The 71,607-nt window shown below is 52.9% G+C and overlaps 3 protein-coding genes across 3 annotated transcripts in view; 1 reads left to right on the top strand and 2 right to left on the bottom strand.

Moving 5' to 3' along the window:
• LOC144609637 (transmembrane protein 179B-like) overlaps nucleotides 1-7,281 on the top strand; it is a 20,750-nt gene extending 13,469 nt beyond the window's left edge. Inside the window, exon 5 of the mRNA XM_078428137.1 lies at nucleotides 5,276-7,281. Coding sequence (XP_078284263.1) covers nucleotides 5,276-5,446 — 171 coding nt within the window. The 3' untranslated portion in view covers nucleotides 5,447-7,281. The remainder of the gene's footprint in view (nucleotides 1-5,275) is intronic.
• Nucleotides 7,282-12,057: 4,776 nt separating this feature from the next.
• LOC144609690 (pre-mRNA-processing factor 39-like) lies at nucleotides 12,058-52,916 on the bottom strand. The gene is made up of 14 exons (XM_078428195.1): nucleotides 52,841-52,916; nucleotides 47,562-48,463; nucleotides 43,464-43,589; nucleotides 37,624-37,742; nucleotides 35,620-35,787; nucleotides 31,891-32,062; nucleotides 30,885-30,992; nucleotides 27,104-27,268; nucleotides 26,548-26,674; nucleotides 24,349-24,617; nucleotides 19,721-19,905; nucleotides 18,610-18,684; nucleotides 15,964-16,111; nucleotides 12,058-13,608 (listed from the first exon to the last, which is right to left on the bottom strand). The coding sequence occupies exons 1-14, from the start codon at nucleotides 52,905-52,907 to the stop codon at nucleotides 13,546-13,548; spliced, it is 2,694 nt and encodes an 897-aa protein (XP_078284321.1). The 5' UTR covers nucleotides 52,908-52,916; the 3' UTR covers nucleotides 12,058-13,545.
• A 13,481-nt stretch (nucleotides 52,917-66,397) lies between these two features.
• Nucleotides 66,398-71,607, bottom strand: part of syvn1 (synovial apoptosis inhibitor 1, synoviolin) — a 57,706-nt gene continuing 52,496 nt past the window's right edge. Inside the window, 3 exon segments of the mRNA XM_078427921.1 lie at nucleotides 66,398-68,119; nucleotides 69,020-69,183; nucleotides 71,276-71,462. Coding sequence (XP_078284047.1) covers nucleotides 67,950-68,119; nucleotides 69,020-69,183; nucleotides 71,276-71,462 — 521 coding nt within the window. The 3' untranslated portion in view covers nucleotides 66,398-67,949.

Raw genomic sequence — 71,607 nt, 5'->3', positions numbered from 1 at the left:
GGAACGGGGTACTGATTGAGAATGATCAGCCACGATCACATTGAATGGCGGTGCTGGATCGGAGGGCCGAATGGCCTCCTCCCGCACCTATTGTCTATTGTCCCACACACACACACACTAGGGGCAGTTTTACTTTTATACCAAGGCAATTAACCTACAAACCTGTGCTCCTTTGGAATGTGGGAAGAAACCGAAGATCTCGGAGAAAACCCACGCAGGTCACGGGGAGAACGTACAAACTCCGTACAGACGGTGCCCGTAGTTGGGATGGAACCCGGGTCTCCGGCGCTGTGAGGCAGCAGCTCTACCCGCCGCGACACTGCGCCAAGGTTTCTCACCCTTGTTTTCAGTTTGTGCAGTGACTGTTATAGAGTTATAGAGTGCAGTTATTGAGTGACAGAGTGATACCGCGTGGAAACAGGCCCTTCGGCCCAACTCGCCCACACCGGCCAACAATGTCCCAGCTACCCTAGTCCCACTTGCCTGCGCTTGGCCCATATCCCTCCAAACCCGTCCTATCCATGTACCTGCCCAACTGTATCTTAAAAGACAAGATAGTCCCAGCCTCAACTACCTCCTCCGGCAGCTCGTTCCACACACCCACTGCCCTCTGTGTGAAAAAGTTACCCCTCGGATTCCTATTAAATCTTTCCCCCTTCACCTTGAACCTATGTCCTCTGGTCCTCGATTCCCCTACTCTGGGCAAGAGACTCTGTGCGTCTACCCGATCTATTCCTCTCATGATTTTGTGCACCTCTATATAAAATCTCCCCTCATCCTCCTGCGCTCCATGGAATAGAGACCCAGCCTGCTCAACCTCTCCCTGTAGCTCAGGCCCTCTAGTCATGGCAACATTCCTCGTAAATCGTTTCTGAACCCATTTCAAGCTCGACAAGCTCTTTCATATCATATCATATCATATCATATATATACAGCCGGAAACAGGCCTTTTCGGCCCACCAAGTCCGCGCCGCCCAGCGATCCCCGTATACTAACACTATCCTACACCCACTAGGGACAATTTTTACATTTACCCAGCCAATTAACCTACATACCTGTACGTCTTTGGAGTGTGGGAGGAAACCGAAGATCTCGGAGAAAACCCACGCAGGTCACGGGGAGAACGTACAAACTCCTTACAGTGCAGCACCCGTAGTCAGGATCGAACCTGAGTCTCCGGCGCTGCATTCGCTGTAAAGCAGCAACTCTACCGCTGCGCTACCGTGCCGCCTGGTACCAAGACTGGTAGATAGTAACAGCCGGGAAAAAGGTCCTTCCAACACCTGCATTGGGCCCAGAGGCAAAACACAACAAGACAATGAATATTCTGTGCCTGCCTTTTTACTGTGAGCATAGACTAAAAATGTCGTCATTGAGTCATCGAGTGATACAGTGTGGAAACAGGCCTTTATCGGCCCAACTTGCCCACACCGGCCAACAATGTCCCAGCTACACGACTAGTCCCACCTGCCTGCGTTTGGTCCATACCCCTCCAAACCTGTCCTCTCCGTGTCCTGTGCAAGAAGGAACTGCAGATGCTGGTTTCAACCGACAAAAAGCTGGAGTAACTCAGCGGGACGGGCCACAACTCTGGAGAGAAGGAATGGGTGACGTCTCGGGTCGAGGCCCTTCTTCAGACTGGTCTCGGGTCGAGACCCTTCTTCAGTCTCGACCGGAAACGTCACCCGTTCTTTCTCTCCAGAGATGAAGTTTGTCCGTGTCTCGCTGCGATGAGGTGGGGCGTTGGCGAGACTATCGTGGGCAATTTTGCTTTTCTCGTGACTGAAAAGCGATAGTTGCCACAGGTGGCAGGGTGGAGGATGAGGGGTGATCATATGGACGTGCTTGCAACCATTAGGGGAATAGATCGGGTAGACGCACCTGGTCTATAGCCCAGAACGGGCGGCACGGTGGCGCAGCAGTGAAGTTGCCGCCTTACAGCGAACGCAGCGCCGGAGACCCGTGTACGATCCTGACTATGGGCGCCGTCTGTACGGAGTTTGTACGTTCTCCCCGTGACCTGCGTGGGTTTTCTCCGAGATCTTCGGTTTCCTCCCACACTCCAAAGACGTACAGGTCTGTAGGTTAATTGGCTGGGTAAATGTAAATGGGTGTAGGATAGTGTTAGTGTGCGGGGATCGCTGAGCGGCGCGGACCCGGTCGGCCGAAAGGGCCTGTTTCCGCGCTGTATCTCTAAACTAAGGAACTGTAGATCCTGGTGTATGCCGAAGATAAGACACACAAATGCCAGAGTAACTCAGCAGGTCAGTTGAGGGGTCCCGACCTGAAACGTCACCGATTCTTTTTCTCCAGAGATGCGTGCAAACTCCGTACAGACAGCACCCGGTGGCCGGCACGGAACCTGGGTTGCTGTGAGGCAGCAACTCTATCGCTGCGCCACCGAGCTGCTCATTTGGCCTAGCGATGATGGAGTCTGTTGGTCGGCACCAACGAGTTGGGCCAAAGGGCCCGTTTCCGCACTGTGCGAGAGTCAGTGACTGTACACACACACACAGCCTTACACACACAGCCTTACACACACACACAGCCTTACACACACACACACACACAGCCTTACACACACACACAGCCTTACACACACACACAGCCTTACACACACACACAGCCTTACACACACACACAGCCTTACACACACACACACAGCCTTACACACACACACACAGCCTTACACACACACACAGCCTTACACACACACACAGCCTTACACACACACACAGCCTTACACACACACACAGCCTTACACACACACAGCCTTACACACACACACACACACACAGCCTTACACACACACACAGCCTTACACACACACACAGCCTTACACACACACACACAGCCTTACACACACACACACAGCCTTACACACACACACACACAGCCTTACACACACACACACACAGCCTTACACACACACACACACAGCCTTACACACACACAGCCTTACACACACACACAGCCTTACACACACACACACACAGCCTTACACACACACACACAGCCTTACACACACACACACACAGCCTTACACACACACACAGCCTTACACACACACACAGCCTTACACACACACACAGCCTTACACACACACACACACACAGCCTTACACACACAGCCTTACACACACACACACAGCCTTACACACACAGCCTTACACACACACAGCCTTACACACACACACAGCCTTACACACACACACAGCCTTACACACACACACAGCCTTACACACACACACAGCCTTACACACACACAGCCTTACACACACACACACAGCCTTACACACACACACACAGCCTTACACACACACACACAGCCTTACACACACACACACAGCCTTACACACACACACAGCCTTACACACACACACAGCCTTACTCACACACACACAGCCTTGCACACACACACACACAGCCTTACACACACACAGCCTTACACACACACACACAGCCTTACACACACACACAGCCTTACACACACACACAGCCTTACACACACACAGCCTTACACACACACACACAGCCTTACACACACACACAGCCTTACACACACACACAGCCTTATACACACACACACACAGCCTTATACACACACACACACACACAGCCTTATACACACACACAGCCTTACACACACACACAGCCTCACACACACACACAGCCTTATACACACACACAGCCTTACACACACACACAGCCTTACACACACACACAGCCTTACACACACACACAGCCTTACACACACACACACAGCCTTACACACACACACACAGCCTTACACACACACACAGCCTTACACACACACAGCCTTACACACACACACAGCCTTACACACACACACAGCCTTACACACACACAGCCTTACACACACACACACACACACAGCCTTACACACACACACAGCCTTACACACACACACAGCCTTACACACACACACACAGCCTTACACACACACACACAGCCTTACACACACACACACACAGCCTTACACACACACACACACAGCCTTACACACACACACACACAGCCTTACACACACACAGCCTTACACACACACACAGCCTTACACACACACACACACAGCCTTACACACACACACACAGCCTTACACACACACACACACACACACAGCCTTACACACACACACAGCCTTACACACACACACAGCCTTACACACACACACAGCCTTACACACACACACACACACACAGCCTTACACACACAGCCTTACACACACACACACAGCCTTACACACACAGCCTTACACACACACACAGCCTTACACACACACACAGCCTTACACACACACACAGCCTTACACACACACACAGCCTTACACACACACACAGCCTTACACACACACACAGCCTTACACACACACACACAGCCTTACACACACACACACAGCCTTACACACACACACACAGCCTTACACACACACACACAGCCTTACACACACACACAGCCTTACACACACACACACAGCCTTACACACACACACAGCCTTACACACACACACAGCCTTACACACACACAGCCTTACACACACACACACAGCCTTACACACACACACAGCCTTACACACACACACAGCCTTATACACACACACACACAGCCTTATACACACACACACACACACAGCCTTATACACACACACAGCCTTACACACACACACAGCCTCACACACACACACAGCCTTATACACACACACAGCCTTACACACACACACAGCCTCACACACACACACAGCCTTACACACACACACAGCCTCACACACACACACAGCCTTACACACACACAGCCTTATACACACACACAGCCTTATACACACACACACACACAGCCTTATACATACATACACACACGCACACACACACAGCCTTACACACTCAGCCTTATACATACACACACTCAGAGCCTTGTACATACACACACCTTACACACACATACAGCCTTATACATACACAGCCTTATATACACACACACAGCCTCATACATACAAACACGCAGCCTTATACACACACACAGCCTTATACACACAGTCTTATACACACACAGCTTTATACACACACACAGCCTTATACATACACGCACACACACGCACAGCCTTATACACACACACACACAGCCTTATACACACACACAGCCTTATACACACATACACACTTTATACATACACACACACACAGCATTATACTGCGTTTGACGTCCGGTGGTTGGAACGTTCCGGAAATCGCTGACGGAGTGAACTCTTGTCTCCACAGACGGTGACCTGGGTCAACTTCTTCATGTGGCTGGTGATCGTGCTGCTGCTGGTGGTTCAGAGGATGGGGGGACGGGTCCCCCTGCTGTCCGGGGCCGACTCGGAGTACAGCACGGCCGTCTCTGGCACGTCCGAGACCGACCACCTCATCCCCTCCGGCCCCACAGCCTGAGACCAGACCCCCGGGGGGAGGGGAAAGGCACTGCCTCTCTCCCTCTCTCCCTCTCACCGACACGGGCCCGAGCTACTGACGGTCACCCGTGGGAACATGGGACTGACTGCACGCCTGCCCACAGCTCCTGGACTCACCCTGTTCAAACTGGACACATGGCTGACTGTGGACAGCAGTGTGTGTGACATTGCCTGTGTGTCTGTCTAAAGGTGCATTGGGATGTGTGTGTGTGAGTGGGAGTGTGTATAAGGCTGTGTGTGACAATAGACAATAGGTGCAGGAGGAGGCCATTCGGCCCTTCGAGCCTGTACGCACCGCCATTTAATGTGATCACGGCTGATCATCCTCAATCAGTACCCCGTTCCTGCCCTCTCCCCATACCCCCTGACTCCGCTATCCTTAAGAGCTCTATCCAGCTCTCTCTTGAGTGCATTCAGAGAATTGGCCTCCACTGCCTTCTGAGGCAGAGAATTCCACAGATTCACAACTCTCTGACTGAAAAAGGTTTTCCTCATATTTCATATTTTATTTTCATATTTCAGATACAGCGCGGAAACAGGCCTTTTCGGCCCACCAAGTCCGCGCCGCCCAGCGATCCCCGCACACTAACACCATCCTACACACACTAGGGACAATTTTTACATTTACCCAGTCAATTAACCTACATACCTGCACGTCTTTGGAGTGTGGGAGGAAACCGAAGATCTCGGAGAAAACCCACGCAGGTCACGGGGAGAACGTACAAACTCCGTACAGACGGCGCCCGTAGTCAGGATCGAACCTGAGTCTCCGGCGCTGCATTCGCTGTAAAGCTGCAACTCTACCGCTGTGCCACCGTGCCTATGTTCTAAATGGCCTACCCCTTATTCTTAAACTGTGGCCCCTGGTTCTGGACTCCCCCCAACATTGGGAACATGTTTCCTGTGTGTGTTTGTGTGTATAAGGTTGTGTGTGTATAAGGTTTGTGTGTCTGTGTGTGTATAAGGTTGTGTGTGTATAAGGTTTGTGTGTATGTATAAGGCTGTGTGTGTGTGTGTGTATAAGGCTGTGTGTGTGTGTACAAGGCTGTGTGTGTGTATAAGGCTGTGTGTGTGTGTGTGTGTGTATAAGGCTGTGTGTGTGTGTATGTGTGTGTGTGTGTATAAGGCTGTGTGTGTGTGTATAAGGCTGTGTGTGTATAAGGCTGTGTGTGTATAAGGCTGTGTGTGTGTGTATAAGGCTGTGTGTGTGTGTATGTGTGTGTGTGTGTATAAGGCTGTGTGTGTGTGTATAAGGCTGTGTGTGTGTGTGTGTATAAGGCTGTGTGTGTGTGTGTATAAGGCTGTGTGTATAAGGCTTGTGTGTGTGTAACTGTACCTCTTTCTGACTGTGTGTGTGTGCCATCAAGCCTGGTGACATGACTGTACTTTAAACCGTTGTTGGTGCAGAGGGGAAGATTTAACCTGTGAATGGACCTGCAGGCCACAGATTGCAACTGGATTGTTGCTTCACGGTGACAAATCTCCTGCGTTTGAAGCTGGGCCACGTCGAGCACGGCAGAGGGGCTGGAGACGGGAATCCCGGCTTGCGTCTGCTTCCCCGGACACGGACGCCTGCGGACTAAAGCCAAACACGTAGCGCCAACTGGATGCAGCCAACGACCAGGATCTGTGCGTCGGCCCGATCTCGTGTCAGGGGAGCTCCTGTCCCGTGGCTACTAGCTGCCGCCGGCCGGCCGCCCCGCTGAGGAGAAGCCGGGGCCAGAGGAAGGAGGGTGGCCCTGAAGGACATTGGGATCTGGCTCGTCGCGGGTGTGTGGGTGCACAGTGCCCACGGGGAGAGGGGCGGGCAGTGAGGAGGGAGGGAGTGGGCGGTGAGGAGAGGGAGAGCCACGCTGTGGGAGGGAGGGCCGCGCTGAGGGAGGGGCAGAGAGGGAGGGAGGGGCACTGAGAGAGGGAGGGAGGGAGGGGCGCTGAGGGAGGGAGGGAGGGGTGCTGAGGGAGGGGCAGTGAGGAGGGAGGGAGGGGCAGTGAGGAGGGAGGGAGGGGCAGTGAGGAGGGAGGGCCACGCTGAGGGAGGGAGGGCCACGCTGAGGGAAGGAGGGGCAGTGAGGAGAGAGGGAGGGCCACGCTGAGGGAGGGAGGGGCAGTGAGGAGGGGGAGTGCCGCGCTGAGGGAGGGAGGGGCGGGGAGGGAGGGGCGCTGAGGGAGGGAGGGGCAGTGAGGAGGGAGGGGCAGTGAGGAGGGAGGGGCAGTGAGGAGGGAGGGAGGGGCATGCTGAGGGAGGGAGGGGCAGTGAGGAGGGAGGGAGGGGCAGTGAGGAGGGAGGGAGGGAGGGAGGGGCAGTGAGGAGGAGGGAGTGCACCGCTGTGGGAGGGAGGGGCAGTGAGGAGAGGGAGGGCCACGCTGTGTACAGGCAACACCCGTAGTCAGAATTGAACCTGGGTCTCTGGCGCAGTAAGGCAGCAACTCTACCGCCGCGCCATCGTGCTGTGCCGTCAGAATCATTACGGGTTATCCATAATAACCACTCGTTGTGGATCACACAAGAGGCTGCCCCTGCGTTTCTCTCTCTCTCTCTCTCACACACTTGCCTCAGCCTGCCCTTCGGCACGGTCTGTTCACTGCCAGGCTTCTGAAAACACGAATTTCCAGTCGGTGAGCATGTTATTTTTGTTCGGTTTGAGACGGCAGGTGAAGTGAAGCGAAGCTTGCCTTGTGCCAAAGATAAACGAAAGCCAACAGAGTCCAACGAACCGTGGGACCAGACTCCCCACCTTCGTGAAAGTGCAAAAACGAACAAACGCACACCTCCAGATTCAGGGACAGTTTCTTCCCAGCTGTTATCATCCGACCACAACCAGAACTACTTTGGAGACCCTCGGACTATCCTTGACCGGACTTTGCTGGCTTTACCTTGCACTAAACGTTATTCCCTTACGATCACTGTAAATGGATCGATTGTAATCGTGTGCTGCCTTTCTGCTGACTGGAAAGCTTTTCACTGTACCTCGGTACACGTGACAATAAACGAAACCGAATAGACTCCATCTTACACTTCACGCCGTCTCTGAAAAGCAGTCAACGCGAGCAAAGACTTGTCCCACCCCAGTCGTTCCTACGGGGGCCGTCTGTGCGGAGTTTGTACGTTCTCTCTGGTGGGTTTCCTCCCAACACGTACAGGTTTTGTTGTGCCTCTGGTAAATTGTTCCCAGTGTGTAGATGGTGTGGGAGCACGGGTTGATTGCCGGCCGGTGAGCCGAAGGGCCTGTTTCTGTGTTGCATCCCGAAAGTCCAGAGAGAAAACGTAGACTGTCCACCCCACGGTTCACGGCCAGCAGAGGCGCGGCGGTAGAGTTGCTGCCTCGCAGCGCCAGAGACTCGGGTTCGATCCTGACCACGGATGCCATGCACACGGACTTTGTACATCCTACCCGTGGCATTTACACCCATATTTCCAAAGATGCGCAGGTGAATTAATTGTAAGCAAAATCGTCCCGTGTGTGCAAGATAGTTTTGAGATACAGCGCGGAGACAGGCTCTTTCGGCCCACCGGGTCCGCGCCGACCAGCGATCCCCGCACACTAACACTATCCCACACTCACAAGGGACAATTTTCACATTTACCGAGCCAATTAACCTACAAACCTATATGTCTCATCAATAATAATATTAAGATCTGTTTCCCATCTTTGTCTTGCTTTATGAATTCCTATCTTTGGACTAGATATCTGTAGTAGTTTATACATTGATGATATAAATTTTTTCATTCCCTTGCCCTGAATCAAGGATTCGATTCCTTTAATCTGAAATAGAGACATTGAATTACCTAACTTTTCCCTTAAAAAAGATTGTAATTGATAATAGAAAAAAATACTATTCCCTGGAATTTGATATTTATTTCTCAATTGCGAAAATGTCAAAAAGATATTCCCTTCATAGCAGTCTCCTATATTTTTAATACCCTTCTGTTCCCAGAGTTGTAGTATTTGATTATTCCAAGCAAACGGCAATAATCCATTTTTTACTAATGGAGTTTTAGCTGTTAAGAAAAATCTTTTATCCTTAACTTTAACTGTTTTCAACAATGTATTAATTAAATGTTTTAGCAAAGGTGACTCTTTATCCTTAACTAGTAGATTCGCTTCCCATTTATATATAAATTCTTCTGGACAAGATTCTTTTATTTTATCCATTTCAATTTTAACCCATGCTGTTTTTCCACCCTCTTGATAAAAGGATGAAATAAAACTCATTTGTGCTGCCAGGTAGTAATTTTTAAAATTTGGTAATTGCAATCCACCTAATTCAAATTTCCATGTTAATTTTTCCAGAGACACTCTTGGCATTTTACCTTTCCAAAGAAAATTCCTCACAGTTTTGTTCAATTCTTGAAAAAATTTATTTGGCAAAGTTGAAAATAAATCCTGTATCCTCGGAAAAATATTCATCTTAATACAATTCACTCTCCCTATCAATGTAATTGGAAGATTCATCCATTTCTTCAGGTCCTCATCTATTTTTTTTATTAGTGGTTTATAATTTAATTTATACAAATCATTTAATTTATTATCTACATTAACTCCTAAAAACTTAATGCCTTCTTTTTGCCATTTAAACTGATTTTCTCTTTTACATTGATCATAATTGCCTTCAACAAGAGGCATTATTTCAGTTTTATCTTTATTAATTTTATATCCTGATACTTTCCCATATTCTTCCAGTCTGAAATATAATTTTCTTAAAGATTCCAATGGTCTAGTAAGACAAATTACAAGTTGGGAAAGACTGTGTTTAGATAGTATGAAAAATACTATTAATGTGAGATACAGCTTAGTACAGTATAATTTTTTGCAGCAACTATATTTAACGCCGGAAAAATTAAATAAATTTAAACCAAACTCACCTGAAAGGTGTTTTAGATGCAACCAAGACGTGGGCACTTTTATACACTCTACATGGGCATGCCAGAAAGTAATTCCTTTTTGGCAAGACCTAAAAAAGTTTTTAGATCAATTGATGAGTAAGATCATACCAATGGATTCAAGGTTGTTTTTGCTAGGAGATACAAAAGGAATAATACCAAAGCTAAGTTTGGATAAACATCAGGAAAGATTTCTCAAAATATCATTAGCAGTAGCAGAAAAATGTGTTGCGGTCACATGGAAAGAACAAAATGAAATAAGATTTGAAAGATGGCATGCAGAAATGCGGAGTTGTATCCCATTAGAAAAAGCAACGTATAATCTGAGAAATGGATATGACTTCTTTTTGAAGGTGTGGAACCCATTCATGGCAAAGCTAGGATTAAGAATAGGAAGTAGTTAAATTCAGGATTGCTTTGATACCTAACAAGAATTTAAAAAGAAATTACTCGGAAGTGACTCCCTCGGAACTCCAGGTTTTTCTTTTTCCTTCTTTTGAACTGGGGGGTGGGGGGAAAAATACAGAACAATACGTGTATAATCGAAATGATAGGTCAGTGACTATTGTTTACTAAGGAATGTAAAATGTATAACGTATGGGTTCTGTTAAAACTTAAATAAAATATTTTTTTTTAAAAACCTATATGTCTTTGGAGTGTGGGAGGAAACCAAAGATCTCGGAGAAAACCCACGCAGGTCACGGGGAGAACGTACAAACTCCGCACAGACGGCGCCCGTAGTCGGGATGGAACCCGGGTCTCCGGCGCTGCATTCGCTGTAAGACGGCAACTCTACCGCTGCGCCACCGTGCTGGCAAGTGTACGGGTGATCGATGGCCAGCAGGAACATGATGGGCCGAAGTGCCCATTTCCACACTGTATAAACGTTAAATTAGGGCGTCTCTACAAACGGGAATCGTACCATGTCAGAAAAGTACGGTAATCGTAACTCTTCAGTCTGAAGAAGGGTCTGGACCAGAAACGTCACCCATTCCTTCTCTCCAGAGATGATGCCTGACCTGCTGAGTTGCTCCAGCTTTTTGTGTCGAACTCTTAACCTATTCACTGCCACGTTTTTTTTTTACACACAGGCCGGACTGTACTCTAGTGAGGCACTGAACAGGTTAATGGCAGGTAGACACAAAATGCCGGAGTACCTCAGCGGGTCAGACAGCATCTCGGACAGAAGGAATGGGTGACATTTCGGGTCGGGACCCTTCTTCAGACTGACGTCAGGGGAGGGGGCGGGACAAAGGTCGAATGCAGTCGGAGGATGGGAAGACTAGTGGGAGAACTGGGAAGGGGAGGGGATAGAGAAGGAAAGCAGGGACTATCTGAAGTTAGAGAAGTCAATGTTCATACCGCTGGGGTGTGAGCTGCCCAAGTGAAATATGAGGTGCTGTTCCTCCAATTTGTGCTGGGCCTCACTCTGACAATGGAGGAGGCTCAGGACAGAAAGGTCAGACTGGGAGGGGGAGTTGAAGTGCTGAGCCACCGGGAGATCAGCTTGGTTAAGGTGGACTGAGCAGAGGTGTTGAGCGAAACAATCGCTGATGTAGAGAAGTTGACACCTGGAACAGCGGATACAGTAGATGAGGTTGGAGGAGGTGCAGGTGAACCTCTGCCTCACCTGTGTTGGGCCCTTGGCAGGATCTGCCTCACACATACACACACACACACACACACACACACACAGATCATCATCTCAGAGATACCATTTATTTACACCAATTATTCAAAAACAAAATGGAACATTACATTCATCTTTAAAAAAACGCCGCACAAAATGGTTTTCTCTTTGCTCAAAAGAATCTGTACAGAAAATAAAGAGCTTGGCGGTCGAGAGGTTTAGTAAATAGTGTCAGTCTTGGCACGTGGGGACAGAGGTTCCCTGGGTAAAGACTCCATCTTGGTTGTGGCTGGTACCATCACTCTGGGAGGAGGTCTCCCGGCTACTGTGTAGGAAGGAACTGCAGATGCCGGTATCATATCATATATCATATATATACAGCCGGAAACAGGCCTTTTCGGCACCTCCAAGTCCGTGCCGCCCAGCGATCCTCGTACATTAACACTATCCTACACCCACTAGGGACAATTTTTCACATTTACCCAGCCAATTAACCTACATACCGACACAAACTGCTGGAGTAACTCGGCGGGATGGGCAGGAAGGAAGGAGGGGTAGCATTTCAGGTCCGAAACACCCAAAGAGGGGAAACGTCACCCGTTCCTTCTCTCCAGAGATGCTGCCTGACCCGCTGAGTTACTCCAGCTTTTTGTGTCTATCTCCGAAACTTCACCTGTTCCCTTCCTCCCCCCCGCCTCCCCTCCCACAGATGCTGCCTGAGCTATTGATCCTGTAGCGTTTTGTGTCTACCTGGCTACAGTGTCAGGGCCGTAGAAGCACCTGGGAATCCTTTGGGTCATTTTAAGTTGTCTAGTCTCTAACAGGGTCGAAGGACCCAGGGGCTAGTGGAATCAAGGGATGTGGGGAGAAGGCAGGCACGGGTTGCTGATCGGGGATGGTCGGCCATGATCACGGTGAATGGCGGTGCTGGCACGAAGGGCCGAATGGCCTTCCCCCTGCACCTATTTTCTACAGTTCTATGATCGTGCTGTCTCGGTGCGTAAACCTGCGCTCCCCACAAAACACGGAGGCAAAATGTAAAATACTCAGCCCGAAATCTCAAAACAGGCTAGAAAACACTCCCCGCGTAAACCCCCAGAGGGGGAAGAAAATACTCAACCCCAGCCTCCCGAAACAAGACCCTCCCAGCGCACAGACCCCACCCAAACGCAAACCGGCACCACCGCGGTTTGCAAGTGCAGTTTATCTCCACCGTACCGGGCCAGTCCTGCCGATGGACGGATCCGGATTCCATGTTTTTTTTCTCTCTCCCTGAGGGAGGGGGGGGGAGAGAGAGAGAGAGAAATAAAACATGGAATCCGGAGCCGGCCATCGGCAGGACCGGCCGGGGAGAGGTGGAGATAAACTGAGGGACGCAGAGGTTGGGGTTGAGGAGGACAATGCTCCAGTTCCAGAAGGATCCTGGAGCTCCCAGCTCGAGCAGAGAGATGACGCTCGATGGACAAGAGGGTTTGGGAGGAGGAGGGGAGGGGACGGGGCCGAAACAGGGCCCTTGCTTTCCGTATGTACACACGCACGCTAGCGTTGCCGTTCCGACAGGCAGGCCTCAGCTGTGGGGATAGTACTGATTGTAGTTCCAAGGATTCTGATATCCGTACGATCCGTAAGGCTGGACAGAGAGAGAGAGGGAGAGAGAGAGAGGGAGGGAGGGAGAGAGAGGGAGGGAGAGAGAGGGAGGGAGAGAGAGAGGGAGGGAGGGAGAGAGAGAGAGAGGGAGGGAGAGAGAGAGAGAGGGGATAAAACATTAGCATGAGGACACAAACTGCCGGAGTGGCCGTAATCGGGCAACTGAACCGTCCTGTCACCAACTAAGTCGGCATGGAGTGTCTTTGGAGTGCGGGAGGAAACCAGAGCACCAGGAGAAAACCCACGCAGGTCACGGGGGAGAACGTGCACAAACTCAGTGCCCGTGGTCAGGATCGGACCCGGGTCTCCGGCGCTGTGAGGCAGCAGCTCTACCGCCATGACATGAGCAGGTAATGTATCGGCACAGGAGCCTTCCGACAGGCAGGCCTCAGCTGTGGGGATAGTACTGACTAGTTCCAAGATTCTGATATCCGCACGAGAGAGGGAGGGAGGGAGGGAGAGAGGGAGGGAGAGAGAGGGAGGGAGGGGGGGAGAGAGAGAGAGAGAGAGAGAGAGTCCAGACTGTGGACTCAATTTACAGAGGCCGATTGATACATCGACTCGTCTTTGAAACGTGGGAGGGAACTGGAGCATCCAGGAGATGAGGTTGGGAGGGGGGAGAAAAAGGGATGGATACACTGGGGGGGGGGGGGGGGGGTTCCTTCGAGATGAGATATGGCGCAGCGGTAGAGTTGCTGCCTCTCAGAGCCAGAGACCCAGGTTCAATCCTGACCACGGGTGCTGTCTGTACGGAGTTAGGGTAAGGAAATAACTGCAGATGCAGTTCGAAGGTATTTATCACAAAATGCTGGAGTAACTCAGCAGGTCGAGACCCGAAACGTCACCCATTCCTTCTCTCCTGAGATGCTGCCTGACCTGCTGAGTTACTCCAGCATCTTGTGAATAAACACCATCGGTCTGTACGGAGTTTGTACGTTCTCCCCGTGACCTGCGTGGGTTTTCTCCCAGATCTTCGGTTTCCTCCCGCACTCCAAAGACGTGCGGGTTTGTAGGTTAATTGGCTCCGGTAAAAATTGGAAATTGTCCCTAGTGTGCGTGGGACAGTGTTGGTGTGCGGGGATCGCTGGTCGGCGCGGACTCAGTGGGCCAAAGGGCCTGTTTCCGCGGCGGTAGAGTTGCCGCCTTACAGCGAATGCAGCGCCGGAGACCCGGGTTCCATCCCGACTACGGGCGCCGTCTGTACGGAGTTTGTATGTTCTCCCCGTGACCCACATGTGTTTTCTCCGAGATCTTCAGTTTCCACCCACACTCCAAAGACGTGCAGGTTTGTAGGTTAATTGGCTTGGCGTAAGTGTAGATTGTCCCCAGTGTGTGTAGGATAGCGTTAGTGTGCTGGGATCGCTGGTCAGTGCGGACTCAGTTGTCTGTTTTGGTGCTGTATCTCCAAACAACACTAAACTAAAATCCAAATCGAGACCCGACCCAAATCTAAACAATTTAACTTAATTTTACTCCAAGGACGTGCAGGTTTGTAGGTTAATTGACTTGGTAAATGTAAAAATTGTCCCTAGTGGGTGTGGGATAGTGTTAATGTGCGGGGATCGCTGGGCGGCGCGGACCCGGTGGGCCGAAAGGGCCTGTTTCCGCGCTGTATCTCTAAGCTGACACCAAGCTGGTTGGGCCGAAGGCAGTGGGTGTATGGAACGAGCTGCCAGAGGAGTACAGGGAGTACCATACAGGGAGTACAGAGAAGGTTCACCAGATTGATCCCTGGGATGGCAGGACTTTCATATGAAGAAAGACTGGATAGATTCGGCTTGTACTCGCTGGAATTTAGAAGATTGAGGGGGGATCTTATAGAAACGTACAAAATTCTCAAGGGGTTGGACAGGCTAGATGCGGGAAGATTGTTCCCGATGTTGGGGAAGTCCAGAACCAGGGGTCACAGTTTAAGGATAAGGGGGAAGTCTTCTAGGACCGAGATGAGAAAGTTTTTTTTCCACGCAGAGAGTGGTGAATCTGTGGAATTCTCTGCCACAGAAGGTAGTTGAGGCCAGTTCATTGGCTATATTTAAGAGGGAGTTAGATGTGGCCCTTGTGGCTAAAGGGATCAGGGGGTATGGAGAGAAGGCAGGTACGGGATACTGAGTTGGATGATAAGCCATGATCATATTGAATGGCGGTGCGTGCAGGCTTGAAGGGCCGAATGGCCTACTCCTGCACCTATTTTCTAGGAGGCAGTTGAGGCTGGGACTATCCCATCGTTTAAGAAACAGTTGGACAGGTACATGGGTAGGACGTGTTTGGAGGGATATGGGCCAAGCGCAGGCAGGTGGGACGAGTGTAGGTGGGACATTGTTCCCACACTGCGGCCTACCTGGTACCAAGCATTGTAGTTGTACGCTGCCTGACTGCTGCTGCTGTCTCCGGTGGCCTGGGCTGTGGTGCTGGCAGTGATGGTGGCAGGCTCACTCACCACCGCCCCTTCCTCCGCCCGCACTTTCTTCTCTTCCGGCTCCTCCAAGCTTCGAGGCGAGAAGAAGAAAAAAAAGTCGGGACTTGCCCGCTTCACCCTAGCCCCCCCCCAACAAACACACAATGCCCAACGCCCTCCCTCCCCCCCCCCCCCCATGTCCCATCCATGTCCAAACACCTTCTCCTCCCCTCCATATCTCCCCACTGGCCTCCATCTTCCACTGCAGAACGCATCCACCACTCCTCCCCACCGCACGACATGACCCCCACCTTGAGCACAGAAGTTGGGAGGTCACGTTGCAGTTGTATAAGACGTTGGTGAGACCGCGTTTAGAGCATTGACAACAGACAATAGATGCAGGAGGAGGCCATTCGGCCCTTCGAGCCAGCACCGCCATTCAATGTGATCATGGCTGATCATTCTCAATCAGTACCCCGTTCCTGCCCTCTCCCCATACCCCCTGACTCCTCTATCCTTAAGAGCTCTATCTAACTCTCTCTTGAATGCATTCAGAGACTTGGCCTCCACTGCCCTCTGAGGCAGAGAATTCCACAGATTCACAACTCTCTGACTGAAAAGGTTTTTCCTCATCTCCGTTCTAAATGGCCGACCCCTTATTCTTAAACTGTGTGGCCCCTGGTTCTGGACTCCCCCAACATTGGGAACATGTTTCCTGCCTCTAACGTGTCCAACCCCTTAATAATCTTATACGTTTCGATAAGATCCCCTCTCATCCTTCTAAATTCCAGTGTATACAAGCCTAGTCGCTCCAGTCTTTCAACATACGTTGTGAAGCTGGAAAGGATGCAGAGAAGATTCACGGGGATGTTGCCAGGACTAGAGGGTGTGAGCTACAGGGAGAGGTTGAGCAGGCTGGGTCTCTATTCCATGGAGCGCAGGAGGATGTGGGGAAATCTTATAGAGGTGTGCAAAATCATGAGAGGAATAGATCGGGTAGACGTACAGAGTCTCTTGCCCAGAGTAGGGGAATCGAGGACCAGAGGACATGGGTTCAAGGTGAAGGGGAAAAGATTTAATAGGAATTAGAGGGGTAACTTTTTCCACACAGAGGGTGGTGGGTGTATGGAACGAGCTGCCGGAGGAGGTAGCTGAGGCTGGGACTATCCCATCGTTTAAGAGACATTTGGACAGGAACATGGATAGGACAGGCTTGGAAGGTTATGGACCAAGCGCAGACAGGTGGGACTAGTGTAGTTGGGACTTGTGGGCCGAAGGGCCTGTTTCCACGCCGTATCACTCTATGATTCTACGATCAGACCCTCCCTCTGGGTGCGTTTAGGCCCTCCAGAACCCTCCTCCTCCCCTCTCTCTCTCTCTCTCTACACCCTCCCCCCCTCTCCTCAATGATCCCAGGAATGAGTGGGTTAACGTACGATGAGCGTTTGTGGGCACTGGGCCTGTATTCGCTGGAGTTTAGAAGGACGAGGGGGGACCTCATTGAGACGTACAGAACAGTGAGCGGCCTGGATAGAGTGGATGTGGAGAGGATGTTTCCACTAGTGGGAGAGTCTAGGACCAGAGGGCACAGCCTCAGAATTAAAGGATGTTCCTTTAGGAAGGAGATGAAGGGGAATTTCTTTAGTCAGAGGGTGGTGAATCTGTGGGATTCTTTGCCAGACGACTGTGGAGGCCACAAGTCAGTGGATATTTTTAAGGCCGAGATAGATAGATTGTTGATCAGTGCGGGTGTCAGGGGTTATGGGGAGAAGGCAGGAGAATGGGGTTGGGAAGGAGAGATAGATCAGCCACGATTGAATGGCGGAGTGGACTTAGTTTAATTTAGAGATACAGCGCGGAAACAGGCCCTTTCGGCCCACCGGGTCCGCGCCGCCCAGCGATCCCCAGCGCACTAACACTATCCTACACACACTGGGGACAGTTTTTACATTTACCCAGCCAATTAACCTACAAACCTGCACGTCTGGAGTGTGGGAGGAGACCGAAGATCTCGGAGAAAACCCACGCGGGTCACGGGGGAGAACGTGCAAACTCCGTACAGGCGGCGCCCGTGGTCGGGATGGAACCCGGGTCTCCGGCGCTGCATTTGCCGTAAGGCGGCAACTCTACCCGCCGCGCCACCGTGACCGCCCTTGATGGGCCGAATACTGCTCCAATCACTTATAACTTTATGACCCTTATGTGTTATTGCATTGTTATTGATTATTCTTATTGGTCTTATTGTTGAACTGCGGGTCATTTTTCATTTCACTGCACATTTGTGTGTATGTGACAAATAAATTGACTATTGACCCCTGCCCACCCCCCCCCCCCCTCCAGATGTCTCCCCCCCTCCCTCCCTTTCCAGACCTGCCCTCTCCAGATCTTTGCGCCCCAAAGCATATTCGAAAACCCCCATCCACCTCCCCTCTCCCCAGATCTCCCCCTCTCCAGACCCCTGAACCACTACCACCAAGCATCCTCACCTCTCTCTCCCTCTCCTTCCACACCACCCTCCCCTCTCCCTCTCCACCCCCTACAACTCCTCCGGACGGCGTGGCAGAGGCCGGGAGGGTCACTGCGTCTCACCCGTTCTCTGCAGCCCGCTTCTTGCTCGAGTTCTGCTTGAGGAGCCTCTGGTGTTCGTCGTAGGCGTGGAGCAAACTGCGGAGACGGGAGAGACACACAGAGCGTCAGACGCGGGGTCGACGCCGGGCGGGCGAGCGCTGAGAGTCACCGCCTCGCGCCGCTCGCAGCGCCGGAGACCCGGGTTCGATCCCGACTCCCTCCCCGTGACCCGCGGGGGTTTTCACCGAGATCTTCCGTTTCCTCCCACGCTCCAAAGACGCGCGGGTACAATAGACAATAGGTGCAGGAGGAGGCCATTCGGCCCTTCGAGCCAGCACCGCCATTCAATGTGATCATTCTCACTCAGTACCCCGTTCCTGCCTTCTCCCCATACCCCCTGACTCCGCTATCCTTAAGAGCTAATTGGCTTGGTGTATGTGTAAAACTGTCCCTAGTGCGCATAGAATAGCGGTAGTGTGCAGGGATTGTTGGCCAATTAACCAACTAACCTGTAGAAACACAGAAAACAGGTGCAGGAGGAGGCCATTCAGCCGTTCGAGCCAGCACCACCATTCAATATGATCATCCAAAATCAGTACCCCGTTCCTGCCTTCTCCCCATATCCCTTGATTCTGTTAGCCCTAAGAGCTAAATCTAACTCTCTTTTAAAATCCATCCAGTGAATTGGCCTCCACTGCCTTCTGTGGCAGAGAATTCGCAACTCTCTGGGTGAAAGTTTTTCCTCATCTCAGTCCGACGTTTATTCTTAACTGGCACCGATTTATTTAATTTTTTTAAAGAGATAAAATGTGGAAAGAGGTCCTTTGGCCCCCCCCGATTCTGCCCCGACCCCCACACATTATCACCACCCTACGCACACCAGGGACAATTTTTACATTTAAACCGAGCCAATTAACCTACAAACCTGCACGTCTTTGGAGCGCGGGAGGAAACCGAAGATCTCGGAGAAAACCCACGCGGGTCACGGGGAGAACGTACAAACTCCGCACAGACGAGGTCGCGATGGAACCCGGGTTTCCTGGCGCCGCGAGGCATCGACTCTGCCGCCGCGCCACCCGTTCAATCGCGGCTGACCGATTTGACCGCGTACAAACCGGACGGCGACGCTCACCTGCGAACACTGCAGCCGAAATCCTCCAGGAACTCGACTCTCCGCTGGGAGAAGACGATTTTGATCTCCAGAGGCAGGGAGCTGAGGAGCACTTGCTCAAAGCAGGTGAGGATGTTACTCTCGTTGACCCGGACATCACAGCTGAACTCCAGTTCCAGCAGGTTGAGGTACAGCTTCACGTTCTCCTGCAGGGAACCAAATGGTACTTTATTGCCGCGTTCACCACAGTGTTTACTCTAGTTTAGTTTAGAGATACAGCGTGGAAACAGGCCCTTCGGCCCACCGAGTCCATCCGCGCCGACCGGCGATCCCCGCACACTAACGCTATCCTACACACACACACACGGGGACAATTTTACACTCATACCAAGCCAATTAACCTACAAACCTGTATGTCTTCAGAATCAGAATAGCCTTTATTAGACAATAGGAGGCCATTCAGCCCTTCGAGCCTGTACGCACCGCCATTCAATGTGATCATGGCTGATCATTCTCAATCAGTACCCCGTTCCTGTCTTCTCCCCATACCCCCTGACTCCGCTATCCTGAAGAGCTCTATCTAGCTCTCTCTTGAATGCATTCAGAGAATTGGCCTCCACTGCCTTCTGAGGCCTTAGAATTCCACAGATTCACAACTCTCTGACTGAAAAAGTTTTTCCTCATCTCCGTTCTAAATGGCCTACCCCTTATTCTTAAACTGTGTGGCCCCTGGTTCTGGACTCCCCCAACATTGGGAACATGTTTCCTGCCTCTAATGTGTCCAACCCCTTAATAATCTTATAGAACGTTATAGAAACAGTTTATTTGTACCTCTCCAACATTATAGAAACAGTTAAACAGATACATGGATAGGACAGGTTTGGAGGGACATGTGCCAAACGTGGGCAGGTGGGACTAGTGTAATTGGGATTTAATTGGGATCCGAGGGGTAACTTTTCCACACAGAGGGTGGTGGGTGTATAAGAAAATAACTGCAGATGCTGGTACAAATCGAAGGTATTTATTTCACAAAATGCTGGAGTAACTCAGCAGCTCAGGAGAGAAGGAATGGGTGACGTTTCGGGTCGAGAACTGTCTTCAGTCTGAAGAAGGGTCTCGACCCGAAACGTCGCCCGTTCCTTCTCTCCAGAGACGCTGCCTGACCCGATGAGTTACTCCAGCACTTTGTGCCTATCTTCAGTGTAAACCAGCGTCTGCAGTTCCTTCCTAGGCATTTCGACTCACATTCCCACAGTTTTAGCTTACTTTACAGATGCAGCATGGAAACACGTTTACACCTCCAGTTTAAATTCCGTTTGGAATATTTCGGAGGACCAAGGGCCAATAGATGCAGGAGGAGGCCATTCGGCCCTTCGAGCCAGCACCGCCATTCAATGTGATCATGGCTGATCATTCTCAATCAGTACCCCGTTCCTGCCTTCTCCCCAAACCCCCTGACTCCGCTATCCTTAAGAGCTCTATCTAGCTCTCCCTTGAATGCATTTGAAAGAATTGGCCTCCACTGCCTTCTGAGGCAGAGAAATCCACAGATTCACAACTCTTTGACTGAAAAAGTTTTTCCTCATCTCCGTTCTAAATGGCCTACCCCTTATTCTTAAACTGTGGCCCCTGGTTCTGGACTCCCCGAACATTTGGAACATGTTTCCTGCCTCTAACGTGTCCAACCCCTTAATAATCTTATACGTTTCGATAAGATCTCCTCTCATCCTTCTAAATTCCAGTGTATACAAGCCTAGTCGCTCCAGTCTTTCAACATATGACAGTCCCGCCATTCCGGGAATTAACCTAGTAAACCTACGCTGCACGCCCTCAATAGCAAGAATATCCTTCCGCAAATTTGGAGACCAAAACTGCACACAGTACTCCAGGTGGGGTCTCACTAGGGCCCTGTACAACTGCAGAAGGACCTCTTTGCTCCTATTCTCAACTCCTCTTGTTATGAAGGCCAACATTCCATTGGCTTTCTTCACTGCCTGCTGTACCTGCATGCTTCCTTTCAGTGACTGATGCACTAGGACACCCAGATCTCGTTGTACGTCCCCTGTTCCTAACTTGACACCATTCAGATAATACTCTGCCTTCCTATTCTTTCCACCAAAGTGGATAACCTCACACTTATCCACATTAAACTGCATCTGCCATGCATCCGCCCACTCACACAACCTGTCCAAGTCACCCTGCAACCTCATAGCATCTTCCTCACAGTTCACACTACCACCCAGCTTTGTATCATCTGCAAATTTGCTAATGGTACTTTTAATCCCTTCATCCAAGTCATTAATGTATATTGTAAATAGCTGCGGTCCCAGCACCGAGCCTTGCGGTACCCCACTAGTCACTGCCTGCCATTCTGAAAGGGACCCATTTATCCCCACTCTTTGCTTTCTGTCTGTCAACCAATTTTCTATCCATGTCAGTACCCTACCTCCAATACCATGTGCTCTAATTCTGCCCACTAATCTCCTATGTGGAACCATGTCAAAGGCTTTCTGAAAGTCAAGGTACACCACTTGACATGTATCTGTACACTGTAAATGGCTCGATTGTAATCATGTATTGTCTGTCCGCTGACGGTATATCGCGCAACAAAGGCTTTTCACTCGGTACACGTGACAATAAACTAAACTATCCTGCACACTAGGGACAATTTACAGTTTACAGAAGCCAATTAACTTACCACTGTCCTACACACACCAGGGACAATTTACACTTACCCAGCCAATTAACCTACAAACCTGTACGTCCCTGGAGTGTGGGAAGAAACCGAAGATCTCGGAGAAAACCCACGCAGGTCACGGGGAGAACGTACAAACTCCGTACAGACAGCACCCGTGGTTGGGATGGAACCCGGGTCTCAGGCGCTGTAAGGCAGCAACTCTACCACTGCGCCACCCTTAAGTAAGGTGGCGCAGCGGTAGAGTTGCCGCCATACAGCGAATGCAACGCCGGAGAATAAGGTTCGATCCTGACTACGGGCGCCGTCTGTACGGAGTTTGTACGTTCTCCCTGTGACCTGCGTGGGTTTTCTCCGAGATCTTCGGTCTCCTCGCACACTCCAAAGACGTGCAGGTTTGTAAGTTAATTGGCTTGGTGTAAGTGTCAAATTGTCCCTAGTGTGTGTGTTTGTGTAGGATAGCGTTAGTACGCGGGGATCGCTGGTCGGCGCGGACCCGGTGGGCCGAAGGGCCTGTTTCCGCGCTGTATCACTAAATTAAACTAAACTATGAATTTTTTTTCCCAGTTACAGTTAAGTCTATTGTCACGCGCACTTAGGGTTGCCAACTGTCCCATATTAGCCGGGACATCCTGCATTGTGGGCTAAATTGGTTTGTTCCACACGGGACCGCCATTGTCCCGTATTAGGCTGTAGGTCCAGGCACTGTAGGCCCGGAGGCTGCCTAACAGAGGTTGCTTAGCAACCCGCTTCCCGGCCCGGGCGGCCACCATTGGTGGAGCGGGAGCACGTGGCCGCTGGCTGAGTGAGGTCACGTGGGACGCGGGGCGGTGACGCCACCCTTTGTCCCGTGTTTGGGAGTGAGATAGTTGGCGCAGTTGAAAGAGTTAATGGCTGTTAACTTTGCATGATGGGATGCTTGGCCATTATGGTTTTGAAGCTTCTATATTGTTGAAGGTGAAGGAATGCTAATTGCGCATAAGGACGTGTCTGGTAACTGAAACTTACAATCCCTGGAAACCACAGGATTAATAAAATGGCGGAACGAATGAACAGGATGAGCCTGGACTTTAGGTCCTGAATAGCTGATGTTTGCAAAATTGCACCAGGCAGGATGAGACTATGCAATTCTTAAAGTCTCTCGAGCAGTGCATCCTGTTATCCCTGGGAAAGATGTCCGGGAAAGACGATGGACAAAGCTCTCGTGAAGATTAGGATGTGGTTAACTGTTGACTATTTGTGGGAGTGTGTAAAACAGGACCTTCTGTGGTATGATGAGGGTCCTTACCTTCGACTAATGACTTATTGTGTAAAATAGTTTATGACTTGAGGGTGACAAGTATACAATGTGATTGATTTGAAGGAAATGTTGTGTTAAACATTCTTGCTGCAAATTCTATATAAAAATGCTGCGAAAATGCTGTATCTTTGAGTGGAAGCGAGGGGATTTTTTTTATTGTTATTTTTTAGATTTAGAGATACAGCGCGGAAACAGGCCCTTCGGCCCACCAAGTCCGCGCCGCCCAGTGATCCCCGCACATTAACACCATCCTACACACACCAGGGTACAATTTTTACATTTACCCAGTCAATTAACCTACATACCTGCACGTCTTTGGAGTGTGGGAGGAAACCGATGATCCCGGAGAAAACCCACGCAGGTCACGGGGAGAACGTACAAACTCCGTACAGACGGCGCCCATAGTCAGGATCGAACCCGAGTCTCCGGCGCTGCATTCGCTGTAAGGCAGCAACTCTACCGCTGCGCCACCGTGACGGAAACAGTGTGGTCACACACCCTTAGCACTGGACCCCGCCCACTCCCGTCTGACGATAATTAAAGCTTTGCTTGGATTGCCTTTAACTGTTTATGTTGTTGTCTGTTTTAAGAAACAATCTTTAACACGGTTTTCGTTTATCGTCACGGGCGCCCCGCCCCGCCCCGCCCCCTCACCTTGTCCCCGTCGATGGCCTCGAGAAGCACCTTCCTGGCCTTCGCCAGGTTCTTCTGCACCTTCAGCAGCTGCCTGGACAGCTTGACGGCGAAGAAGGACGAGAGGGGCGTGCCCTGGTGCAGCTCCACGGCCTCCCGCAGCAGCGCCTCCGCCTGCCCCAGCTCGCCGCTGCGCCGCTCCAGGCTCACCCGCCGCAGTAGCACCATGGCCATGCCCGGCACGGTCAGCTGGAAGGACTTGAGGATGCGCCGGGCCTCCTTGATGTCACCTGGGCAAGGCAGGGAGGGGAGGGGAGAGGAGAGATCAGTGGTGGAGACGCCGAGAGGAGGCAGACTATCCAGCACGAATGAGCTTTTAATGCCGATAGAGTTGCTGCCTCACAGGGTCAGAGACCCGGGTTCGATCCCGACTACGGGCGCCGTCTGTATGGAGTTTGTACGTTCTCCACGTGGGTTTCCCCCCCCGAGATCTTCAGTTTCCTCCCCCACTCCACAAACACGTGCAGGTTTAATTGGTTTGGTACAAGTGTGAATTGTCCCAAGTGTACAAAATGATGAGAGGAATAGATCGGGTAGACGCACAGAGTCTCTTGCCCAGAGTAGGGGAATCGAGGACCAGAGGACAAAGGTTCAAGGTGAAGGGGGAAAGATTTAATTGGGATCCGAGGGGTAACTTTTCCACACAGAGGGTGGTGGGTGTATAAGAAAATAACTGCAGATGCTGGTACAAATCGAAGGTATTTATTTCACAAAATGCTGGAGTAACTCAGCAGCTCAGGAGAGAAGGAATGGGTGACGTTTCGGGTCGAGAACTGTCTTCAGTCTGAAGAAGGGTCTCGACCCGAAACGTCGCCCGTTCCTTCTCTCCAGAGACGCTGCCTGACCCGCTGAGTTACTCCAGCACTTTGTGCCTATCTTCAGTGTAAACCAGCGTCTGCAGTTCCTTCCTAGGCATTTCGACTCACATTCCCACAGTTTTAGCTTACTTTACAGATGCAGCATGGAAACACGTTTACACCTCCAGTTTAAATTCCGTTTGGAATATTTCGGAGGACCAAGGGCCAATAGATGCAGGAGGAGGCCATTCGGCCCTTCGAGCCAGCACCGCCATTCAATGTGATCATGGCTGATCATTCTCAATCAGTACCCCGTTCCTGCCTTCTCCCCATACCCCGACTCCACTATCCTTAAGAGCTCTATCTAGCTCTCCCTTGAATGCATTCAGAGAATTGGCCTCCACTGCCTTCTGAGGCAGAGAATTCCACAGATTCACAACTCTTTGACTGAAAAAGGTTTTTCCTCATCTCAGTTCTAAATGGCCTACCCATTATTCTTAAACTGTGTGGCCCCTTGTTCTGGACTCCCCCATAATTGGGAACATGTTTCCTGCCTCTAACGTGTCCAACCCCTTAATAATCTTATATGTTTCGATAAGATTATTGTAGATTATTGTCTACGTTTCGATAGACTATTGTCTATTGTCTAAGATCCCCTCTCATCCTTCTAAATTCCAGTGTATACAAGCCTAGTCGCTCCAGTCTTTCAACATATGACAGTCCCGCCATTCCGGGAATTAACCTAGTAAACCTACGCTGCACGCCCTCAATAGCAAGAATATCCTTCCACAAATTTGGAGTCCAAAACTGCACACAGTATTCCAGGTGCGGTCTCACTAGGGCCCTGTACAACTGCAGAAGGGCCTCTTTGCTCCTATACTCAACTCCTCTTGTTATGAAGGCCAACATGCCATTGGCTTTCTTCACTGCCTGCTGTACCTGCATGCTTCCTTTCAGTGACTGATGCACTAGGACACCCAGATCTCGTTGTACGTCCCCTTTTCCTAACAGACTGGTCCCACCAAGATGCAGCACAGAACGCCACAGGAGATCCTTCTTCCCTGTGGCTATCAAACTGTACAACCCCCGCCCCGCCCCGCCGACCAGCGACCACCCCTTGGACTATTTCCATCCTGCGCGCACCAGGGAACAATTTACAGAGGCCGTTTAAACCGGCAAACCCGCACGTCCTTGGAGCGTGGGGGGGGAAGAGCGCGCACCTGGAGGGGAGAACGTACAGACCCCGTACGGACAAGCGGATCGAACCCGTGTCCCACGGCGCCGAGAGGCAGCAGCCCTACCCGCCGCGCCGCTCAAACCAGCGGCTGCAGTTCCCCCCCCCCCCTCCTTGCACCCCCCTCACCTTGCTGCTCCTCAAAGGCGGCCCACAGGAGGTGCAGAGTGGACTTCTTCGGCAAGTGGACCATGCACGCCCTCTGGAAGACATTGCGGACCGCCTCCACGCTGTGGTTTTCCAGGTACTTGGCGTACTGCGGGAAGGGGGGGGGGGGGTCAGAGAGAGAGGGGGGGGGGAAAGAGTGTGAGGCAAGACCAAGTCCCGGCTCCGCGCCGCGTTTAATTTAAAAATAAAAAGGCATCGTGGAACAAAAAATAAACAGCTTATTGAGAACTGGAGGGGGCACTCACAGTGGAAACAGGCTTACACATTTCTTCAGAAAATCCTTAACTTCTTTAGTTTGTAGCAACACGTGCAGATAAAACAGCAATGGAATTAAAAGATTATGTTAGAAGGCAGAACATCAAAGTAAAACGTGAAATTCTTTGTTGGAACGCTTGCAAAAATTAAAAACAAAATTTTGAAAGCCACCGACCTGGGGGGGTCAGATCCCCAGAGAGAACACCGGAGATCTGATTCCCAGACACAGCCAGATGCCCGGGGGTAGGGGGGAGGAATTCACCTTGATCCAGAAGTCCTCGTACAGAGCACAGGCGATAACGCAGCGCTCAAACAATACCAGTGCACGCTCGTTGGTGCCGTTGGTGATCTCAAAGTCGAGGTAGTCCTTCCAATTCTTCAGCTGGACCCTCTCCAGGGGCTTGACGTGGAAGTAGGGTCGCTTGATCTGGGGAGGGGAGGGTACAAAATCACGAGGGGAATAGATCGGGTAGACGCACGGAGTCTCCAGCCCAGTCGACAGAGAACATGGCTCCTCTTCAAGTTTCTGGGCACTCACATTTCGGAGGGCATTTCTTTCTTTTCAAATCTTTTTTTTATTAAATTTCAAAAAATAATAAACATAACAGTGATATTGATACATAGGGATCAGGATTACATTAACAACAAATGTAGCCTTAAGATAAATCCAGTTTCAAAATACATATAGGGTATAAGAAAATAACTGCAGATGCTGGTACAAATCGATTTATTCACAAAATGCTGGAGTAACTCAGCAGGTCAGGCAGCATCTCGGGAGAGAAGGAATGGGTGACGTTTCGGGTCGAGACCCTTCTTCAGACTGATGTCAGGGGGGCGGGACAAAGGAAGGATGTAGGTGGAGACAGGAAGATAGAGGGAGATCTGGGAAGGAGGAGGGGAAGGGAGGGACAGAGGGACTATCTAAAGTTGGAGAAATCAATGTTCATACCGCTGGGCTGCAAGCTGCCCAGGCGAAATATGAGGTGCTGTTCCTCCAATTTCCGGTGGGCCTCACTATGGCACTGGAGGAGGCCCATGACAGAGAGGTCAGACTGGGAGTGGGAGGGGGAGTTGAAGTGCTCGGCCACCGGGAGATCAGTTTTGTTAATGCGGACCGAGCGCAGGTGTTCAGCGAAGCGATCGCCGAGCCTGCGCTTGGTTTCGCCGATGTAAATAAGTTGACATCTAGAGCAGCGGATGCAATAGATGAGGTTGGAGGAGGTGCAGGTGAACCTCTGTCTCACCTGGAAAGACTGTTTGGGTCCTTGGATGGAGTTGAGGGGGGGAGGTAAAGGGACAGGTGTTGCATCTCGTGCGGTTGCAGGGGAAAGTGCCCGGGGTTGGGGTGGTTTGGGTGGGAAGGGGCGAGTGGACCAGGGAGTTACGGAGGGAACGGTCTCTGCGTTTGGAAGATTGGGAGATTCGATTTGTCATGTCAGGGTGCGACGTGTGCGGAAGCTATAACTACATTTCACCCCCGAGAAGTAATGGCTATCGAAGTGGGATTTCGAGATGGTATAGAAACTGCCATTACATTTTTTTTTTTTAAAAGATAAAAAGAAAAAAGAAAAAATAATAATAATTTACCCCCCTAAACTAAAATAAGCAAACAAACACAAAAAACCCCAAAACAAAACAGAATCTGGGCTGCAAAGAAAAACAAAAATGTCAAGAGTTGAGGACCCCTGTTTGTCCTTAAATCTGTTCCACCAAATAAAGGTAAAAAATTATTATAACGACTGGAGAGGGAACAACTTATATTGTGTGAAAATATTGAATAAAGCTTCCCCAAGTCATATCTAATTTAATCGAGGGTTCAACAATATCACTCCTAATTTTTTCTAGATTTAAACATGATATCGTTTCAGAATACCAATGGAGCGTGGTGGGAGGATTAGAGTCTTTCCATTTAAATCGGAGGACCTAACATGGTCCAATAACACTGCTGCGCTGGTCAAGAAGGCACAGCAACGACTGTTCTACCTGAGAACACTGAAGAAGTCTGGTCTACCCCAACAGCTGCTGATGACCTGCACCACAGAGAGCATCCTAACACATGGCATCCCTGTGTGGTAGCTCAGCTGCACGGAGGCAGAGAGGAAAGCTCTTCAGCGGGTAGTCCATAGAGCTCAGAGGACCATCGGAACACAGCTACCAGCCTTGGAGGGCATCTACAACACACGATGCCTCAGAAAAGCCACCAGCATCCATAAAGACTCTTCACACCCCTGCAACAGTCTGTTCGAACACCTTCCATCGGGCAGACGATACAAGGCCTTCTACGCCCGCACCTCCAGACTCAGGAACAGCTTCATCCCCAGGGCCATAGCTGCTATGAACCGGTCCTGCTGAGCCGGATGGTCACATCGCACAGTGAACCGGCACAGACCTACTTGCACTTTATTCTGTTTTAATACTGTTCTAATTTGTTTCATTGGGTTGTTTAAATTAATACTGACTTTAGCTAATTAATTTATTGCATCGTATGGGAGGCGCATTCCCAATCTCGTTGTACCCCTGTACAATGACAATAAAGATATATTGTATTGCATTGTATTGTAGAGTTGCTGCCTTACAGCGAATGCAGCGCCGGAGACCCGGGTTCGATCACGACTACGGGCGCCGTCTGTACGGAGTTTGTACGTTCTCCCCGTGACCTGCGTGGGTTTTCTCCGAGATCTTTGGTTTCCTCCCACACTCCAAAGACGTGCATGTTTGTAGGTTAATTGGCCTGGTCTGAATGTCCCTAGTGTGTGTAGGATAGTGTTAGTGTGCGGGGATCGCTGGTCGGCGCGGACCCGGTGGGCCGAAGGGGCCCGTTTCCGCGCTGTAACTCTAAACTAAACCAAAACTAAATTCCTAGTTTCCATTTTGAAGGCACGTCCTTCGATTCTGAGGCTGTGCTCACTGGCACAGTTTAGTTCAGACACAGCACGGAAACAGGCCCTTCGGCCCACCGAGTCCGCGCCGCCCAGCGATCCCCGCACACTAACACTATCCGACACACACGAGGGACAATTTTTACATTTTACCCAGCCAATTAACCTACAAACCTGTACGTCTTTGGAGCGTGGGAGGAAACCGAAGATCTCGGAGAAAACCCACGCAGGTCACGGGGAGAACGCACAAACTCCGCATAGACGGCGCCCGTAGTCGGGATCGAACCCGAGTCTCCGGCGCTGCATTCGCTGTTGGGCGGCAACTCTACCGCTGCGCCCTGAGGTCAGGATGGAACCGGGGTCTCTGTGGCCGAGAGGCAGCAACGCTACCGCTGCGCCACCGTGCCGCCCCTCATGTTCTCTCCAAAACCGCGCGGGCTATGCCAGCCCTGTAAAGTGTATTTCAAGACGGCGTAGAGAAGGGTCGATTCTGTATCTAATCCATTCGCATTCTTGCCCCTGAGAGGGCAGCGGGAGCTTTTCACCCGATCCAACCCTCACGGTATGTCCCGTGTACTCTGAGGCTGTGCCAATAGACAATAGGTGCAGGAGGAGACCATTCGGTCCTTCGAGCCTGTACGAACCGCCATTCAATGTGATCATGGCTGATCATTCTCAATCAGTACCCCGTTCCTGCCCTCTCCCCATACCCCCTGACTCCGCTATCCTTAAGAGCTCTATCTAGCTCTCTCTTGAATGCATTCAGAGAATTGGCCTCCACTGCCTTCTGAGGCAGAGAATTCCACAGATTTACAACTCTCTGACTGAAAAAGTTTTTCCTCGTCTCCGTTCTAGAATGGCCGACCCCTTATTCCCAAACTGTGTGGCCCCTTGTTCTGGACTCCTCCAACATTGGGAACACGTTTCCTGCCTCTAACGTGTCCAACCCCTTAATAATCTTATACGTTTCGATAAGATCTCCTCTCATCCTTCTAAATTCCAGTGTATACAAGCCTAGTCGCTCCAGTCTTTCAACATATGACAGACCCGCCATTCCGGGAATTAACCTGGTAAACCTACGCTGCACGCCCTCAATAAGGTCCCTGACCCCCGTTACCACCGCTAAGCGACGGCCCGCCTTGCGGTGCCTGGCTTTGCCCTTACCGACTCCTCGAAGTGCCACCTCTTGCTGACCTCCGCCTCGTTCAGGAGGTACATCTCTTGCCGAGTGGCCTCCAGGTGGGCCCGGATCCTCTCCATCTCCGTGTCGGCCTGGCAGGGACAAAGAGGGGAGGGTAAGAGGGGCTCCGGCAACGCCACGCGCGCCCGCGAGGCACGGGGAACCGCGCCGCCGCAGCTCGGGACGGGCGGGAAACGCCGCCACTATCCCGGTAAATCTCGGCTCGCCAGTTCAGGCCTCGGTCGCCTGTCCATGGGAGAAGCATGGGACAATAGGCAACAGGTGCAGGAGGAGGCCATTCGGCCCTTCGAGCCTGTACGCACCGCCATTCAATGTGATCATGGCTGACCATTCTCAATCAGTACCCCGTTCTTGCCCTTCTCCCCATACCCCCTGACTCCGCTATCCTTAAGAGCTCTATCCAGCTCTCTCTTGAATGCATTCAGAGAATTGGCCTCCACTTCCTTCTGAGGCAGAGAATTCCACAGATTCACAACTCTCCGACTGAAAAAGTTTTTCCTCATCTCCGTTCTAAATGGCCTGCCCCTTATTCTTAAACTGTGTGTGGCCCCTGGTTCTGGACTCCCCCAACATTGGGAACATGTTTCCTGCCTCTAACGTGTCCAACCCCTTAATAATCTTATATGTTTCGATAAGATCTCCTCTCAGCCTTCTAAATTCCAGTGTATTCTTAACTGTGGAAGTTTAAGATCACAGCCACGATCACAATGAATGGCGGTGCGTACAGGCTCGAAGGGCCGAGTGGCCTCTTCCTGCATAATCCCAGCTACACTAGTCTCAATGATAAAAACGGAAAGGGAGAACAATGGCCGACCCGGTGTGGGAGGACCGCGGGGGGGCGGAGCACTTTGTAAGTGCCCTTCGTGTGGCGACTCTTTGCATACAGGGCAAAGAATTTCACTGTGCGCGTGGCAATAAAATATTCATTCATCTTGACGGCCGAGATCCTCCCCCCCCCCCCCCGGTCACCTTCCCCTGGTCTCTGATCCCCACTCCCGGAGGGGGGTCATCCCCAGGGGGGCCCTCGTCGCCATCGGCCTCCGACGCCGCCAGGCTGGTCACCACCTCGGACCGCAGACGCAGGAACTCGTCCGTGGAGAGGACGTCCTTTGGTGAGTAGCTCTGCACGTGCTCCTTGAACCTGCGCGAGAGAGGGGGGGGGGGGAGAGAGAGAGTGGGAGAGAGAGGAGGGGAGAGAGAGGGGGGGGGGAGAGAGAGGGGGGGGAGAGAGAGGGGGGGGAGAGAGAGAGGGTGGGGGTGAGAGAGGGGGGGTGAGAGAGGGGGGGTGAGAGAGGGGGGGGGTGAGAGAGGGGGTGGGGTGAGAGAGGGGGTGGGGTGAGAGGGTAGGGAGAGAGGGAGAGAGTGTCAGGGTTCGTCTCTGGCCAGGGGTGGGGACATCACTCATCCCCGTGGTTCTGCGTGTGTCCCAAGGGATTGCTGTGGCATGGTGGCGCAGCGGTAGAGTTGCCGCCTTACAGCGAATGCAGCGCCGGAGACTCAGGTTCGATCCCGACTACGGGTGCCGTCTGTACGGAGTTTGTGCGTTCTCCCCGTGACCTGCGTGGGTTTTCTCAGAGATCTTCGGTTTCCTCCCACACTCCAAAGACGTGCGGGTTTGTAGGTTAACTGGCTTGGTATAAATGTAAATTGTCCCCAGTGTGTGTAGGATGGTGTTAGTGTGCGGGGATCGCTGGTCGGCGCGGACTCGGTGGGCCGAAAGGGCCTGTTTCCGCGCTGTATCTCTAAACTAAACTAAAGCATGACTCCCATGACTCTATCCACCAGATAGAGCTCTTAAGGAAACATGTTCCCAATGTTGGGGGAGTCCAGAACCAGGGGCCACAGTTTAAGAATAAGGGGTCGGCCATTTAGAACTGAAATGAGGAAAAACCTTTTCCAGTCAGAGAGTTGTGAATCTGTGGAATTCTCTGCCTCAGAAGGCAGTGGAGGCCAATTCTCTGAATGCATTCAAGAGAGAGCTAGATAGAGCTCTTAAGGATAGCAGAGTCAGGGGGTATGGAGAGAAGGCAGGAACCGGGTACTGATTGAGAATGATCAGCCATGATCACATTGAATGGCGGTGCACACAAGTTCGAAGGGCTGAATGGCCTCCTCCTGCACCTATTGTCTGTTGTCCCAGGTTGGGCGGGCTGGGACTTTATTCCTTGGAGATCGCAGGAGGATGAGGTGATCTTCTGGAGGTGTCTAGGACTTGTGTTAGCAGAGGTGTATACGGAGCTAGCAAGAAAAGTGGGTCAAAAACAGATATGGATTGACTCAAAAGAGTCTTACAGCGCCGAAACATGTCCCATCTACACTAGTCGTAGAGTCCTAGAGCCACACAGCGAGGAAACAATGTCTTCAGCGCAACCTGCCTACGCTGAACAACATGCCCCATCTACACTAGTCAGTCATAGAGTGACACATGGTGGAAACAGGCCCTTCGGCCCAACTTGCCCACACGGGCCAACATGTCCCAGCTACACTAGTCCCACCTGCCCACGTTTGGCACATGTCCCTCCAAACCTGTCCTATCCATGTATCTGTTTAACTGTTTCTATAATGTTGGAGAGGTACAAATAAACTGTTTCTATAACGTTCTATAAGATTATTAAGGGGTTGGACACATTAGAGGCAGGAAACATGTTCCCAATGTTGGGGGAGTCCAGAACCAGGGGCCACACAGTTTAAGAATAAGGGGTAGGCCATTTAGAACGGAGATGAGGAAAAACTTTTTCAGTCAGAGAGTTGTAAATCTGTGAAATTCTCTGCCTCAGAAGGCAGTGGAGGCCAATTCTCTGAATGCATTCAAGAGAGAGCTAGATAGAGCTCTTAAGGATAGCGGAGTCAGGGGGTATGGGGAGAAGGCAGGAACGGGGGTACTGATTGAGAATGATCAGCCATGATCAGATTGAATGGCGGTGCTGGCTCGAATGGCCTACTCCTGCACCTATTGTCTATTGTTGGGATAGTCCCAGCCTCAACCACCTCCTCCGGCAGCTTGTCCCATACACCCACCACCGGTTGTGTGAAAATGTTACCCCCCAGATTCCTATTACATCTTTCCCCCTTCACCTTGAACCTGTGTCCTCTGGTCCTCGATTCCCCTACTCTGGGCAAGAGACTCTGTGCGTCTACCCGATCTATTCCTCCCATGATGTTGTACACCTCAATAAGATCTCCCCTCATCCTCCTGCGCTCCAAGGAATAGAGACCCAGCCTGCTCAACCTCTCCCTGTAGCTCATGCCCTCTAGTCCTGGCAACATCCTTGCAAGACTTCTTTGTACCCTCTCCAGCTTGACATCTCTCCTACAGCAGGGGGTGGGGGGGGGGGGGGGCAGGATTAGTTTACATTAGAAATACAGTGTCAAAATGGGCCTTTCGGACCACCTTGTCCATGCCGCCCATCGATGTTATCCCACTTTCTCATCCGCTCCCTCCAAACTAGGGTGGGGGGGGTGATTTATAGACAATAGGTGCAGGAGGAGGCTATTCGGCCCTTCGAGCCTGTACGCACCGCCATTCAATGTGATCATGGCTGTTCATTCTCAATCAGTACCCCGTTCCTGCCTTCTCCCCATACCCCCTGACTCCGCTATCCTTAAGAGCTCTATCTAGCTCTCTCTTGAATGCATGCAGAGAATCGGCCTCCACTGCCCTCTGAGGCAGAGAATTCCACAGATTCACAACTCTCTGACTGGAAAAGTTTTTCCTCATCTCAGTTCTAAATGGCCGACCCCTTAGTTTCGAAGATTGGAGCGCGGGAGGAAAGCGAAGATCGCAGACAAAACCCACGCAGGTCACGGGGAAGTCTCCGCACAGACAGCGCCCGTAGTCGGGATGGAACGTGGGCGTCCGGCGCTGCGTTCGCTGTGAGGCAGCAGCTGCCCCAGCGTGGTGCCGCCAACCTGTACCAAGCTTGCACTGAGACCCGTGCAGGAGACTGTACCCACCCGCTCAAAGACGCAGAGACCGTTCCCTCCGTAACTCCCTGGTCCACTCGTCCCTTCCCACCCAAACCACCCCCACCACGGGCACTTTCCCCTGCAACCGCAGGAGATGCAACACCTGTCCCTTTACCTCCCCCCCTCAACTCCATCCAAGGACCCAAACCTGCTTTCCAGGTGAGACAGAGGTTCACCTGCACCTCCTCCAACCTCAGCTATTGCATCCGCTGCTCCAGATGTCGACTTCTCTACATCGGCGAAACCAAACCCAGGCTCGGCGATCGCTTCGCTCAACATCTGCGCTCAGTCTGCATTAACCAACCTGATCTCCCGGTGGCTGAGCACTTCAACTCCCCCTCCCACTCCCAGTCTGACCTTTCTGTCATGGGCCTCCTCCAGTGCCATAGTGAGGCCCACCGCAAATTGGAGGAACAGCACCTCATATTTCGCTTGGGCAGCTTGCAGCCCAGCGGTACGAACATCGACTTCTCCAACTTTAGATAGTCCCTCTGTCCCTCTCTTCCCCTCCCCTTCCCAGTTCTCCCTCTATCTTCCTGTCTCCACCTATATCCTTCTTTTGTCCCGCCCCCCCTGACATCAGTCTGAAGAAGGGTCTCGACCCGAAACGTCACCCATTCCTTCTCTCCCGAGATGCTGCCTGACCCGCTGAGTTACTCCAGCATTTTGTGAAATAAATGCGCCAATAGACACCCTCCCTCTCCTCTCCCCTCCCTACTCTCCCTCACTCACTTCTCAAAATGGTGGCTGTACAGCTGGGTGGGGACGGAGAGCAGCCGGTCATAAATGGCGGTGACGGCCTTCAGCTGCCCCTGCTCCTTCTCCCAGCTCACGTACATGTCCCAGAGCCGGTCGGAACGGAAGTCGGTGCCAGCGGCAGCCAGCGCCATCTCGAACACACTGCGGAGAGAGAGGGAGAGAGACACAGAGAGAGAGAGAGAGGGAGAGACACACAAGAGACGAGCGTCAGGCAACAGCGTCAAACCTAGCGGGCAAAGGCGACACGCCGTTACCCACTCCGACCCGAAACGCCACCCGCCCACCTTCTCATAGGTTCCAGGAGCACAATTAGGCCACTCGGCCCTTCAAGTGTACCCCGCCATTCAATCGTGGTTGATCAATCTTTCCCTCTTCTCTCCACTCCCATCAGACACAAGACTCGAGCCGGGAACAGGTGATAAGGCTTACACAGTGGGCAGAACTGCTACCTCACAGCGCCAGACACCCGGGCTCCAACCTGACCTCGGGTGCTGTGTGAGTGTGTGCGTGTGTGTGCGAGACTGTGTGAGTGAGCGTGTGCGACTGGAGTTTGCACGTTCTCCATGTGACCGCGTGGGCACCTTCATCCCGAGTCTGCGTCGACCAGCGATCACCGCGCACACTAACACACAAACACACAAACACACACACTAACACACTCACTAACACACACACACTAACACACACTAACACACACACTAACACAAACACACACTAAGTCACACACACACTAACAGTCACACACTAACACACACACTAACACACACACACTAACACAAACACACACTAACAGTCACACACTAACACACACACACACTAACACACACTAACAAACACTAACACAAACACACACAAACTAAGTCACACACACTAACACACACACACTAACACACACACGCACTAACCTACACACATACGCACTAACCCACACACGCACTAACACACACAATCACACACACTAACACACACCCACACTAACACACACCCACACACCCTAACACACACATACATACACACACACTAACACACACACACACACTAACGCACAGACTAACACACACACTAACACACACGCTAATAAACACACACACTAACACACACATACTAACATACACACACACTAACATACACACACACTAACATACACACACACACTAACACACAAACACAGTCACACCCGGGACAGTTTACAATCTTTACCGAAGCCAATTGGCCGACAAAGCGAATTTACAGAAAACTGTGCTTTAAGTGTGGAATAGGTCAGGACGACACATTATTGGCAACAATGCTGAATACAAGATTCAACTGTCAGCTCCTTATGCCAGTTTACCCACTAAACAAAAGTCAGATTAATTTATGGTTTCTGGAGGGAGAGACAGATTGCATTTTGCAATGATCTTTGGCAAAGATTCCCTTCGAGCATCATCCCTACATTGAGAGAATCAATCTTCAAGCATATTGTACATACCCATTCATAGATAGGGATACAGAGTTATACATCTAGTTCAGTATGACCCAGAGTGTGGGGGGAGACCGGAGCACCCGGAGAGAACCCACGCAGGTCACGGGGGAGAGCGTGCAAACTCCGTACGGACAGCACCGAGAGAAACCCACGGGGAACTTGCATCTTCCTGACGCAGACAGGGGTCAGTTTCGGACCAGGGGGTCTCTGCCGCTGCACCTCTCCACCCCCACCAGGGGGCACAATCGCTGCCCTCTGAAGGGAAGGCCAGGCTACATCACGTCACGTCTGGGAACATCACCGCCCTGCTCCCATTTCTCTCCCAGCCCAATGAGCGCACCTCCGGAGACGGACACAAAATGCTGGAGTAACCCGGCAGGTCGGGCAGCATCTCGGGAGAGAAGGAACGGGTGCTTCCGTTCCTTCTCTCCCGAGATGCGGCCCGACCCGCTGAGTTACTCCAGCATTTTGCCTCTACCTTCGATCTAAACCTTTTTTCCCCTTGCACAGCTTACCTCCGTAGTTTGACTGAGGTATCGGGGCTGTCGGGCTCGAGGATCTCCTGCAGTAAGACGACATAGTGCACCCACAGGTCCACGCTGAGGGGGATGGACTGCAGGCCCCGCTGGTACACCTGTGGCGGAAGAACAGCACACAGTAGCTGTTAGACCACCGGGTGGGAAATGAGGAGCGAAAGCACACTTGTTCGACGTCGCGGAGGCAGCTACAAGCTTTCCAGACTTTAGAGACTGTAGTTTGTGTTTTACAGTGTGTACAAGGGTGGCGCAGCGGTAGAGTTGCCGCCTTACAGCGAATGCAGCGCCGGAGACTCAGGTTCGATCCCGACTACGGGCGCCGTCTGTACGGAGTTCGCACGTTCTCCCCGTGACCTGCATGGGTTTTCTCCAAGATCTTCGGTTTCCTCCCACACTCCAAAGACGTGCAGGTTTGTAGGTTAATTGACTGGGTAAATGTATATATTGTCCCTAGTGTGTATAGGATAGTGTTAATGTGCGGGGATCGCTGGGCGCCGCGGACTCGGTGGGCCGAAGGGCCTGTTTCCGCGCTGTATCTCTAAATCTAAAAAAAATCTACGCTTGTTTTGGCCATAGTGTTCAGTATTTAGTACGCAGTACTTCTTATCTTGTGTGTTTATTTTAGCAGTAACTGCATTTTGTACACGGCCTGATACAGTATTTAACACATCACATGATATTTTGTCTTTGAGCTCAGGAAAGGGGATGTGGGCCAGACACACAATGCTGGAGGAACTCAGCGGGTCAGGCAGCATCTCCGGAGAGAAGGAATGGGTGAAGTTTCGGATCCGAGACCTTCCTGCAGACTGCTTCACGAGATTAAGTCCCGGAATGGCGGGACTGTCGTACCTTGAAAGACTGGTGCGACTGGGCTTTCATACGCTGGAATTTAGACGGATGACAGGGATCATATTGAAACATATAAGATTATTAAAGGATTGGACACGCTAGAGGCAGGAAACTTGTTCCCGATGTTGGGGGAGTCCCGAACCAGGAGGCCACACAGTTTAGAATAAGGGGGTAGGTCATTTAGAACAGAGACGAGGAAAAACTTTTTCACTCGGAGAGATGTAGACAATAGACAATAGGTGCAGGAGGAGGCCATTCGGCCCTTTGAGCCAGCACCGCCATTCAATGTGATCATGGCTGATCATGCGATCATGGCAAGCATGCAATAGCCCATCTACAATTCTCAATCAGTACCCGTTCCTGCCTTCTCCCCATACCCTCTGACTCCGCTTTCCTTAAGAGCTCTATCTAGTCTGTGGAATTCTCTGCCTCAGAAGGCAGTGGAGGCCAATTCTCTGGATGCATTCAAGAGAGCGTTAGATAGAGCTCTTGAGGATAGCGGAGTCAGGGGTTATGGGGAGAAGGCAGGAACGGGGTACTGATTGTGGATGATCAGCCATGATCACGGTGAACGGCAGTGCTGGCTCGAAGGGCCAAATGGCCTCCTCCTGCACCGTTCCTGCAAGAAGTTATCTTGCGCATGCGTGTTACCCGTGGGCGTCATCGTTTTCGGTAGCTGTGGCTTTGTCTGTAACCTTGCTTCCTCGTGGTCATTAAACTTAGCTCGAGGTTAACAACTTCTTGTTATTCTTGTAACTTCACACAGAGACACAGCGTGGAAACAGGCCCTTCGGCCCACCGAGTCCGTGCTGACCAGTGATTCCCTCCCCGTACACTAGCATTATAGTTTCTTCCCAGCAACTGAATCATCCTACCGCAACCAGAGAGCAGTGGTGAACTACCATCTACCTCTTTGGTGACCCTCGGACTATCCTTGATCGGACTTTGCTGGCTGTAACTTGCACTAAACGTTGTTCCATTATCACATGTATCCACACTGTAAGTGGCTCGATTGTCAGCATGTACTGTCTTTCTGTTGAACGGACAGCACGCAACAAAAGCTTTTCACTGTACCTCGGTACACGTGACAATAAGCTAAACTATCCTACACACTAGGGACAATTTACAAAAGCCAAATCAACTTACAAACCTGTAAGAAAAACACAGACTGTCATCAGACTGAAGAAGGGTCTCGACCCGAAACGTCACCCACTCCTCCTCTCCTGAGATGCTGCCTGACCCGCTGAGTTACTCCAGCATTTTGTGTCGACCTAACTTACAAACCTGGAGGTCTTTGGGATGCAGGAGGAATCCGGAACACCCGGGAAAATACCGCGCGGTCCCGGTACAAACTCCGTACAGACGGCGCCCGTAGTCAGGATCGAACCCGGGCCTCTGGCGCTGTGAGGCCGCGACTCTACCCGCTGCGCCACCGTGCCGCCAGGCGCACCTGATCCGTCCTTTACCCACACGTCTTTATGGGAGGAAACCGGAGCACCCGGAGGAAATCCGCATGGTCACAGGGAGAACGTGGGGAGATGGCAGATGGGACTGGTGTGGTTGGCATGGGTAAGTTGAGACACAAAATGCTGGAGTAACTCAGCGGGTCAGGCAGCATCTCTGGAGAGAAAGAATGGGTGACGTTTCGGGTCGAGACCCTTCTTCAGACTGAAGAAGGGTCTCGACCCGAAACGTCACCCACTCTTTCTCTCCTGAGATGCTGCCTGACCCGCTGTTACTCCAGCATTTTGTGTCCACCTTCGATTTTAACCGGCATCTGCAGTTCTTTCCCTACACATTGGGCCGAAGGGCCTCCTTCTGTGCGGTGTGACTCTGTGACTCTAAATAGCAAGTGCACCCACCCTCCCCCAAAGGATCTCTGTCCTTGCCACAACTCGTGGGCACCATGCCAAGTGACCACAAGGCGGTCAACCACGTGGGCATTCCAGTGAACTCAAGTCACGCAGACATCCTTACCACCCATCGTCACCAGCCTGAAATAGCAGCAAGAAACAGGAGCACAGAGCTGCCAGCGATTGTCCGAACGGTGTCAAGATTAGGAAAAAGGGAGACCTGTTTGCCTTCATTGTGAGAGAATTTGTGTTTAGGAGCAAAGGAGGCCCTACTGCAATTGTACAGGGCCCTGGTGAGACCGCACCTGGAGTATTGTGCGCAGTTTTGGTCTCCTAATTTGAGGAAGGACATCCTTGCTATTGAGTATAAGAAAATAACTGCAGATGCTGGTACAAATCGAAGGTATTTATTCACAAAATGCTGGAGTAACTCAGCAGGTCAGGCAGCATCTCGGGAGAGAAGGAATGGGTGACTTTTCGGGTCGAGACCCTTCTTCAGACTGATGTCAGGTAGGGCGGGACAAAGGAAGGATATAGGTGGAGACAGGAAGATAGAGGGAGAACTGGGAAGGGGGAGGGGGAGAGAGGGACAGAGGAACTATCTAAAGTTGGAGAAGTGGATGTTCATACCACTGGCTTGCAAGCTGCCCAGGCGAAATATGAGGTGCTGTTCCTCCAATTTCCGGTGGGCCTCACTATGGCACTGGAGGAGGCCCATGACAGAAAGGTCAGACTGGGAGTGGGAGGGGGAGTTGAAGTGCTCGGCCACCGGGAGATCAGTTTGGTCAATGCGGACCGAGCGCAGGTGTTGAGCGAAGCGATCGCCGAGCCTGCGCTTGGTTTCGCCGATGTAAATAGGTTGACATCTAGAGCAGCGGATGCAATAGATGAGGTTGGAGGAGGTGCAGGTGGACCTTGCTATTGAGGGAGTGCAGCGGAGGTTCAACAGGTAAACCGAATGGCCTACTCCTGCACCTATTTTCTATGTTTCCATTTACCCCAGGAGGGAAATTGATCAGCCAACAGTCATAAAAACACAAAATACATGACATTAGAGTGACGAGTGGAAAGAATTGGGGGATATGCAAAGATTGGAGGAGTGGGGGGGTCAGTCTCAGTCTACCCCACGACAGAAGGGGGAGGGGTTGTACAGTTTGATAGCCACAGGGAAGAAGGATCTCCTGTGGCGTTCTGTGCTGCATCTTGGTGGGACCAGTCTGTTAGGAACAGGGGACGTACAACGAGATCTGGGTGTCCTAGTGCATCAGTCACTGAAAGGAAGCATGCAGGTACGGCAGGCAGTGAAGAAAGCCAATGGCATGTTGTACTTCATAACAAGAGGAGTTGAGTATAGGAGCAAAGAGGCCCTTCTGCAGTTGTACAGGGCCCTAGTGAGACCGCACCTGGAGTACTGTGTGCAGTTTTGGTCTCCAAATTTGTGGAAGGATATTCTTGCTATTGAGGGCGTGCAGCGTAGGTTTACTAGGTTAATTCCCGGAATGGCGGGACTGTCATATGTTGAAAGACTGGAGCGACTAGGCTTGTATACACTGGAATTTAGAAGGATGAGAGGAGATCTTATCGAAACGTATAAGATTATTAAGAGGTTGGACACGTTAGAGGCAGAAACATGTTCCCAATGTTGGGGGAGTCCAGAACAAGGGGCCACAGTTTAAGAATAAGGGGTCGGCCATTTAGAACTGAGATGAGGAAAAACTTTTTCAGTCAGAGAGTTGTGAATCTGTGGAATTCTCTGCCTCAGAAGGCAGTGGAGGCCAATTCTCTGAGTGCATTCAAGAGAGAGCTAGATAGAGCTCTTAAGGATAGCGGAGTCAAGGGGTATGGGGAGAGGGCTGGAACGGGGTACTGATTGAGAATGATCAGCCATGATCACATTGAATGGCAGTGCGTACAGGCTCGAAGGGCCGAATGGCCTCCTCCTGCACCTATTGTCTATTGTCTATTGCTGAAGGTGCTCCTCAGGTTGACCAGTGCGTCACGGAGGGGGTATTGTCCAGGATGCTCCGCAGTTTGAGAAGTCTCCTCCCCTCCAAGACCCCCTCCCCGTGAATCCAACTCCAACCCCAGAACGGAGCCGGCCTTCCTGATCAGTTTGTTGGGGTTTTTGGCGATTGTTCACCCGGCAATTCCAGTGAACTTTAGTTTAGTTTAGAGACATAGCGCGGAAACAGGCCCTTTCGGCCCACCGGGTCCGCGCCAACCAGCGATCCCCGCGCACTAACACTATCCCACACCCACAAGGGACAATTTTCACATTTACCAAGCCGATTAACCTACAAACCCGCACGTCTTTGGAGTGTGGGACGACACGGAAGATCTCGGAGAAAACCCACGCAGGTCACGGGGAGAACGTGCAAAACCCGTACAGACGTACAAACTCCATACAGTGGTCGGGATGGAACCCGGGTCTCCGGCGCTGCATTCGCTGCAACTCGGCCGCTGCGCCACCGTGACCGCCCAAACGTGAACTCAAGTCATGCAGATATCCTTACAACCAACGTCTGTCGCCAGCCTGAAATAGCAGCAAGACACAGGAGCCACAGAGCTGCCAGTGCAGGTCAATGGACAATAGGTGCAGGAGGAGGCCATTCGGCCCTTCGAGCCAGCACCGCCATTCAATGTGATCGTGGCTGATCATTCTCCATCAGTACCCCACTCCTGCCTTCTCCCCATACCCCCTGACTCCGCTATCCTTAAGAGCTCTATCTAGCTCTCTCTTGAATGCATTCAGAGAATTGGCCTCCACTGCCTTCTGAGGCAGAGAATCCCACAGATTCACAACTCTCTGACTGAAAAGGTTTTTCCTCATCTCCGTTCTAAATGGCCTACCCCTTATTCTTACTGTGGCCCCTGGTTCTGGATTCCCCCAACATTGGGAACATGTTTCCTGCCTCTAACGTGTCCAACCCCTTAATAATCTTATACGTTTCGATAAGATCCCCTCTCATCCTTCTAAATTCCAGTGTATACAAGCCTAGTCGCTCCAGTCGCTGATCATGCTCAATCAGTACCCCGTTCCTGCCCTCTCCCCATACCCCCTGACTCCGCTATCCTTAAGAGCTCTATCTAGCTCTCTCTTGAATGCAAGGCCCTCACCTCGTCGGCCTCTTTGGTGAAGCCCAGTCGCTTCTCGATGTCGGCGTACTTTTTCCAGTAGCCGTAGCAGTAGGGGTAACGAGTGAAGAACGAGTCGAACGCCCTCCTCACGGCCCAAATGTGATTCTGAAAAAGGAAGTGCGTCGGTTTATTGTTGCTGCCCCACGCACCCAGAATGCAGTGAAAGACGCGCCAACTCCACTGTTAGGGGGAAGCCCAGCAAACAAATCGGAGGAACTGCACCTCATATTTCGCTCGGGCTGATTGCAACCCATCGGTCTCGGCCCGAAACGTTGCCCATTGGAGCGGCTAGGCTTGTATACGCCGGCCTGCTTGTTCGCAGTTTTGGTCCCCAAATTTGAGGAAGGATATTCTTGCTATTGAGGGCGTGCAGCGTAGGTTTACTAGGTTAATTCCCGGAATGGCGGGACTGTCGTATGATGAAAGACTGGAGCGGCTAGGCTTGTATGCACTGGAATTTAGATGGATGAGAGGGGATCTTATCGAAACATATAAGATTATTAAGGGGTTGGACACGTTAGAGGCAGGAAACATATTCCCAATTTTGGGGGGAGTCCAGAACCAGGGGCCACACACAGTTTAAGAATAAGGGGTAGGCCATTTAGAACTGCGATGAGGAAAAACTTTTTCCAGTCAGAGAGTTGTGAATCTGTGGAATTCTCTGCCTCAGAAGGCAGTGGAGGCCAATTCTCTGAATGCATTCAAGAGAGAGCTAGATAGAGCTCTGAAGGATAGCGGAGTCAGAGAGTATGGGGAGAAGGCAGGAGTGGGGTACTGATTGAGAATGATCAGCCATGATCACATTGAATGGCGGTGCGTACAGGCTCGAAGGGCCGGATGGCCTCCTCCTGCTCCTATTGTCTATTCCTTTTCTCCAGAGACGCCGTCTGACTCGCTGAGTTACTCCAGCTTTTTGTGTCTATCTTCGATGTGAACGTTTAGATTAGTGCAGAGATACAGCGTGGAAACAGGCCCTTCGGCCCACTGAGTCCGCGCCGACCAGCGATCCCCGCACACCAACACTGTCATACAGGCACCAGGGACAATTTACAATGTTAAGGAAGCCAATTAACCAGGGACAATTATCGCATTTCTTTACCGAGCCAATTAACCTACAAACCTGCACGTCTTTGGAGTACGGGAGGAAAACGGAGATCCTGGAGAAAACCCACGCAGGTCACGGGGAGAACGTACAAACTCCGTACAGACAGCACCAATGGACCATCGCGGCCTCCACCTTTCCTCGTCTCATCGGTGCCCTCTCTGATTTGTTTTGATACCTCTAGTCAATCTCCCCCACCACACACTCTACACTGACAAACTGCATCACTGAAATAAAATCTTGGCTTCAATCAAACTTCCTCAAACTCAATTGCAACAAATCTGAAATCATCATCATTGGTCCAAAAACGCTCACCAAATCCACCCAAAACTTCATCCTCAACATTGATGGTCTCCCAGTATCCACCTCACCTCACATCCGGAATCTTGGAATCATCCTTGATCAAACCCTCTCCTTCGACAAACACATCAAACACATCACAAAGACAGCCTTCTTCCACCTCAAAAACATTGCCCGTCTCCGTCCATCCCTCTCCTCCACAGCTGCAGAAACCCTCATCCACGCCTTCATCACCTCCCGTCTGGACTATTGCAACAGCCTCCTCTATGGCGCACCCTCAAAAATCATCAATAAACTTCAATACATTCAAAACTCCGCTGCCCGTCTACTCACACACACCTTGATCCGTGACCATATCACCCCCGTACTTTATAAACTCCACTGGCTCCCCATCCCCCAGAGAATCCAGTACAAAATCCTCCTCATAATCTACAAAGCCCTCCATAACCTGGCCCCATCCTACCTGACCGACCTCCTCCACAGGCACACTCCCACCTGCACCCTCCGCTCTGCCGCTGCCAATCGCCTGTCCCCCCACATCCGGACCAAACTCAGATCCTGGGGGGACAGGGCTTTCTCCATCGCTGCTCCCACCCTATGGAACTCACTACCCCAAACCGTTAGAGACTCCTCCACACTCACCACATTCAAAACATCGCTGAAGTCTCACCTGTTCAGTACTGCCTTCAACCACTGAAGGTCACCTCACCTTCTGTCTCCTTTCTCTGTTCATTTATTTATTTACTTATTTATCTATTTATTCATTTCCCTATGTTCTCAAAATCTCTGTAAAGCGTCTTTGAGTATATGAAAAGCGCTATATAAATAAAATGCATTATTATTATTATTATTAGTTTCCCTCTCCCCCGACTCGCGGGCTGACGAAGGGTCTCGATGCAAGGCGTGGACTCGCAGTCCGAGGAACGGTCTCACCCCGAAGGTCACCCTATCCCTTCTCTCCAGAGATGCTGACTGACCCGCTGAGTTGCTCCAGCATTTTGTGTCTATCTACAGCGAAAGACTTTTTGTTTGCTTGCTGTCCAGTCAAACCGTGCTGTGCATGATTTTGCGAGTGCAACATGCGGTTCAAATAGAAAAACGCCAGAGAGCAGAATATCAGTGTTGCAGTTACAGTGAAAGGGAAAAGATTTAGAAACATGGAAAATAGGTGCAGGAGGAGGCCATTCGGCCCTTCAAGCCAGCACCGCCATTCATTGTGATCATGGCTGATTGTCCCCAATCAATACCCCATGCCTGCCTTCTCCCCATATCCCTTGATTTTTAATAGGAATCCGAGGGGTAAGTTTTTCACACAGAGGGTGGTGGGTGTATGGGACGAGCTGCCGGAGGAGGTAGTTGAGACTGGGACTATCCCATCGTTTAAGAAACAGTTGGACAGGTACATGGATAATAGACAATAGGTGCAGGAGGAGGCCATTCGGCCCTTCGAGCCAGCACCGCCATTCAATGTGATCATGGCTGATCATTCTCAATCAGTACCCCGTTCCTGCCTTCTCCCCATACCCCCTGACTCCGCTATCCTTAAGAGCTCTATCCAGCTCTCCCTTGAATGCATTCAGAGAATTGTCCTCCACTGCCTTCTGAGGCAGAGAATTCCACAGATTCACAACTCCCTGACTGAAAAAGTTTTTCCTCATCTCAGTTCTAAATGGCCTACCCCTTATTCTTAAACTGTGGCCCCTGTTTCTGCCCCCCCCCCCCCCCCCCCCAACATTGGAAACATGTTTCCTGCCTCTAAGGTGTCCAACCCCTTAATAATCTTATACGTTTCGATAGGACAGGTTTGGAGGGTTATGGACCAAGCGCAGGCAGGTGGGACTAGGGTTGCTGGGACATTGTTGGCCGGTGTGGGTGAGTTGGGCCGAAGGGCCAGTTTCCACACAGTATGGATCTATGACTCTAAGTGTGTGTGCGCAGCATCGCTGGTCGGCGCTGAGCCAGTGGGCCGAAGGGCCTGTTTCCGCGCTGTATCTCTAAACTAAACTAAAGACAAGTCGGGGAGGGGAGGAGAGAGTTAAGAATCAGTTGGACAGGTACGTGGATAGGACGGGTTTGGAGGGATCTGGACCAATCGCAGGCAGGTCAAGTCAAGTCAATTTTATTTGTACAGCACATTTAAAAACAACCCACGTTGACCAAAGTGCTGTACATCAGTTCAGGTACTAAGAAACGAACATACAATGGCACACAAACACAACAGCACATACATAAACAGTTCACAGCGCCCCCTCAGAGGGCCTCAAACGCTAAGGAGTAGAAATAGGTTTTGAGCCTGGACTTAAAGGAGTGGATGGAGGGGGCAGTTCTGATGGGGAGAGGGATGCTGTTCCACAGTCTAGGAGCTGCAACCGCAAAAGCGCGGTCACCCTTGAGCTTAAGCCTAGACCGCGGGATAGTCAGTAGCCCCAAGTCGGCCGACCTGAGGGGCCTGGAGATAGAGTGGTGGGACTAGTGTAGCTGGGACATTGTTGGCCGGTGTGGGCGGGTTGGGCCTGTTTCCACGCTGTGTGACTCTGTGACTGTAAAGGTGCTGTAAAATCAGCGAAGGACCTGCATTTGATGGAAGGCGACTGAGGATGGCGCAGAGTTGGCGTGTGGCGATACAGGGGAGGAGCGGAGACGCGTTATAGTGGATGTAGCGGACGGTGATTTACCTCCTGCTCCACGTACTGTAGCACGTACGTCCATCCGGTGAAATCGTACGGATTGTCCTCCACGATCTTCCAGTACTTGTCGAAGTCGGTGGGATAGGGCGGCGCGGTGTCCTCGGTCTCCGGCAGCTCGTATTCGCTACCGGCCGGCCGGTACGGCCCCAGTTCCTCCACCGTGTAGTGCGGCGGGTCCGAGGCCGGGCTTCCCGCCGCGCCCCAGCCCCCGCGAGGGCTGGGCTGCCCCCTCCCCACGCCAGGAACCTCCGTCTCCGTCTCGGCGCCGCGGTGATACAGAGGGAAGGGGGATTGTCCCGGTTGCTGCGCCGCGGGGCGACAACGCTCTCCGTGACCATTGTAGGGGGCCGTGTCCTCGGCGCTGCTCCAGCCACTCAGCCCACGAGCGTCGCCCGTCGGTTCAACCGCAGCCGCGCCGGCGCCGAGGCGGTCGGCTCCAGGCTCGCCAGAGTCAGACGGGGCAGCGCCCGCCGGCTGGGGACATGGACAGCGGTCCGCCGGCCGATTCCCCACACCGCGCCGGGCCAGGACGCCGGCCGCCAGCGCCCCGCCCGGCGGCGAGTCCTCTCCACTCTCATCGCCGGCCGCCGCTTCCCCGTCACCGCCGCTCTCCGCGCCGTCCGAGCACCGGCTGTCCGCCGCTGAGTCCTCCCCGCCGCTCTCCCCCCACCGGTCCCGGCCGCCGCTCCCCGAGTCGCCCACATCCTCCCCCGTGGCGGCGGCGGCCGCAGGGAGAGTGCTGCCCGGGCTCCCGCTGTCCGTGGTGGACTCCCCGCCCGTGTCCTCGCTGCCCGTACTGTCCCCCGCCACGTCCGGCTCCGTGGGCAGAGTCCGCACTGCCGACCGCCGACCTCTCGCCCTTCCTTCCCTGGGTCGTCTCCTTTCGCCGGCTGCGGGTAAGACACATTCATGACTTGGATGAAGGGATTAAAAGTACCATTAGCAAATTTGCAGATGACACAAAGCTGGGTGGCAGTGTGAACTTTGAGGAAGATGCTATGAGGTTGCAGGGTGACTTGGACAGGTTGTGTGAGTGGGCGGATGCATGGTAGATGCAGTTTAATGTGGATAAGTGCGAGGTTATCCACTTTTGGTGGTCAGAATAGGAAGGCAGATTATTATCTGAATGGTGTCAAGTTAGGAAAAGGGGACGTACAACGAGATCTGGGTGTCCTAGTGCATCAGTCATTGAAAGGAAGCATGCAGGTACAGCAGGCAGTGAAGAAAGCCAATGGAATGTTGGCCTTCATAACAAGAGGAGTTGAGTATAGGAGCAAAGAGGTCCTTCTGCAGCTGTACAGGGCCCTAGTGAGACCCCACCTGGAGTACTGTGTGCAGTTTTGGTCTCCAAATTTGAGGAAGGATATTCTTGCTGTTGCGGGCGTGCAGCGTAGGTTTACTAGGTTAATTCCCGGAATGGCGGGACTATCATATGTTGAAAGACTGGGTCGGCTAGGCTTGTATACACTGGAATTTAGAAGGATGAGAGGAGATCTTGACCCGCAGCACCGGAGTTAATTTAGTTTTGTTTATTATTGTCACGTTTTAGTTTAGATTTAGAGGAAACAGGCCCTTTCGGCCCACCGGGTCCACGCCGACCAGCGATCCCCGCACACTAACACTATCCTACACACACACTAGGGACAATTTTTACATTTACCAAGCCAATTAACCTACAAACCTGCACGTCTTTGGAGTGTGGGAGGAAACCGAAGATCTCAGAGAAAACCCACGCAGGTCACGGGGAGAACGTCTGCCTATAGTGGGTGTGAAACCTTCACACACACACTATCTGCCAGTACCGGGTGTCGTACACTGACACACACACACTCCTCAGTCCACCTGTGTGTGGGATGCCTACACACCCCTCAGGCCACAACTGCTGGGAGTAGGACCCTCACACACACACACTCATATCCACACAATCCTCATGTGTCAAGTGTAGGACCCTCACACACCCTTCAGTAGGTTCGTTCACACATATACACATAAACACACACATACACACCCCTCTCCCACTCCTCCTGTGCCGGGTGTAGCACCCTCACACACACACCCCTCAGTCCATTCACACACATAACCCCCCCCCCAGTCCTCCTGTACCAGGTTTAAGGACCCTCACACACACCACACACACACACCTCAGTCCACTCACACCCCCCTCTCCCACTCCTCCTGTGCTGGGTGTAGGACCCTCACACACCCCTCAGTCCACTCACACTCACACCCCCCCCTCTCCCACTCTGTGAGGGCCTGTGCCGGGTTTAAGACCCTCACACACACCCCTCAGTAGGTTCACAACCCTCCCCCACCCCTACCGACAGTCCTCTTGTGCCAAGTGTAGGACCCTCACACCCTCAGTCCACTCACACACTCACTCCCACCCCCCTCACTCTGCCTGTACCAGGTGTAGGAACCTCACACCCCTCAGTCCACTCACACACTCACCCCCCTCCCACTCTGCCCGTGCCAGGTTTAGGACTGTCACACACACCCCCCCAGAGTCCTCTTGCTCCGAAGACCCTCGCACACACACCCCTCAGTCCACTCACACCCCTCCTCCTGTACCCTCACACACACACACACCCCTCAGTAGGTTCACAACCCCACCCCCACCCCAACCCACAGTCCTCTTGCTCCAAGTGTAGGACCCTCACACCCCCCTCTCCCACTCCTCCTGTACCAGGTGTAGCACCAAAAACACCCCTCAGTCCACTCACATCTCCCCCCCCCCCTCTACCACTCTGTGAGGGACTGTGCCGGGTTTAAGACCCTCACACACACCCCTCAGTAGGTTCACAACCCTCCCCTACCCACAGTCCTCTTGTGCCAAGTGTAGGACCCTCCCACACCCCTCAGTCCATTTACACACTCAGCCCCCCCACCCCCCACCACTCCTCCTGTACCAAGTGTAGGACTATCCCCCCCTCACACCTCCTATGCTGGGTGTAGGACCCTCACACCCCCTCCCGCCCCTCAGTCCTTTTGCTCCAAGTGTAGGACCCTCACACACACACACCACTCAGTCCATTTACACCCCCCCTACACCAGGTGTAGGTCCCTCACACCCACCGTCCCCGCCCCTCAGTCCTCTTGCTCCGTGTAGGTCCCTCACCCCCCCCCCCAAGAGTCCTCTTGCTCCGAGGACCCTCGCACAAACCCCCCTCAGTCCACTCACACCCCCCCTCTCCCAGTCCTCCTGTACCAGGTGTAGGACCCACACACCTCCTACTCTGCCTGTGCCAGGTTTAGGACTGTCTCACACACACCCCTCAGTCCTCCTGTACCAGGTGTAGGACCCTCACACACACACATCCCTCAGTCCACTCACACCCCCCTCTCCCACTCCTCCTGTGCTGGGTGTAGGACCCACACCATTCCCTCCCCCCCCCCCTCCTCCTCCTGTACCAGGTGTAGGACCCTCACACACACACCTCAGTCCACTCACACACCCCTCAGTCCAATCATACGCCCCTCAGTCCAACTGTGCTGGGTGTAGGACCCCTCAGTAGGTTCACAACCCTCCCCCACCCCTACCCACACTCCTGTGTCAAGTGTAGGACCCTCACACCCCCCTCTCCCACTCACACCCCTCTCTCTGTCCTCCTGTACCAAGTGTAGGTCCCTCACATCCCCCCCCTTCCCCCCTCATTCCTCGTACACACCCCCCTCAGTCCACTCACACACCCCTCAGTCCTCCAGTGCTGGGTGTAGGATCCTCACACCCCCCCTCAGTCCACTCTCACACCCCTCTCCCACTCCTCCAGTACCAAGTGTAGGACCCTCACCCCATTCTCCCCCCCCCCCTCCCCTCCCCTCCCCTCAGTCCTCTTGCTCTAAGTGTAGGACCCTCACACACCCCTCAGTCCTCCTGTGCTGGGTGTAGGACCCTCACCCCATTCCCCCCCCCCCCCCCCCCCCCCCGTCCTCTTGCTCCAAGACAGTGTAGGACCCTCACACCCCCCCCCCCCCAAGTCCTCTTGCTCCAAGTGTAGGACCCTCACACACCCCTCAGTCCTCCTGTGCTGGGTGTAGGATCCTCACACCCCTCTCCCACTCACACCCCCCCTCTCTGCTTGTGCTGTGCCAGGTTTAGGACTGTCACACACCCCCCTCAGTCCACTCTCACACTCACACACCCCTCTCCCAATCCTCCAGTACCAGGTGTAGGACCCTCACCCCATTCCCCCCCCCCCCCCTTAGTCCTCTTGCTCCAAGTGTAGGACCCTCACACACCCCTCAGTCCTCCAGTACCAGGCGTAGGACCCTCACCCCATTCTCCCCCCCCCCACACAGTCCTCTTGCTCCAAGTGTAGGACCCTCACACACCCCTCAGTCCTCCAGTACCAGGCGTAGGACCCTCACCCCATTCTCCCCCCCCCGTCCCCCCCCCCCCCCCCCCCCCCCCCGTCCTCTTGCTCCAAGACAGTGTAGGTCCCTCCCCCCCCACACAGTCCTCTTGCTCCAAGTGTAGGACCCTCACACACCCCTCAGTCCTCCAGTACCAGGCGTAGGACCCTCACCCCATTCTCTCCCCCCCCCCCCCCCGTCCTCTTGCTCCAAGACAGTGTAGGTCCCTCCCCCCCCACACAGTCCTCTTGCTCCAAGTGTAGGACCCTCACACACCCCTCACCCCATCTCCCCCCCCCACACAGTCCTCTTGCTCCAAGTGTAGGACCCTCACACACCCCTCAGTCCTCCTGTACCAGGCGTAGGACCCTCACCCATTCCCCCCCCCCCCCCAGTCCTCTTGCTCCAAGACAGTGTAGGTCCCTCCCCCCCCCCCCACTCAGTCCTCTTGCTGCAAGAGGACCCTCGCTCACACACCCCCCTCACCCCATCTCCCCCCCCCCCCACACAGTCCTCTTGCTCCAAGTGTTGGACCCTCACACACCCCTCACCCCATCTCCCCCCCCCCCCCCACACAGTCCTCTTGCTCCAAGTGTAGGACCCTCACACACCCCTCACCCCATCTCCCCACACAGTCCTCTTGCTCCAAGTGTAGGACCCTCACACACCCCTCGGTCCACTCACCCCCCCCCCCCCCCCCTCCTTCATTCCTTGTGTACAGGCCGAGTGCCCCCCCCCCCCCCCTCCCCGGGCCCAGTGCAGGGGGAGAGGCCGCCATTGCCCCCCCCCCCCCTCCCCCCCTCTCTCTCCACCCACAGATAGAGAGGTAATCCTCCCTCATTCGCCGCCAATATCGGCGCCTCCATCTCCCCCGCCCCTCCCCGCGCCACCCCGGCCCCTCTCCCGCCTTCCCTCACCGTCCGCAGCGGCCGATGGCGGCGGATTCAGCTCCGGCTCCGGCCACCGCTCGCCCGTCGTCGCCATCGCTCCGTCACCATCCACCGGAAACCGTAAGCCGCGCCGCGCAGTGCACCCTGGGATTTGTAGTCAACACTCCCCCCCCCCTAGCCCACCCAGAGCAGAGTCAGAGAGACACTTCGGCCCAACCTGCCCATGCTGGCCAACATGTTCCCAGCTACACCCAGTCCCACCTGCAATGCATTTAGCCCCTCCAAACATTTCCTACCCATGCGCCGCCTGTCTAAATGTTTCGTAAACATAGGAAAAGTTAGGAAAAGGGGACGTAGATTTAGATTTTAGATACAGTGCAGAAACAGGCCCTTCGGCCCACCGGGTCCGCGCCGCCCACCGATCCCCGCACACTGACACTAACCTACACCCACTAGGGACAATTTTTTTACATTTGCCCAGCCAATTAACCTACATACCTGTACGTCTTTGGAGTGTGGGAGAGATCTGGGTGTCATAGAAGCATAGAAACATAGAAAATAGGTGCTGGAGGAGGCCATTCGGCCCTTCGAGCCTGTACGCACCGCCATTCAATATGATCATGGCTGATCATCCAACTCAGTATCCCGTACCTGCCTTCTCTCCATACCCCCTGATCCCTTTAGCCACAAGGGCCACATCTAACTCCCTCTTAAACATAGCCAATGAACTGGCCTCAACTACCTTCTGTGGCAGAGAATTCCACAGATTCACCACTCTCTGTGTGAAAAAAAACTTTCTCATCTCGGTCCTAAAAGACTTCCCCCTTATCCTTAAACTGTGACCCCTGGTTCTGGACTTCCCCAACATCGGGAACAATCTTCCTGCATCTAGCCTGTCCAACCCCTTAAGAATTTTGTAAGTTTCTATAAGATCCCCCCCCAATCTTCTAAATCCCAGCGAGTACAAGCCAACGTAGATTAAAGGGGACGTAGATTTAGATTTTAGATTTAGAGATACAGCGCAGAAACAGGCCCTTCGGCCTACTGTGTCCGCGCCGCCCAGTGATCCCCGCACACTGACACTATCCTACACCCACTAGGGACAATTTTTACATTTGCATTTGCCCAGCCAATTAACCTACATACCTGTACGTCTTTGGAGTGTGGGAGAGATCTGGGTGTCCTAGGGGTACAAGGAGATCTGGGTGTCCTAGTGCATCAGTCACTGAAAGGAAGCATTTATTCACAAAATGCTGGAGTAACTCAGCAGGTCAGGCAGCATCTCAGGAGAGAAGGAATGGGTGACGTTTCGGGTCGAGACCCTTCTTCAGACTGAAGGCACTACTCGACCCGGAGGGGAGGGGAGGGGGGAGGTAAGGGGAGGGGGCAGGGGGGAGGAGAGGGTGCTGCACCAATGCAGGAGAGGTTTGGGCCCAACGGGTCCACTTGGTCTGGTGTTTCTTAAACGTTGCAACAGTGCCTCCCTCAACTACCTCCTCCGGCATAGGTACAAAAAGCTGGAGTAACTCAGCGCGTCAAACATAGAAACATAGAAAAAAGGTGCAGGAGTAGGCCATTCGGCCCTTCGGGACTGTGCCGCCATTCAATATGATCGTGCTTGATCATCTAAAATCAGTACCCCATTCCTGCTTTCTCCCCATATCCCTCGATTCCATTAGCCCTAAGAGCTAAGTCTAACTCTCTCTTGAATACATTCAGTTACTCCAGCATTTTGTGTCTATCTTCGGTTTAAACCAGCATCTGCAGTTCCTTCCTGCACATACCTCCTCCGGCAGCCCGTTCCACTCAGCACCCTTTGTGTAAAAAAGTTACCCCTCAGATTCCCATTAAATCTTCCCTTCAACCCCTCAACTGAAAACCATGTCCTCTGGTTCTTGATCCCCCGGTCTGAAGAAGGGCCTCGACCCAAAACGTCACCCATTCCTTCTCTCTCCGAGATGCTGCCTGACCCGCTGAGTTACTCTAGCTTTCTGTGTTTACCTCTTGATCCCCCTACTGTGGGCAAAAGACTCTGTGCATTTAACCGATCTATTCCTGTCATGATTTCGTACATCTCCATAAGATCCCTCTCATTCTCCTGCACTCCAAGGAATAGAATCTTCGCCTGCTCAACCTATCCTTCTAGCTCGATCTTCTCTGAACCCTTTCAAGCTTGTCAACTAGCTTGACAAGACCGCGAGGAATTACACAGAGTTGTGGAGGCAGCCCAGACCATCACACAAACCAACCACCCCTCCATCGACTCCATCCACACCTCACGCTGCCTCGGCAGGGCCAGCAGCACAATCAAGGACCAGTCTCACCCCGGTCACTCCCTCTTCTCCCCTCTCCCATCAGGCAAGAGGTACAGAAGCGTGGAAACGCACACCTCCAGATTCAGGGACCGTTTCTTCCCGGCTGCAATCAGGCAACCGAATAAGACAATAGACAATAGACAATAGGTGCAGGAGTAGGCCATTCAGCCCTTCGAGCCAGCACCGCCATTCAATGCGATCATGGCTGATCACTCTCAATCAGTACCCCGTTCCTGCCTTCTCCCCATACCCCCTCACTCCGCTATCCTTAAGAGCTCTATCCAGCTCTCTCTTGAAAGGATCCAACGAACTGGCCTCCACTGCCTTCTGAGGCAGAGAATTCCACACCTTCACCACTCTCTGACTGAAAAAGTTCTTCCTCATCTCCGTTCTAAATGGCCTACCCCTTATTCTTAAACTGTGGCCCCTTGTTCTGGACTCCCCCAACATTGGGCACATGTTTCCTGCCTCTAATGTGTCCAATCCCCTAATTATCTTATATGTTTCAATAAGATCCCCCCTCATCCTTCTAAATTCCAGTGTATACAAGCCTAATTGCTCCAGCCTTTCAACTGTCCCGTATTAGCCTGGTCGCCAACTGTCCCGTATTAGCCTGGACGCCAACTGTCCCGTATTAGCCTGGTCGCCAACTGTCCCGTATTAGCCTGGACATCCCGTATTTTGGGCTAAATTGGTTTGTCTGGTACATGACCGCCCTTGTCCTCCGCCCCACCCCCACTCTCCCCCTCCTCCCCCCCCTACCCCCACCCTCCCCTCCACCCACTCGGCCGCCACGCCCATTCCCCTCCGTGGAGCCGTTGGCTGCGAAAGGTACTTACCAGTGCCCGTGCGTTCAACGCGGACTGCCGGGGCGGGGCGGGGCGGGGCCGGGCGAGAGGCGAGGGGAGTGGGGAGGGGAGGTGCGAGAGGAGGGGCGAGGGGATGACTGAGCGCGCGGACGGGAGGCGGCGTTGGCGGCGGCCATCTTGTTTTGGCGAGTGTGCAGCAAATGAAGTGGAACGTGGAGCATTGTGACGTCATACGCTGAGGACTTTCAGGAAATGGGTTAGAAAGTGAATTTTTAAACTTTAAAATGTCTTTAGCTTTAAAAATGTAGCTTCAATTTGAATGAGAGTTGTTACATATTATGCCCAGGATAATGGTGAGTAAGGTGGTGCAAAAATGGTGGCGCGATGGTGTAGCGTTTTGGCTGTGCGAAGCACCAAAGTTATGGTGTGCACAAACAAACATACACACGGACAGAGAGTTTTAGTAATACAATACAATATATCTTTATTGCCATTGTACAGGGAGGGGTACAACGAGATTGGGAATGTGCCTCCCATACGATGCAATAATTTAATTAGCTAATCAGTATAAATTTATACAACCCAGTGAAACAAAATTAGAAACAGATTTAAAACAGAATAAAGTGCAAGTAGGTCTGTGCCGGTTCACTGTGCGATGTGACCATCCCGGCTCAGCAGGACCGGTTCATAGCAGCTATGGCCCTGGGGATGAAGCTGTTCCTGAGTCTGGAGGTGCGGGCGTAGAATGCCTTGTATCGTCTGCCCGATGGAAGGAGTTCGAACAGACTGTTGCAGGGGTGTGAAGAGTCTTTGTGGATGCTGGTGGCTTTTCTGAGGCATCGTGTGTTGTAGATGCCCTCCAAGGCTGGTAGCTGTGTTCCGATGGCCCTCTGAACTCTATGGACTACCCGCTGAAGAGCTTTCCTCTCTGCCTCTGTGCAGCTGAGGTACCACACAGGGATGCCATGTGTTAGGATGCTCTCTATGGTGCAGCGGTAGAAGGTCGTCAGCAGCTGTTGGGGTAGACCAGACTTCTTCAGTGTTCTCAGGTAAAACAGTCGTTGCTGTGCCTTCTTGACCAGCGCAGCAGTGTTATTGGACCATGTTAGGTCCTCTGAAATGTGAGTGCCCAGAAACCTGAAGCTGGACACTCTCTCCACACTGTCCCCGTTGATAGAGATCGGGGCGTATTCCCTGTTGTGTGACCTACGGAAGTTGATGATCAGCTCCTTGGTCTTGGAGGTGTTTAGGATAGGAGGGATGGATGGATGGATGGATGGATGGATGGATGGATGGATGGATGGATGGATGGATGGATGGATGGATGGGTGGGTGGGTGGGTGGGTGGGTGGGTGGGTGGGTGGATGGATGGATGGATGGATGGATGGATGGATGGATGGATGGATGGATGGATGGATGGATGGATGGATGGATGGGTGGGTGGGTGGGTGGGTGGATGGGTGGGTGGGTGGGTGGGTGGGTGGGTGGGTGGGTGGGTGGGTGGGTGGATGGATGGATGGATGGATGGATGGATGGATGGATGGATGGATGGATGGATGGATGGATGGATGGATGGATGGATGGATGGATGGATGGATGGAAAGAAAAGAAAAGAAAATCAAATTCCTCGTATGTTGCCAAACTAGAGGGCACAGCTTGAAGGTGAGAGGGGCAAAGTTGAATGGAGATGTACGGGGCGTTTGTTTTTACACAGAGAGTGGTGGGGGGCTGGAATGAGCTGCCAGGCCTGGTGGAGGAAGCACAATGTTGCCGTTTGAGGCTTATACTGCAGACAGGTACCTGAATATTAGGGTTGCCAACTTCCTCACTCCCAAATAAGAGGCAAAGGGTGACCTCACCCAGCCAGCGGCCACGTGCTCCCGCTCCACCAATGGCGGCCGCTCGGGCCAGGATGTGGGTTGCTACGCAACCTCCGTTAGGCGGCGCCCGGGCCTCCGGGACTACAGGGGCCCCTGGGCTACAGTGTCCGGGCCTACAGCGGCCCCCGGGCCTATAGTGTCCGGGCATACAGCGCCCCCTGGGCCTAAACCGCCCCCCGGGCCTACACCGCCCCCCTGGCCTATAGTGTCCAGGCCTACAGCGCCCCCTGGGCCTACACCACCCCCCCCCCCAGGCCTACACCGTCCCCCCGGGCCTATAGTGTCCAGGCCTACAGTGCCCGGGCCTACAGCGGCCCCCAGGCCTAATACAGGACAAGGGCGGTCCCATACGGGACAAACCAATATACGGGATGTCCCGGCTAATACGGGACAGTTGGTAACCCTAGGTGGAGGAGGCACAATGTTGGCGTTTGAGGCCTATCCTTTAGATAGGTACCTGGATGTACATGGGTAAGGATGATGTGGAGGCAAGTAGCAGTTTGTCTTGGGATCTTATTCAGCACAGACATCGTGATTCGAAGGACCTGTTCCCGTTCGGTACTGTTCTGCATACTTTCTTTGTTGCTACAACACTATATTCTGCACTCTGCGTTCTTCCTCGCGATAGCTGAGGTACTCATGTACGATAGAGTACATCACTATCCTTAGATGGGAGAGTCTAGGACCAGAGGGCACAGCCTCAGAATTAAAGGACGTTCATTTAGGAAGGAGATGAGGAGGAATTCCTCTAGTCAGAGGGTGGTGAATCTGTGGAATTCTTTGCCACAGATGGCTGTGGAGGCCACAAGTCAGTGGATATATTTAAGGCAGAGACACTGTATAAACAATAGAATAGACAATAGGTGCAGGAGGAGGCCATTCGGCCCTTCGAGCCAGCACCGTCATTCAATGTGATCATGGCTGATCATTCTCAATCAGTACCCCGTTCCTGCCTTCTCCCCACACCCCCTGACTCCGCTATCCTTAAGAGCTCTATCCAGCTCTCTCTTGAATGCATTCAGAGAATTGGCCTCCACTGCCTTCTGAGGTAGAGAATTCCACAGATTCACAACTCTCTGACTGAAAAAGTTTTCCCTCATCTCAGTTCTAAATGGCCTACCCCTTATTCTTAAACTGTGGCCCCTTGTTCTGGACTCCCCCAACATTGGGAACATGTTTCCTGCCTCTAACCTGTCCAACCCCTTAATAATCTTATATGTTTCGATAAGATCCCCTCTCATCCTTCTAAATTCCAGTGTATACAAACCTAGTCGCTCCAGTCTTTCAACATTAGACAGTCCCGCCATTCCAGGAATTAACCTAGTAAACCTACACTGCACGCCCTCAATAGCAATATACTGTAGATAGATTCTTGATTAGTGTGGGTGTCAGAGGTTATGGGGAGAAGGGAGGAGACCGGGGTTAGGAGGGAGAGAGACCGGGGTTGGGCGGCACGGTAGCGCAGCGGTAGAGTTGCTGCTTTACAGCGAATGCAGCGCCGGAGACTCAGGTTCGATCCTGACTACGGGTGCTGCACTGTAAGGAGTTTGTACGTTCTCCCCGTGACCTGCGTGGGTTTTCTCCGAGATCTTCGGTTTCCTCCCACACTCCAAAGACGTACAGGTATGTAGGTTAATTGGCTGGGTAAAAATGTAAAAATTGTCCCTAGTGGGTGTAGGATAGTGTTAATGTACGGGGATCACTGGGCGGCACGGACTTGGAGGGCCGAAAAGGCCTGTTTCCGGCTGTAGATATATGATATGATATGATATGATAGGTCAGCCATGATTGAATGGCGGAGTGGACTCGATGGGCCAAAATTCTGCTTCTATCACTTATGATCTTATAAGATATTTCTTTCCGCATTGTGTCTGGATAGAAATGGCAATGCTAAACCAATACCAAGAGTCTCGGCGAGCACGAATCTTCTGGGGGTTGAAAGCTAGGGGTCAGGTCCTACAGTCACACAGCGTGGAAACAAGGTCTTCAGCCCAACTTGCCTACGCCAACCAACATGCCCCATCTACACTAGTCAGACTCAGAGTGACACATGGTAGAAACAGGCCCTTTGGCCCAACTTACCCACACCGGCCAACATGTCCGAGCTACACTAGTCCCATCTGCCTGCATTTGGTCCATATCCCTCCAAACCCGTCCTATCCATGTACCTGTCCAACTGTTTCTTAAACGTTGCGATAGTCCCAGCCTCAACTACCTCCTCTGGCGGCTCGTTCCATACACCCACCACCCTCTGTGTGAAAATGTTACCCCTCAGATTCCTATTAAATCTTTTCCCCTTCATCTTAAACCTGTGTCCTCTGGTCCTCGATTCCCCTACTCTGGGCAAGAGACTCTGTGCATCTACCCGATCTATTCCTCTCATGATTTTACACACCTATATAAGATCACCCCTCATCCTCCAGCGCTCCAAGGAATAGAGACCCAGCCTGCTCAACCTCTCCCTGTAGCTCACACCCTCTAGTCCACACGGAGGCCAATTCACTAGATGTTTTCAAGAGTTAGATTTAGCTCTTCGGGCTAATGGAATCAAGGGATGTGGGGATAGGGCAGGAACGGGGTACTGATTCTGGATGATCAGCCATGATCACATTGAATGGCAGTGCTGGCTCGAAGGGCTGAATGGCCTCCTCCTGCACCTATTTTCTACGTCTACAGTCTGGGCCAGGTGCTCCCAGCTCATTACAATTATTAATTAGTGTGTCAGCTGCAGTTAGGGGTTGCCAACTTCCTCACTCCCAAATACGGGACAAGGTGACGTCACCGCCCCGCGCCCCACACACCAAGCCAGCGGCCACTCGCTCCCGCTCCACCAATGGCGGCTGCCCGGGCCTGGAGGCGGGTTGCCTAGCAACCTCCATTAGGCGGCGCCCGGACCTCTACAGCGCCCGGGCCTAATACGGGACAAGGGTGGTCCCGTACAGGACAAACCGGCCACCAAACGGTGGCGCAGCGGTAGAGTTGCTGCCTCACAGCGAATGCAGCGCCGGAGACTCAGGTTCGATCCCGACTACGGGCGCCGTCTGTACGGAGTTTGTACGTTCTCCCCGTGACCTGCGTGGGATTTCTCCGAGATCTTCGGTTTCCTCCCGCACTCCAAAGACGTACAGTTATGCAGGTTAATTGACTGGGCAAATGTAAAAATTGTCCCCAGTGTGTGTAGGATAGTGTTAAGTGTGCGGGGATCGCTGGGCGGCGCGGACTCGGTGGGCCGAAGGGCCTGTTGCCTGGCTGTATATCTAAATCTAAAAACCAATTTAGCCCCAAATGCGGGACGTCCCGGCTAATACACGACAGTTGGCGATCCTCCTCAGCGTCTAAAGTACGTGGGTAGGTGAGGACCGGGGTTGGGGGTCGCTTGGATCTTGGTCAGAAACAAGACGGGGAACGACAGAACCAGCAGATTTTATTGTGCACTATGTACAATTCCAGCTATTAAAATTTTATACAATATATACAAATTTAAATAACCAACCACAAAGCCCTCACCCGCTAATGAGCGTAGATTTAAACGCAAGTAATCTATGCAAGAACCCCAGCCTTGGGAGTGGCAGAGAGGAGGTTATTTGTGCCAGGTCTTGACTGCCCCCCCCCCCAAATGCATGCTGGGCACCTGACCCCAAGCCAAGCTGGTGAGCCTCACCCCTCCCCAGTCTGTGGGTCGAAGGAGAGGGGTCGGAGAGGCAATAACTCCCCAAAGTTCTCTCTGGGAGGGAGTGCAGGTGTGTGCCGGAAAGAAAACTGCAGACGCTGGTTTAGAAATCGAAGGTGGACACAGAAAAATGGCTGGCAGCGGGTCAGGCAGCATCTCTGGAGAGAAGGAACTGAGAGACCCGAAACGTCACCCATTCCTTCTCTCCAGAGATGCAGCCCGACCCGCTGAGTCTCTCCAGCATTCTGTGTCTTAACAAGGAACTGCAGATGCTGGTTTGTACCCAAGGTGAGACACAACGACGCGCTGGGAGGACTCAGCTGGCAGGGCAGCATCTCTGGATACTTTGTGCCCCCCCCCCCCCCCACACCCAAATAGAGATGCTGCCTGACCTGCTGAGTTAATCCAGCACTGAGTCGGTCCGCAAACTGGGAGGAAGTCTTTTTGTTAGAGTGTGTGAAACAGGAGAGGTGTTAAAACCAAACAGCGGATCCCAAGGCAGGATGGTCCAAACGTGGACGCTGACCATGTTCGGCAGCTGGTGGTCACTTAATGTGCAAGAAGGAACTGCAGATGCTGGCTTAAACCGAAGGGCAAGACACAAAAACGCCGGAGTAACTCAGCGGGACGGGCAGCAGCATCTCTGGAGAGAAGGAACGGGTGACGTTTCGAGTCGAGACCCTTCTTCAAGTCGACCGTGAGGGCGCGGAAGGCAAGACCCCAGGTTCCTTGACAGAAAGGTTGTGTTACGTGGAGAATATCTATACGCAAACACACACACTTTTGCTACGCAGAGCTGGAAGGATAACACGTTCAAGTGGGGAAGGCGAGTGTAAATTCCAGATGCTGCCCGTCCTGTCGAGTTACTCCAGATTTCTGTGTCTAGCTTCGGTGGTTACTTAATCCTGCCAATTGTCCCCCAGTACTGGGCCTCTTCCAGATAGTTGAGCACCAGGACAAAGCTTGCAGCACTAAATGGCCAATTCCAACCAGAGGCGTTTGCCGAATGCAGGGTCTGAGAGGGAGGGACTGGGGCAGACCCCAACCCCGGACTAACCTCTTACTCCAGGAGGAAGTGTCAGGAGACGTAGCCGTCTCTGCACGCCTTCTCCAGCAGTGCTGGCATCGAGTGGCAAGTCAGGTGGACGACAATGGGGGAAGTGGGCAATGGTGCAGGGTCCTGTTTCCAGTCAGAGGGAGAGAAAGGAGGAGGAAGAGGCAGATAAAAACAGGGAGGGAGAGAGAGGGAAGAGAAAAGGAGAGAGAGAGAGAGAGAGAGAGGTGAGAAAAGGAAAGAGGGGAGAGAAAAGGAAAGAGAGGAGAGAGAAGGAAAGAGAGAAAAGGAAAGAGAGAGAAAAGGAGAGAGAAAGAGAGGAAGGGAGAGAGAGAAAGGGAGAGGAGAGAAAAGGAGAGAGAGAGGAGAGAAATGGAGAGGTGAGGAGAAAAGGAAAAAGAGAGGAGAGGAGAGAAGATAAAAGGAGAGAGAAGGAAAGAGAGGAGAGAAAGGGAAAGAGAGAGAGAGGAGAGAAAAGGAGAGAGAGAGAGAAAAGAAAGAGAGAGAGAGGAGAGAAAAGGAGAGAGGAGAGAAAAGGAGAGAGAGAGAGAGGAGATAAAAGGAGGGAGAGAGAGAGAGAAAAGGAGGAGAGAAAAGGAAAGAGACAGAGGGAGGGAAAGAGACAAATATCCACCCTCCAACACACTCCCTCCCACTGGCGGTCTTCATCGATGGACCCCCTCCTCTCGCAGGGAGAGCCTTTCCTGACCCACCCCCTCTTAAAGAAGGGTCTTCTCCCCACAAGACAGACCAATGGACCCTCTCTCACAGGGGGAAGGGTCTTGACCAGACCCCTCTAAGGGGGGTGTGGGGGGGGGGGTCTTCAAGTGGGAAGGGGAAACGAGGGCAGAGGATTGAAGCGCTCCTCAGCGAAGTTCTCCCAGGAGCGAGGATCGTCTTGTCCGGGGGGGGGGGGGGGGCGTGGGGAATTCTTCCGAGGTAATGACTCTCAAACACTCCAAACTCCGCGGCACTAACGGCCAAGAGGGCCAAGGCGGCTGGCGAGCATCTTTTTCCCTGGGACCAAAAGGTCAAAATACCGAAGCAACTCCAGTGAGGCGGGAAGAAAAGGCGAGGCGAGGCGAGGAGCAAACCCGATCCGATCCCAGCCCAAAGCCGCCGACCGCCAGAAGGACATACAACGTGAAACGGGGGCTCAGAGGAACCCAGAGCAAAGACACTAGAGGAGCAAGATGGACCACTCCATCGAAATCGCCCAGTGGGGTACGCAAAGGAGCGCGTCCGCCATTTTAGTAGGCAAACCCCGCCGTTCGCTCTGCCTCTCGCAGTGTAATCAGTGTTGTGGGGGAACAGTATGTGTGACGATACCATTAAAATGCAGAATGTATCTCATCTATCAAATTCACAGATTTTAGTTTTTTTTCTTTTTGAAGGTTTCTGCCCACTAAAATGGCCGCCGCGACGTACTACGGTTTTCAGGGTCGAGTGGTCTATCTTGCTCTGCTCTATTATCTTTGGCCCAAAGTAATGGCTTAACTGAGGCCCGGCCCACCCCCCCCCAGCCCCAAACGAGCCGGAGACCCACGACGTACACGCACTGGGGTGGCGTCGAAGGAGATCGCGCAAAGGTGGCCAACTAGTGCCAGACGAGACAGGAGGAAGGCCGCAGGCCTAAGGCCCCCTTCTCCCGCACAGCGGCCTTCACGTGGCCTCCCACCGCTCCGGCCTCGAGAGTCACGCTCGATCCCGCGAGGCACGGGACTGCCGCCACCGCCGCCGTCTACCACGGGCCACCACCGACGGCTCCTAATTTTCGAAGGGGGGGGGGGGGGGGAAGGGGAAGGAGTTAGAGGGGGTGGGCGGTGGAGATAAGGCGCTTTTTAAAAAAACAAAAAATCTCCCCTCAATTTAAGCGCCGCGCGAGGAAGCGTTCTAGGCCCGAGCGTGGATAAACGCCGGCAACCCTCCCCATCGAGGGTGTGAAGCCTCTCTTCGAAAGGAAGGCCTCTCTTCGAAAGGAAGGCCTCTCTTCGAAAGGATGGGCCGTCCTTTTCTTTCCTCTCTGCTCGGGGGGGAGGGGCGACTTTGCGCTGGCCTTTCGCCGATCGAGAGGGAGACAGAGGGGTGGGGGTGGGAATTGTGGGTAGGTGGGAGGGGAACTGGCTTTGGAGAGAGTATGGGGGGGGGGGGGGGGGGGGGGAGGAGGCCTGCTTCAACCTCGTTACAGATCTAAAGCCGCACTGCCCGATTATCTGCCCGCACGTTATCTAACTCGCTCCCCACAGATCCACAACCGAACTGCCGATTAAACGTTGCAGCGTTTTTGCTCCTAACTCCTGTGGTTCGAACAAGAGGGCCTCACGTCTAACAAAACAGCAAAGGGGGGGGGGGGGGGGGGTGAGTGACAGTCTCTCTGATCAGGCCTGCAAAAGCCTTTCCAGCAACTCCCCCGCACGAAAAACACAGAGGTGCAATGAACAACCGAACTTCAAAGTGAAAAATATTCTTCGACAAGGGCTCAAACTAAAATTAAACTGCTTGAAGCAAAGGAAAAATCGATGTTAATCCAGCAGCGACATTAATCCCAAAGCCTGGAGCTAGTTTCATCACCCATGTTCTCAGGTAATTGATGGCCCATTTTCCTTGTACGACACCCTTTCCATCTGATCAGTCTGAAGAAGGGTCTCCACCCGAAACGTCACCCATTCCTTCTCTCTCGAGATGCTGCCCGGCCCGCTGAGTTACTCCAGCATTTTGTGAATAAATCGATTTGTACCAGCATCTGCAGTTATTTTCTTATACCCTATCCAAAGCAACTGACAGGGAACATTATTAACGAGACACACAAAATGCCGGAGTAAATCAGCGGGACAGGCAGCATCTCTAGATTGGTGGAATGGGTTGGGGGGGGGGGGGGGGGGGAAGAAAACTGCAGACGCTGGTTCAAATCGAAGGTAGACACAAAATGGTGGAGTAACTCAGCGGGTCAGGCAGCGTCTCGGGAGAGAAGGAACGGGTGGCAATTCAGTACGAAGAAGGGTCCCGACCAGAAACGTCACCCATTCCTTCTCTCCAGAGATGCTGCCTGACCCGCTGAGTTACTCCAGCATTTTGTGCCAACCTTCGAGGGGGAATGGGGGGACGTTTTCGGGTCAAGACACCTTCTTCCGACCCGAAACGTCGCCCAGTCCTCCTCTCCAGTCTTCCTGTCCCGCCGAGTTACTCCGGCACTTCGGCGTAAACCAGCACCTGCGGTTCCTTCCCCGACATTATTGCTCCCCCAGATCTCCTCTCTGTCAAACTCAAGGATAAACAGAAGACCACCGCACATTTTTTTTTTAGTGGCTTACGTTTCCTCCGAACCGTCTCGCAAAATACTATTTCCAGGTGACCTGCTCCAAGTATTCAGCCAAAGGAGAGGGGAGGAACTGTTTAGTTTGGAGATACAGCGCGGAAACAGGCCCTTCGGCCCACCGGGTCCGCGCCGACCAGCGATCCCCGCACACTAACACTATCCCGCACCCACGAGGGACAATGTTTACATTTTTACCCAGCCAATTAACCTACAAACCTGCACGTCTTTGGAGTGCGGGAGGAAACCGAAGATCTCGGAGAAAACCCACGCAGGTCACGGGGAGAACGTGCAAACTCCGTACAGACGGCGCCCGCAGTTGGGATCGAACCCGGGGCATTCGCTGTGAGGCGGCAACTCTACCGCTGCGCCACCGTGACCGCCCGCCCAGACGTACAGGTTAGTAGGTTAATTGGCTTGATAAATGTAAACATTGTCCCCCAGTGGGTGTAGGAGAGTGTTAGTGTGCGGGGATCGCTGGTCGGCGCGGACCCGGTGGGCCGAAAGGGCCCGTTTCCGCGCTGTATCTCTAAACTATCCCGCGGGTGCTGGAATTTGGAGCAAATCTCGGCATCTGCAGAGGGAGTGGACAGACGCCATTTTGGGTCGGGATGGAAATATTCTTCTTCAGACTGATGGGGAGGATCGTGGGCCGAAAACGTCACCCGCCCAATTCCCTCCTCAGTTTGCTGCCCGGCCTGCCAAGTTCCTCCGGCATTATGTTCCGGAAGGAACTGCAGATGCTGGTATACGACGGGAGATCGGACGCGATACGCTGGAACGACTCAGCGGGACGGGCAGCATCTCTGGGGAGAAGGAAAGTGCGACCTTTCAGGTCCGAAGATGGGTCTAAGGTCCGAAACGTCACCCGCTCCTTCTCTCCAGAGATGCTGACGATCGATTGTGTTTTTGGTTTTCGGTGACAGCGAGGAGGGTTAATAATGGCCGGCTTAGAACGAGAAGATGCTGGGTCAAGGAAGTTCCTGTAACGGCAGCAGGACAAAACTTCCACGTCTACAGTGGTTTCAGACATTCCCCACTGCCAGACTCGGTCAGTCTGTGCACTAAAGGCCTGGAGCGGCTCGGAACTAAGCAGTTCTGTCCGGGGTAAATAATGGGATGTCACTGAATGAGCCACAAGGGCTGCCATTGGTTTCAGGGCTTGGCTCTGAAGCAATGCAGATGGGTTCACATTAGGGTTGCCAACTGTCCCGTATTAGGCGGGACATCCCACATATTGGGCTAAATGGGTTTGTCCCGTATTAGGCCTGGGGGGGCGCTGTAGGCCCGGACACTGTAGGCCCGGACACTGTAGGCCCGGGGGCCACTGTAGGCCCGGGGGCCACTGTAGGCCCGGGGGCCACTGTAGGCCCAGATACTGTAGGCCCGGGTGGCGCTGTAGGCCCAGACAGTGTAGGCCCGGGAGCCGCTGTACGCCAGGACACTAGGCCCGGACAGTGTAGGCCTGGAGGCCCGGGCGCCGCCTAACGGAAGTGGCGTAGCAACCCGCCTCCCGGTCCGGGCGGCCGCCATTGGTGGAGCGGAAGCACGTGGACGCTGGCTGGGTGAGGCCAGGTGGGGCGCGGGCGGGGGGTGACGTCAACTTTTGTCCCTTATTTGGGAGCGAGAAAGTTGGCAGCCCTAGTTCACACGAGCCCATGGGCGCTTGGCGGAGAGAAACTGGTATCATCAAAGGGTGGGGGGGGGGGGGTGGAAGAGCCTGGCGGGGTGGCGTTGAGGACCATGTCAAAATCCAGACCAGCCACGATTTAGAGACAGAGAAAGAGGAAAAATAAAACTAAGCCTAGTGGTGTTTCGGTCGGTCCGAGTGAAGAGGACAGGACAAGAGATGGCAGCTGGTGTACGGTTTACTGGAGTAAACCCGCTCTTTGTGGAGGATTAGCGATGAAGATTGGGTCTCGGGTTAGCCGGAGAGTCGATGGCACTTGGCGCCAATGTCACGGGGTTGCCACGGGCGGGGCAACCGGTCGAGGACCCCACCCAGACTTCCCTCACGCACACACGCACGTCCCGGTCGACTTTCCTGGCCTTTCCCCTCCCCCCCACCACCACCATCGAGGTCGGTAGCCAGCGGTTAGATCGGCGCGCCGGGCTGCTCCAGCTTCCGTAGCCGCCTCCGCCGCAGTTCCGCCGTGTCGGGCTCCCCCAGGGGGCCGTCCCCGTCAATGGCGTCGTCGTCGTCCCCGCCGCGGTGAGGCGAATCCGGCGCGGTGTAGCCCACGGCCCCTTCCAGATCGCTCGGCCCTGCACACCGGGGGAAAGATGGAGACACACGGTCACTTGGTGGTCGACACCTGCCCCCCTCCTGCACCACGCAAAGTACAGACGCCCCCACCCACCAACTTAAACGACAAGAGACCGGCACAGACGCCATTCAGTGCTCGGCGATAGACACAAAACGCTGGCGTAACTCAGCGGGACGGGCAGCATCTCTGGAGAGAAGGAGCGGGTGACGTTTCGAGTCGAGACCCTTCTTCAGTCTGAGAGCCACCGCCAGGAACAAGGGAAGAATTGGTGTGAAGGGACCATAAAGGAGGAACCGACGTGAGGAGCGCATTAAAGGACACGGCGCGGGGGAACATTAAAGGACACGGCCCGGGGGAACATTAAAGGACACGGCCCGGAGGAACATTAAAGGACACGGCCTGGGGGAAATTTAAAGGACACGGCGCAGGGGAACATTAAAGGATACGGCGCGGGGAACATTAAAGGAGAACACGGCGCGGGGGAACATTAAGGGACACGGCCCGGGGGAACATTATAGGACACGGCGCGGGGGAACATTAAGGACACGGCCCGGGGGAACATCAAAGGACACGGCGCGAGGGGGACCGCAAAAGAGGAACACCGTGTGGGAGGAGGGGGAGGGGAAAGAGAGGACACAGGAGGACCTGGCGTGGGGATGGGGTGAACACAGGAGGACCCAGCGCGGGATAACTTGTAACGTTGTCACCGCCCTTTAGGTGGCGACTCTTCGCATACCTTAGGTGGGGCTAGACGAAGACTTTCACTGCAACTTGTCAAGTGCGACAGTATTAATTCGTTCATAATGGAGAGATAACACACACACACTCCGGTTATCGAGGTTATCGTTATCTAAGTGTAGCCTCGCGTGATTCAGCCGGCCGCTAAGTGGCGGTTTACCTATTTCCTCGGGTGTCGGTGCCGCTTCCGTCGGGGTGTTGTCGGCCGCTGGAGCGGGAGGGGGAGGGGGAGACGCTCCCGGCGAACCCGCCTGCGCTCCCGATGCCGGCTCCGGCGTCTCCGTGCTGGGCGCCGCTCGGTCAGTCGCTGTTGGCCTGGGTGGGCTAGAGAGAGAGGGAGAGGGGGAGAGAGAGAGAGAGAGAGGCAGCAGAGTGAAGCCCTGAACACCGAGACTCTCCCCAGCCCGACTCCCAGTCACTGGGTAGACGCACAATCGCTGGAGTAACTCAGCGGGACGGGCAGCATCTCTGGATAGAAGGAATGGGTGACGTTGCGGGTCGAGAATTGGCCTCCACTGCTTTCCGAGGCAGCGAATTCCACAGATTCACAACTCTCTGACTGAGAAAGTTTTTCCTCATCTCCGTTCAAAACGGCCGACCCCTTATTCTTAAACTGTGTGGCCCCTGGTTCTGGACTCCCCCAACATTGGGAACATGTTTCCTGCCACTAACGTGTCCAACCCCTTAATAATCTTATATGTTTTAATAAGATCCCCTCTCATCCTTCTAAATTCCAGTGTATACAAGCCTAGTCGCTCCAGTCTGTCAACATACGACAGTCCCGCCATTCCAGGAATTAACCTAGTAAACCTACGCTGCACGCCCTCAATAGCAAGAATATCCTTCCTCAAATTTGGAGACCAAAACTGCACACAGTACTCCAGGTGCGGTCTCACTAGGGCCCTGTACAACTGCAGAAGGACCTCTTTGCTCCTATACTTAACTTCTCTTGTTATGAAGGCCAACATTCCATTGGCTTTCTTCACTGCCTGCTGTACCTGCATGCTTCCTTTCAGTGACTGATGCACTAGGACACCCAGATCTCGTTGTACGTCCCCTTTTCCTAACTTGACACCATTCAGATAATAATCTGCCTTCCTATTCTTGCCACCAAAGTGGATAACCTCACACTTATCCACATTAAACTGCATCTGCCATGCATCCGCCCACTCACTCACACAACCTGTCCAAGTCACCCTGCAACCTCATAGCATCTTCCTCACAGTTCACACTGCCAACCAGCTTTGTGTCATCTGCAAATTTGCTGGAGAGGAACGTGGATCACATGGAGGCAGAGACTACTTTAACTTGGCTTCACGCTCGGCACGAAGTAGGCCGAAAGGCTTGTTCTGTGCTGTGTTTTTTTAAGAGGCTTTTGGAAAGGCACATGGAAGTGGTGGTAATGGAAGGATATGGCTCACTGGGGGGCAGAAGAGATCAGTTTGACTTGATCTCATGTTCAGCACAAACATTATGAGTTGAAGGGTTTGTTCTTGTGCTATATTTTCTGTTTTAAAAGAGTCTTTTAGATCGGCAGATGGAAGTGGAGGGAATGAAGGGATATGGATCATGTGCAGGCCGAGGTTAGTCTAACGGTGTCATGTATGGCTCGGACAATGTGGGCCGATAGTAGGGGTTGCCAACTATCTCACTCCCAAATAAGGGACTAAAGGTGACGTCACCGCCCCGCGCCCCCGCGTGACCTCACCCAGCCAGCGGCCGCGCGCTCCCGCTCTACCAATGGCGGCCGCCCGGGCCGACAGGCGGATTGCTACGCAACCTTCCTTTAGGCGGCGCCCGGGCCTACACTTGTCCCCCGAGCCTACACTTGCCCCGCCCCCCCCCGGGCCTACACTTGTCCCCCGGGCCTCCACTTGTCCCCCCGGGCCTTCACTTCTCCCCCCGGGCCTACACTTGTCCCCCGGGCCTACACTTGTCCCCCCGGGCCTACACTTGCCCCGGGCCTACACTTGCTCCCCCGGGCCTACACTTGTACCCCGGGCCTACACTTGTCCCCCCGGGCCTACACTTGTCCCCCCGGGCCTACACTTGCCCCCCCGGGCCTACACTTGCCCCCCCGGGCCTACACTTGCCCCCCCGGGCCTACACTTGTTCCCCGGGCCTACACTTGCCCCGGGCCTACAGCACCCCCCCGGGCCTAATACGGGACAAGGGCAGTCCTGTAGGGGACAAACCAATTTAGCCCAAAATACGGGATGTCCCGGCTAATACAGGACAGTTGGCAACCCTAGACGAAAGGCTTGTTCTGCGCTGTGTCGTTTAAGAGGCTTTTGGATCGGCACAAGGAAGTGTAGGGAATGGCGGGACATGGATCACGCGGAGATCAGTTTGACTTTGATATGGCGTTCGGCACCGACGCGGTGGGCCGAAGGGCCTGCGGCCCCCCAATGCCCACCTGAGTGTGGCCACCACGGAGAGGTACTGGTGGATCTGGACCATGGCGGCGTCGAGCAGCGTGTGGATGTTCTGCAGGCACTGGAGCCGGGCCTCCAGGTTCTGCCGCTCCTGGCCTTCCATCGCACGCAGCTCTTCGTCCGTCAGCCCGGAAAACCCGGACGGGGGCATCGGCATCGGAGGCATCGCTAAGGGAGGGGGGGGGGGGGGGGGGGGGGAAAGAGAAGAGCTTTAGGTTTATTCTCATCACCTACAGATACAGTTGGCAAGCTTTGTTCAGATCAGACAGTACGATGAACTGCGGTCAGTTCCAGATGCAGGAAAAATGTTTAG

The sequence above is a fragment of the Rhinoraja longicauda genome, chromosome 34 (assembly GCF_053455715.1).
Source record: "Rhinoraja longicauda isolate Sanriku21f chromosome 34, sRhiLon1.1, whole genome shotgun sequence".
NCBI classification, from domain to species: domain Eukaryota; kingdom Metazoa; phylum Chordata; class Chondrichthyes; order Rajiformes; family Arhynchobatidae; genus Rhinoraja; species Rhinoraja longicauda.
The sequence above is the reverse complement of the archived record's forward strand: the minus strand, read 5'-3'. Positions and strand labels throughout refer to the sequence as shown.

Excerpts from the sequence above, each read along its gene's own strand:
- LOC144609690 (XM_078428195.1), bottom strand. The coding sequence starts at position 52,907 with ATGGCGACGACGGGCGAGCGGTGGCCGGAGCCGGAGCTGAATCCGCCG. Across the intron at positions 30,993-31,890 it reads GGATCAGAGACCAGGGGAAG|GCCGACACGGAGATGGAGAG; the intron begins GTGACCGGGGGG and ends TGTCCCTGCCAG. Across the intron at positions 19,906-24,348 it reads AGGCCATCGACGGGGACAAG|GAGAACGTGAAGCTGTACCT; the intron begins GTGAGGGGGCGG and ends GGTTCCCTGCAG.